The following is a 72,089-nucleotide window of genomic DNA, read 5'->3' as shown; positions in this document are numbered from 1 at the left end:
ACAAGTAAAACAAGATGAAAGGTCAGGCAAGTATTTAAAAACGGCTGAGAAAAATACAAAAGAGAAAGAGATCAGAGTTTCTTTACCTCTGGCGCCGGGTTAAGTCTACAGAAGGGGTTTAACCCGACTTTACTGCAGTCTTCATATTTGCCGTTTACCAGAAGAGTTGACATTGCAACAATATCTTCTTCGGGTAACTGAACGGAGCTGTAACGAAGAGAATCATTCAGACCTCCACCATATTCGTACATCAGTTTGGATCGGCGGCTTAGAGGGATGACCCGCCATGAGATCCAGCAATGGGTCAAATCAACCCCGGTTAAGTCATTCCCCAATAAAGCATTAATCCTTTTGATTGATGGAATTAGCTTCTTGCGTTCGGTAGCAGTAAGCTTGTCAGGGAGCGCAAATTTGGAGTCAAGACGCTCGGCGTGATAACCCGGCAGTGGCTTCTCATTTGCTGGTGAAGTGTCTTGACAATAGAACCAAGTCTGATTCCAGTCTTTGGGATGACTCGGCAAGACTATGAGGGGGAAGATGGTGCCCTTCAGCATTGAATCGAGATGCCTCCAAGTTCCAAGCTAAGGCCATTGGTGCACTCGTTCTGCCGGTTCAGATAAAAATACTCTCTAAAGAGTTCCACGGTCGGCTCTTCCTTAAGGTACACCTCACAGAGCACTTGGAAGTTGCAGGTATTGGATATGGAATTGGGCCCGATATCTTGAGGGTGGAGTTTGAAAAAATGGAGGACGTCTCTGAAGAACTTTGAGCCGGGCGGTGAAAAGCCACGGTTCATGTGGTCAGAAAATACAATGACTTCACCATCTCTTGGATTGGGTCGTTCCTCGTCCGGGTCAAGTGCACGATAAGACATGACATTTTTCCCTGGCAAAAATCCTATGGAGAAGAACTCCTTCAAATTGTCCTCAGTCACGGTTGAGGGAACCCAGTTGCAGATAGTTGGCGCTTTGGGCGGCATGATGTTCAAAAACGAACTGAAAGGAAAGCAACATGCCAGTTCAATTCAATGATAATGTTGAAATTAAGTGATAGTGGTACAAGGGAGTAATGGCGGCTTAAGTAAGGGCTAATGTCATATAAGGAAAAGTAAGTCGGCGCCACAAGCCGCCATGACTACAGACATTTGAGAAATACCAGCGACAGAATTGGTTAAGTGTTGAGACAAACAGGTTTCTTAACTTTTGGATATTATTATGGATCAAATGGCCATTCAAAATGAAAAAAAAATCTAGACCTAAAAATATAGCACGGATGAGTTCATCAGTCCTAATGTGACCTTTGTACCAGAAAAAGGGATCTACTAGCGTCAAGAGTAGGCACCAAATAGCTACCGCACAAGCATATATCTCTTTTCTGGATCAAGAGGAGGAGGCAGTGGAAGAACTACGAATAAACCGCGATGAACTGCGAAGAACATGCGGAAAACTTAGAAGTCATAAATGCGGATCTGAGGAACAGGAGGACGAAGACTTACAGCCACGGATCCTCCATGGAAGATCGCCGCCGTTCTCTGAACTGATTCTGGTTGATGCAGCGGCCAAGGTCGACAACGACGAGGTGCTCTGCGACGGCGGCGGGGCTCGAGTTGCAGTTGGGTTGCGAGAGGAAGAAGACGAAGAAGAGAGGAAATGAGAAAGACCGGGGCGTGCCTATTTATAAGGGGATAAGCGAACAGGCGGGCGCGAAAATTGAGGAAGGCCCGAATAATGGTTATCTAACTAAATGGACGCCTCGATTCTCGGAAGGCATTAAAGATGAAGATCCGTTGAGAGATGACGTCATAAAAGTTTTTCGTGTTTTCCAGAGATGACGTCATGGCGGGTTACAGAAACTTCTACAAGGAAAGGAAGATGGATTTTTGTTTAAGTGTTGGAGATTGACAAAGAACAAAGTTAAAAGTCAACCCGGGGCCTAATGTTGGGGATATAGCTATCAGTTATGACCCTCCCAGGAGGGGCCGGGTCAGCCCCAATGGCGGGTCACAAAGGAAGCCCAGTAAACATTCAAGGCGATAGTTTATTAAATCTTATAGAAGGCCTAAAGGCCTAGAGGTGGCTTAAGGCCCAATATTGTAAACCGCTGTATGTAAGGAAAGACTTGTAAGGAAAGGCATGTAAAAGAAGTCACCGAGCCAGACACGATTTATGAGCCAGCCTGGACTCTGTAGGCCACCAGGCGTCAACCCGTGTATATAAGGGGACGACCCGGTGGTGGCTTAGGGCAAGAAAACAAGAGATTGATAACCAAGTCGGCGAACTATCCTCTTGGTGATCGAAACCCCAGCAATATCAACACAACTAGACGTAGGCTTTTACCTTCATCATAAGGGGCCGAACTAGTATAAAATCTCTCGTGTCCTTTGTCCCGATTAACCCCTTTAAGCTTCCTAGTTGCGATGGCCCTACGACTAAGTCCTTTCGCTAGGACATCTGCCGTGACAATTCCATGACAGAGATGCTGGTTCCAGCGCCTTATGAGGCGCCAGAGAAGAAGGCCAAGAAGAAGGTCGCGGGGACCAGGAAAGGTCTCCGGCGCAAGGTTATATCAGACTCATCGTCCGAAAACACCGAGGCGCACTCCTCCCACGAAAACGAGGAGGCGGAAGAGGAAAGTTCTCCCCCCCCCCCAACCGGGGGGGGGGGGACAAGAAAAGGAAGGCCGCCCCATCTGGGGAGACCGAAGGGTCCAAGAAGGGAAGGACCCTCCTTCCGGACCACTCCACAACAGCCGCTTACAGCGACGAGGAGTGGTTGCCCAGGGACAAGCCCCTGGCGAAGTCGTAAGTATCCGGATACTATAATAGTTCTGGTATGTTTTGTTTTATTGCTTCTTATCATGTCAAACATGATCGTGCAGTCCTTCCAAAGCCCACATCGACGTATCCTCTTCGGATGGGTCTTTGGGCCAGTCGGCGATGGACAACGATTCACTCCTGACAGCGACCTCCCCCCGGCCCATGGACGACATCGAGGTGTTGTCTCAGAGGGCACCGGACCAAGGGGAGATAATTCTGGAGGCACCCCAAGGCGACATCCCAGATGCTGGGCGCATGGGGGGTAAGACTCCCATGGGTTCTAATGATGGGGGCCGCAGCAAGTTTGGCCCCCAGCCGGATACTGCGCCGGAACCTCCAGTGGTTCCAGATTTTGTCAGGCGACCCATGGCTAAGGGGGCGAGCCGTCTGTGCCGATGGCCTTTGTCCATCCAGAGGCATCGGACAACTTGCTGGAAGCGCTTCGCGGCGCTTCCATTAACGAAGAGCACCGGCACCATCATGAGTGGGGTGGTCGAGAAGGTTCGGTCCGCCAAAAGCGGATTGACCGAAGCCTGTGCCAGCCTCCTAACAGGCTTTGAGGTAAGTAATCAAATTATGAGAAAATATCACAGCATAGACAGTAGCCCCTGATGCTCTGTTTGGTGTTCGCAAAGAAAGGCCGAACAGAGGATCAAATAACAATCACAGGAGTCTAATCAGAATATGTCTATGTGAATAAGCAGGCTTCACTGCTGGCCGCTGTCCCTCGTACTGCGGAGGTCTCCGGACTGAAGCGGGACCTTGAGCGGTCCGAGGAAGAGCTCGGCCTTACCAAGAGGCAGCTCGAAGAGAACAAAAGGTAAGTGATACCCCGTCTGTATATTGATAAAGAAAAAAGTGGTCATTAAATCATAGGATCATCATGAATTTTGCTAGGGGCCACGACCGAAGTGGCGGCCCTGAAGAAGGCGCTGTCCGAGGCCGAAGACAGAGCGGCCAAGGAGCGCATCGAGCGCGAGAAGAAAGAGGCCCGAGTCAGCGAGGTTCAGCAAGAGCTCCAGGATTTCATCAAGAAATATGAATCCTTGGAGCGTGACTCTAAGATGCAGGGGTCCGAGCTTGCGAAGGCCCTCGAGAACGCACAAAATGCCAAGGCCTAAGCCCAAAAGGCCCTCCAGGAGATTCAGGCGGTCAAGAAGATAGCGGAGGGTAAGGCATTCATTATGCAAAGCAAGCATGTGAAGGAGACTTTCCTTTTACTTACCCGAATTAGGAGCTCTCCAGGAGCGTTCGCAGATCTGCCACGCAGCGTATCGGATGCCGCGGAGTTCTACCGGGCTGAGGAAGGGAGCTCGACAGAAAAGTTGTTCTGGTCTCAATATGCTGGGACCGAACATCCGATGCCCTTGAGCGACCAGCTGAAGCAACTGGTCGAGCTTCACAAGGCGGCCGAACTGGCCATGAAGGGTCTCATAGTCCGGATGTGGCCTGGCGAGCCCCTGCCTGGCAGCTACTTCGCCCTGGTAAAGTGGCTTGTGAATGCGTGCCCACGGTTTGAAGTCAACGGTCCGTTTGCATTGAAGGTGCGCGCAGGGCCTTTGCCCATGCGAAAGTGCACTGGGCGAAGATGGATGCCGAAAAGCTGGTGAAGGAGGAGCCACCGGAGGGCAAGGAGCATCGCCGCCCCGAAAAGTATTATGACCGTGTCCTGAAGGGTGCCCGCCTTGTGGCGGAGGAATGTGCTAAGGATGAATATTTGAATGAATGTACTCATGTGATCCTGTAATATGAAAATGAGTTCATGTGCGCTATATAACACTTGTCGATTTAAAATATTACCTTCTGCACAGCTGTTTATAAAATTTGAGAGTTGGCCAGTCGTCGGCTTCTGCCCCCATGTAACTAGTACTGAGGTGTTCGGGATAAATCTTAAACACTCTTTATCCAAAAAAATTGGTCCTTTAAGGAGGTGTTTAGCGCGGCGAACAAGGCAATCGGACTATACAACTTTATCACTCTCACTTAGCCATAGAAGTCTACAATTTTAAATTTTGGTGAAGCCCCTAGTATTCGGAAGGCCGAACTTGGGGCGCTATATACGCCTAAATCGGACAAGGCCGATTCCTCTCCCGAAGCGGAAAAAATCTTTAAGGATTTGAGACCTCTCGAACAGCGACCAGCTCTCGCCGCATCATGACAGTCAGTTTTCGGCTTTCTCTACTGAGGTGCTTATCCGGAAGAACCGGGACACAATTGCAGTAGTTCTCCCAGTGCTACTTTAGCCGACATAGCGGAACATAAGGTACCAAAACATGGGAGTCGGGCAAACCCAACTATTGACCCAAGACATGATTCGGAGCTGATGCATATAGTGCTATAAGTTCGGGGTGCCGCACTATCGAAAGTGTTCGGACTTTTCTTGCCATGTTATGGGGTACACTAAAGCCCCTGGCGCACTGGACGTACCAAAATGTACGGGTGCAATTTGTCATAAATAAGCAGATAGGGAAAAAATGAAGAAATGCAATAATAAGCTAACGATGTACATTGTTATTTAAATGATACGTCAAAGAGTATGTACACAAGTAGTGCAATAAGCAAAAATAGGACTATTTGACATGTCCTATCCAAGGGCAAGCTTCGTGTGGGTATGTAAAACAGGTATAGCGATCGTTATCAGAGACCACCTAGGGATTCCCTTGTACGTCAAAGCTTCTTGCTTCCTTGGTGTTTCCTTCCCATGATGGGTCCGATAATCAGGCTATCGGAGAGGGCCTTCATAGAATAGGGTCCTGAAAGGAAGAAAATGGTAAAGATATACAGGTCCTGAGGTGGTTGAGCCGCATTGTGGGCCGTGCCATAGCCGTGCCTCCGCCTATGCCCATGGTATCTTGAGTGTGTAATTATGTACACGCGGCACAAATTTCGCCGCTTGACTGGGACTAGGACGGAGGCCGAATTGCTAGGCGAGCTCTGAACGTGTCGGGCGATCCTGTTGCAGGGTACTCCGAACTCGCTTGAAGGTGTCCGGGGGCTTTATCGCCGAATTGGCGGTTTGCCTCAGAAGGCTGCTTTGTACTTCTGCTGCGAGGGCCATAGTGTGCTCCTCCGTACAGAGCGAGCGTTCTGTGTTTCCATTAACTGTTATAACCCCGCGAGGTCCTAGCATTTTGAGCTTGAGGTATGCATAATGCGGTACCGCATTGAATCTGGCAAATGCGGTCCGTCCGAGCAGTGCGTGATAGCCACTGCGGAAGGGGACAATATCGAAGATCAACTCCTCGCTTCAGAAGTTGTCCGGAGATCTGAAGACCACTTCCAGTGTGATTGAGCCTGTGCAACAGGCCTCTACACCTGGTATGACACCTTTAAAGGTGGTTTTTGTGGGTTTGATCCTCGAGGGGTCGATACCCATTTTGTGCATTGTATCCTGATAGAGCAGGTTCAGGCTGCTGCCACCGTCCATAAGGACTCGAGTGAGGTGAAATCCGTCAATGATGAGGTCAAGGACCAATGCGGCAGAATTGCCATGGCGGATACTGGTAGGGTGGTCCCTGCGATCGAAAGTGATCGGACAAGAAGACCATGGGTTGAACTTTGGGGCGGCTGGCTCCATCGCATAGACGTCCCTTGGTGCACGCTTCCGTTCCCGCTTGGGAATATGGGTTGCGTATATCATGTTCACAGTTTTCACTTGGGGAGGAAATTTCTTCTGTCCTCCTGTATTCGGCGGCCGGGGCTCCTCCTCGTCGTCGCTATGCAGCCCCTTTTCCTTATTTTCGGCATTCAACTTGCCGGCCTGTTCGAACACCCAGCATTCTCTGTTGGTGTTGTTGGCTGGTTTATCGGGAGTGTCGTGAATTTGACACGAGCGATCGAGTATGCGGTCCAAACTGTACGGGCCCGGATTGCTTCTTTTGAACGGCTTTTTCTGCTGACCGGACTTAGAGCCACTGAATCCGGCATTGACTGCCGTGTCTTCGGTGTTGTCGCCGTTGTTGCGGCGCTTGTGTCTGTTGCGATGTGGCTTGCCATTGCTATCTCTGGCATCTGAATTGCCAGGATTTCTTGATGTGTTGTTGCTGCGAGCCAGCCAACTGTCCTCGCCCGCACAAAAGCGGGTCATGAGTGTCGTGAGGGCTGCCATGGACTTCGGCTTCTCTTGGCCGAGGTGTCGGGCGATCCACTCATCGCGGATGTTATGCTTAAATGCCCCTAAGGCCTCGGCATCCGGACAGTCGACAATTTGGTTCTTTTTAGTTAGGAACCGAGTCTAGAATTTCCTGGCTGACTCCCCGGGTTGTTGGGTTATGTGACTCAAGTCATCAGCATCCGATGGTCGCACATAAGTGCCCTGGAAGTTGTCAAGGAATGCGTCTTCCAAGTTCTCCCAACTACTAATGGAGTTTGCCGGCAGGCTATTCAGCCAATGTCGAGCCGGCCCTTTTGAGTTTTAGTGGGAGGTACTTGATGGCATGTAGATCGTCACCACGGGCCATGTGGATGTGGAGGAGGAAATCTTCAATCCATACCGCAGGGTCTGTTGTACCATCATATGATTCAATATTCATGGGTTTAAACCCTTCTGGGAATTCGTGATCCATTACTTCGTTGGTGAAGCATAGGGGGTGTGCGACGCCTCTGTGCCGGGCTATATCACGACGCAGTTCATACGAGTCTTGTCTGCTGTATTTGGCCCGGCTGGATTTGCTTTTAGTATATCCGGCGTGACGGTCGTCGTCACGCGTTGGGGCGCGCCCCCGTGATCCGTAGATCGATCTTGTATGTCCTGCTTTGTTTTCCAATACGTCTCGCAGGTCCTGCGTGTAGCCCCGGGCCTTGGTGTTTTTGTTTGACTGGCGACGGGGTGCGGGCTAGACTTCGGGCTGATATGCCGCTTTGTCTCGGCCACGAGGTGGCCGGTCAGCCGCATCATACGCTGGTAGTGTAGGCTTTAATGCTTCCTCCTCGAGTTGGGGTAGCAACCTACGCTTTGGGTAACTTTTGGTTGGGCGCTCGAGTTCGTATTCCTCGGCTGCCAGGACCTTGGTCCATCTATCCGCTAGCAGATCTTGATCAACTTGAAGCTGCTGCTGCTTTTTCTTCAGGCTTTTTGCTGTGGCTATAAGCCGGCGCTTCAAGCGCTCCTGCTCGACGGGATCCTCAGGCACAATGAATTTTTCGTCGCCGAGGCTCACCTCGTCATCGGAGAGGGGCATGTAATTATCATCCTCTGACTCTCTGTCTGTCGCCTATTCCTTGGGGCTGGCTTGCCCATCCTCCTGCTTGAAGCCTGGCTGGAGGGGATTGTCTTCGTCTTCGGCACTATCCGCAACGTTATTGTCTCTTGTGCCGGTATCGCTGCTTTTGCTATGGCGGGGCTTAGAGCGGCGTCGATGACGCCGGTGGTTAGATTGCTTCTCAAGGGGATTATCCTCTTTTGCCTTATTGCCATCGCTTTCTTTGGGGGTGTCCACCATATATATATATATATATATATATCATATGATGAGGTGGCTGTCCAGCGCCCTGTGGGCGGTGGTTCCTGTTCTTCTCCTGCATCGTCATCCATACCGTCGATGTCTTCGGAGCCGAAATCAAGCATGTCGGTTAAGTCGTCGACGGTGGCTATTAAGTGGGTGGTGGGTGGGGAATGAATTTCTTCATCGTCCGCTTCCCACTCAAGCCAGACATAGTTCGGCCAAGGGTCTCCTGACAAGGAGAGAGACCTCAATGAATTTAGCACGTCGCCCAAGGGCGAGTGCTAAAAAATATCCACGGAGGTAAACTCCATGATTGGTGCCCAATCAGATTCGATAGGTATGGACGCAAGCGGTTCGGAGCGTGTGGCCGGGGACGAATCTAAGGGTCCGATGACACAGGTCTCATAGGACGTGAAGTCAGTATTCGGCTCTATCGCCGCTGAGTGTGCGGCCCCCGTGGCGGGGTCCATCCACCCGTCCTCGGACGGCACGATCTGCTCCAGATTGAGGGCCAGAGTAGCCGCAGGTGTGATCTCCCAAACACCGTCCGACGGTAGAGCTAAGTCATGCTCGTCGTGACTGTGCGGCGCACCTGACATGGGCTCGAATCCATCGAAGATCAAGTCTCCGCGGATGTCGGCAATATAGTTCAAGCTTCCAAACCTGACCTGATGGCCAGGGGCGTAGCTCTCGATCTGTTCCAGATGGCCAAGCGAGTTGGCCCGCAGTACGAAGCCGTCGAATACGAAGATCTGTACGGGGAGAAAAACCTCACCCTGGATCGCGTCGTTGCCGATGATCGAAGGAGCCATCAAGCCTTTATCGTGACGGCACAGTGGAACTCTCAATGAAAGCACCAATGTCGGTGTCAAAACCGGTGGATCTCGGGTAGGGGGTCCCGAACTGTGCGTCTAAGGCTGATGGTAACAGGAGGCGGGGGACACAATGTTTACCCAGGTTCGGAAGATGGCCCCCTTCGAGGTGTTATATGGACGAAAGTGTCGAACCCCTCTGAACTGGTCAGAAACTAGGGAACGTCCACTCTTTGGTCCGGATATTATCCAACAGGCCGAAGAACAAGTCTGCATTATTCGCGGGAATCTCAAGACTGCTCAGTCGCGTCAGAAAAGTCAGTATGACCGTCATCACAAAGACATGGTCTATCAACCTAGCGAAAAGGCTTATTTTCGAGTTACACCAATGAAGGGTGCTCACCGCTTCGGAATCAAGGGAAAGCTAGCTCCTCGCTATATCGGTCCCTTCACTATTCTCGAAAGGCGTGGAAAAGTGGCATATCAACTGGAGTTTCTGCCGAACCTTTCTCAGGTTCATGATGTGTTCCATGTGTCATAGCTCCGCCGCTGCTTCAAGGACCTAATCCGAGCAGTGGATCATGAAGTGCTCGAATTGGAACAGGACCTCTTCTATAAAGAGTATCCGGTCCGCATTCTTGACCAAGCTGAATGCCACACATGTCAGAAGGTGATCAAATTCCTCAATGTCCAGTGGTCGCACCATTCTAAAGATGAAGCCACTTGGGAACGCGAGGACCGCTTGTGTGATGAATACCCCGTACTGTTTCCCTCTACCTTCTAAATCTCTGGACGAGATTTCTTGCAGTGGAGGAGTTTTGTAACGCCCGATAATTAGGCTACAGTAAACCTCTGCTAAAGATGCCATGTCACCACAATTACTGTCGCTAATCTTGCGTTAATTCAAAACGATTTGAATTCAATTTGGATTATTAACAAACATCAAAAAATTTCAGACATCAAAACTGAAATGTTCGGTATGTGGCTTATTTACATATACTAAATTAGGTACCACCTTAGTATTTTACTAAAACTAAAGTATATTGAAAATTAGATAAAACGGTAAAGAAAGAAAATAAACAAAAAATACAAAACAGAAAACAAAAACAAGCAAAAGGAAAACAAAAGGAAGAACACCCCTTCGGCTAACCGGCCCAGCTCTCAAGCTGGCCAACTCAACTGGGCAAAGGCCCAATCGGCCAACCTCCACTTCCCCCCATAACCCCCACCCTGGTCAAACCCTAACCGACACCCACCCCACTCGCTCCACTCCTCTCTCCCCCGATCCGATCTGGATCAGGCACGAACCGCCCTCGCCGCTCGACGCCCTCGCCGGAGCCGCCTGATAACCCACAAGTATAGGGGATCACAACAGTTTTCGAGGGTAGAGTATTGAACCTAAATTTATTGATTTGACACAAGGGGAGCCAAAGAATATTCTCAAGTATTAGTAGCTGAGTTGTCAATTCAACCACACCTGGAAACTTAATATCTGCAGCAAAGTATTTAGTAGCAAAGTAATATGATAGTAGTGATAACGGTAGCAAAAGGTAACAGTAGTAAAAGTAATGTTTTTGGTATTTTGTAGTGATGATAGCAATAGCAACGGAAAAGTAAATAAGCGAAGAACAATATATGGAAAGCTTGTAGGCAATGGATCGGTGATGGAGAATTATGCCGGATGCGGTTCATCATGTAACAGTCATAACCTAGGGTGACACGGAACTAGCTCCAGTTCATTGATATAATGTAGGCATGTATTCCAAACATAGTCATACGTGCTTATGGAAAAGAACTTGCATGACATCTTTTGTCCTACCCTCCCGTGGCAGCGGGGTCCTTACGGAAACTAAGGGATATTAAGGCCTCCTTTTAATAGAGAACCGGAACAAAGCATTAACACATAGTGAATACATGAACTCCTTAAACTACGATCATCACCGGTAAGTATCCCGATTATTGTCACTTCGGGGTTGCCGGATCATAACACATGGTAGGTGACTATAGACTTGCAAGATAGGATCAAGAACACTCATATATTGATGAAAACATAATAGGTTCAGATCTGAAATCATGGCACTCGGGCCCTAGTGACAAGCATTAAGCATAGCAAAGTCATAGCAACATCAATCTCAGAACATAATGGACACTAGGGATCAAACCCTAACAAAACTAACTCAATTACATGATAGATCCCATCCAACCCATCACCGTCCAGCAAGCCTACGATGGAATTACTCACGCACGGCGGTGAGCATCATGAAATTGGTGATGGAGGATGGTTGATGATGACGATGGCGACGGATTCCCCTCTCCGGAGCCCTGAACGGACTCCAGATCAGCACTCCCGAGAGGTTTTAGGGCTTGGCGGCGGCTCTGTATCGTCAAAACACGATGATTTCTTCTCCCTGATTTTTTTCTCCCCGAAACTCAATATATGGAGGTGGAGTTGGAGTCGGGGATGCTACAGGGGGGCCCATGAGGTAGGGGGCGCGCCCCCCACCCTCGTGGAGAGACAGTGGGCCCCCTGGCCTTCATCTTTGGCAGGTATTTTTCTTATTTTCTGAAAAGTGTCTCCGTGAAGTTTTAGGTCATTCTGAGAACGTTTGCTCCTGCACATAAATAACACCATGGTAATTCTGCTGAAAACAGCGTCAGTCCGGGTTAGTTCCATTCAAATCGTGCAAGTTAGAGTCCAAAACAAGGGCAAAAGTGTTTGGAAAAGTAGATACGTTGGAGACGTATCAACTCCCCCAAGCTTAAACCTTTGCTTGTCCTCAAGCAATTCAGTTGATAAACTGAAAGTGATAAAGAAAAACTTTTACAAACTCTGTTTGCTCTTGTTGTTGTAAATATGTAAAGCCAGCATTCAAGTTTTCAGCAAAGATTATAACTAACCACATTCGCAATAACGCATAGGTCTCAAGTTTACTCATATCAATAGCATAATCAACTAGTGAGCCATAATAATAAAACTCGGATGACAACACTTTCTCAAAACAATCATAATATGATATAACAGGATGGTATCTCGCTAGCCCTTTCCGAGACCGCAAAACATAAATGCAGAGCACCTCTAAAGACCAAGGACTGACTAGACATTGTAATTCATGGTGAAAGAGATCCAGTCAACTCATAATCAATGTAAACTAATAGTAATGAATGCAAATGACATCAGTGCTCTCCAACTGGTGCTTTTTAATAAGAGGATGATGACTCGGCATAAAAGTAAATAGATAGGCACTTCGCAGAGGGAAGCAGGGACTTGTAGAGGTGCCAGAGCTCGGTTTTGAAATAGAGGTGAATAATATTTTGAGCGGTATACTTTCATTGTCAACATAACAACCAAGAGATGGCGATATCTTCCATGCTACACACATTATATGCGGTTCCCAAACAGAATGGTAAAGTTTATACTCCCCCTTCCACCACAAGCATCAATCCATGGCTTGCTCGAAGCAACGAGTGCCTCCAACTAACAAGAGTCCCAAGGGGAGTTTTGTTTGCAATTATTTTGATTTAGTTTGCACAAAGCATGGGACTGGGCATCCCGGTGACCAGCCATTTATCTCGTGAGTGAGGAGCGGAGTCCACTCCTCTTGATAATAACCCGGCTAACATGGAAGATACAGACAACCCTAGTTGATACATGAGCTATTCGAGCATACAAAACAGGATATTTATTTGAAGGTTTAGAGTTTGGCACATACAAATTTACTTGGAACGGCAGGTAGATACCGTATATAGGTAGGTATAGTGGACTCATGTGGAATAACTTTGGGGTTTAAGGAGTTTGGATGCACAAGCAGTATTCCCGCTTAGTACAGGTGAAGGCTAGCAAAAGGCTGGGAAGCGACCAGCTAGAGAGCGACAACAGTCATGAACATGCATTAAAATTAATCAACACCGAATGCAAACATGAGTAGGATATAATCCACCATGAACATAAATATCGTGAAGGCTATGTTGATTTTGTTTCAACTACATGTGTGAACATGTGCCAAGTCAAGTCACTTAAATCATTCAGAAGAGGATACCACCCTATCATACCACATCATAACCATTTTAATAGCATGTTGGCACGCAAGGTAAACAGTTATAACTCATAGCTAATCAAGCATGGCATAAGAAACTATGATCTCTAGTTGTCATTGCAAACATGTTTATTCATAATAGGCTGAATCAGGAACGATGAACTAATCATATTTACAAAAACAAAAGAGGTCGAGTTTATACCAGCTTTTCTCATCTCAGTCAGTCCATCATATATCATCATAATTGCCTTTCACTTGCACGACCGAATAGTGTGAATAATAATAATAGTGCACATGCATTGGACTAAGCTGGAATCTGCAAGCATTCAATAAACAGGAGAAGACAAGGCAATATGGGCTCTTTTGTCAGATCAACAATAATGCATATAAGAGCCACTTCAACAATTTAATCATGGTCTTCTCCTATCGACCCCCAAAGAAAAGAAAAGAAATAAAACTATTTACACTCCCAACAAGCAAAAGAAGAACAGGAAATATTTTTGGGTTTTCTTTTTAATTACTACTACAAGCATGGAAAGTAAACTGATAAAAAGCTACAACTAATTTTTTTGGTTTTCTCTTAAGGTTTATTAAACACACAAGAAGAAAGCATAAAAAGGAAAATAAGCTAGCATGGATGATACAACGAAAAAGTATGAGCACCGACATCTAGCAATGAGTGTGTGAGCATAAATGTAATGTTGGTGAGAAATACGTACTCCCCCAAGCTTAGGCTTTTGGCCTAAGTTGGTCTATGGCCATGGCTGGCCTGGCTGATATCCATAATAGTAGCTGGGGTCGTACTGTGATGCAGCAGCTATCGCCTGCTGAGCTGCAGCGTGGCGACGAGCGGCCTCCTCTCACCTCTCGTACTCATCTGCCTCCTCTCTGGTAATAGTATATCCTCCTCTTGCCTGATAATCAAAGAAGGCAGGGGCAGGGAGAGTAATACGGACAGCACGGCGTCTATCAAAGATTAGTCGTACTGGAGAGGTGATTCATTCCTCTCAACAAATTGGTGATGAACCATAGCATTAAAGTCTAGGTAAGCAGGTGGTAATTCAATATCATCTTCGTGTACATCTATACCAAGAAAATTAGCTATGCGGGTTGCATAAATTCCACCAAAGAAATCTCCATTACATATATTAAGATGCAACCTACGTGCAACAATGGCTCCCAAATTATATGATTTGTCTCCAAACACAGCACTCCTAAGAATACTGAGGTCAGGGACACACACGTGACATGTCTCATCTTTACCATTTATGCATCTACCTATGAAGAGAGAGAAATAATATATAGCAGGAAAGTGAATGCTCCCTATGGTAGCTTGTGTAATATCTCTAGATTCTCCCACAGTTATGCTAGCAAGAAAATCTCTAAATTCAGATTTGTGAGGATCCCTTATACTACCCCATTGTGGAAGTTTGCATGCAGTGGTAAAATCCTCTAAGTCCATGGTATAAGATTTATCATAAAGATCAAACAGGACAGTTGGAGAATTACGTGAAGTTGAAAATTCAAACCTCCTCACAAAGGAACTAGTGAGATTATGATATTGACTGCCTTCTCTTCCTCGAAGCTCATGAGATCAGCGTTACGCAAATATGCGTTGAATTCTTCTTTTATTCCCGCTCGATCCATAAAATTTTCAGAAGGCCACTCACAAGTACGCACTGGAGCGTCTCTCGGTGGCTCTTCATCAGCATCACTGTAACACCCACGATGCGGCTATATCTCCCACATGTCGGGGCACGACTTAGAGGCATAACCACATTGTAGGCAGGTCGCAAGAGGGGTAATCTTTACACATCCCATGTACTGAATAAGAAAGACATAAAGAGTTGGCTTACAATCGCCACTTCACACAATACATAAATATAGCATTACATCATCCAGAATACAAACAAGGTCCGACTACGGAACCAAAATAAAAGAAGACTACCCCTAATGCAAAAGATCCCCGATCGCCCCGACTGGGCTCCACTACTGATCAACTGGAAACGCAACAACACAACGAACACGACCTTCATCGAGCTCCCACTTGAGCTCGGTTATGTCACCTGCACTGGTATCATCGGCACCTGCAACTGGTTTTGGAAGTAATCTGTAAGTCACGGGGACTCAACAATCTCACACCCGCAAGATCGAGACTATTTAAGCTTATGGGTAGGAAAGGGGTAATGAGGTGGAGCTGCAGCAGGCACTAGCATATATGGTGGCTAACATATGCAAATGAGAGCGAGAAGAGAAGCAAAGCATGGTCGTAAACTAGAAGTGATCAAGAAGTGATCCTGAAACTACTTACGGTCAAACATAACTCCAAAGTCGTGTTCAGTTCCCGGACCCCGCCGAGAAGAGACCATCACGGCTACACACGCGGTTGATGCATTTTAATTAAGTTAAGTGTCAAGTTTCTACAACCGGACATTAACAAATTCCCATCTGCCCATAACCGCGGGCACGGCTTTCGAAAGTTCAAAACCCTGCAGGGGTGTCCCAACTTAGCCCATCACAAGCTCTCACGGTCAACGAAGGATATTCCTTCTCCTAGGAAGACCCGATCACACTCGGAATCCCGCTTACAAGACATTTCGACAATGGTAAAACAAGACCAGCAAAGCCACCTGAATGTGCCGACAAATCCTGATAGGAGCTGCACATATCTCGTTCTCAGGGCACACCGGATGAGCAAGACGTCGGGTTGGCATAGACCCTGGTTGCCCAACGGGCCAGTGCTTCTCTAAGTGTTGATCCGACCTGAGCGATGTCCGGCGCCCCCTAGGCAACCAAGGTCTATGCCAACCCAACGTCTTGCTCATTCGGTGTGCCCTGAGAACGAGATATGTGCAGCTCCTATCAGGATTTGTCAGCACATTCAGGTGGCTTTGCTGGTCTTGTTTTACCATTGTCGAAATGTCTTGTAACCGGGATTCCGGGTCTAATCGGGTCTTCCTGGGAGAAGGAATATCCTTCGTTGACCGTGAGAGCTTGTGATGGGATAAGTTGGGACACCCTTGCAGGGTTTTGAACTTCCGAAAGCCGTGCCCGCGGTTAGGGGCAGATGGGAATTTGTTAATGTCCGGTTGTAGAAACTTGACGCTTAACTTAATTAAAATGCATCAACCGCGTGTGTAGCCGTGATGGTCTCTTCTCGGCGGGGTCCGGGAAGTGAACACGGCTTTGGAGTTATGTTTGACCGTAAGTAGTTTCAGGATCACTTCTTGATCACTTCTAGTTTACGACCGTGCTTTGCTTCTCTTCTCGCTCTCATTTGCGTATGTTAGCCACCATATATGCTAGTGCCTGCTGCAGCTCCACCTCATTACCCCTTTCCTACCCATAAGCTTAAATAGTCTCGATCTCGCGGGTGTGAGATTGCTGAGTCCCCGTGACTCACAGATTACTTCCAAAACCAGTTGCAGGTGCCAATGATACCAGTTGCAGGTGACACAACCGAGCTCAAGTGGGAGCCCGATGAAGGTCGTGTTCGTTGTGCTGTTGTGTTTCCAGTTGATCAGTAGTGGAGCCCAGTCGGGGCTATCGGGATCTTTTGCATTAGGGGTAGTCTTCTTTTATTTTGGTTCCGTAGTTGGACCTTGTTAGTATTCTGGATGATGTAATGCTATATTTATGTATTGTGTGAAGTGGCGATTGTAAGCCAACTCTTTATCCCTTTTTTATTCAGTACATGGGATGTGTAAAGATTACCCCTCTTGCGACCTGCCTACAATGCGGTTATGCCTCTAAGTCGTGCCCCGACACGTGGGAGATATAGCCGCATCGTGGGTGTTACAAGTTGGTATCAGAGCCAGGTCCCTGACTTAGGAGCCCCCTGCTTGATCGAATCGCTGGCGTTGTTGAGTCTAGAAAAATGTTTTGAGTCTTAGATTATATGTATCGGAGAGTAGGATTCTTTTTACTCCTCGGTCCCTTCGTCGCTCTGGTGAGGCCTCCTAACGTAGAGTTTTGACTCTTCTCTTCTCAAATTTCACTAAAAAAATTTAGGATCACGCGGGTATCTTGGAACCGTTTCGATGGTTTTGTGACGAGAACATTGTTCTTGGTGCCTCCTGACATTTAGGGGTTGTGGCAGTGTCCCGGGGAGTTGAGTTCCGAGGTGTTATCGTCACAATTTTATCGTTGCAGTTCTGGAATACCCGAGTTTCGCCGACATCGAAAATCTCTTTTATGCAGTTGTTGGTGAGATAACATCGATGCCACCCAGTACTGGGGCGGGAGTTTGGGAGTATTGCCATAACTCGTATAACGGATGTTTTTCAAAGGTTGAGGTAAATGATTTCCGAAGGTTTCTTGGTTATGTGTTTAAGGATGGATGCAGCTAGATGTAGGATTTGCTAGTTTTGGGTGAGATATTATGCTTCCCCTGTATCCCCAACACCTGATTGCATAACCAGAAAGTTTTGGGAGTTTATAAGTGGGAATTCAAGTAGCTCCTAGGATATCTTTCCGACAGATGTATGATATGAAATTGGGGTTCGACGCCTAGTGGTCCGCCTATCCACGGTTGGTTTTACAGTGGTCTCATTGTGTCTTAAAGAATCCTTGGCTATGCTGACTCGGGGACGCTTCGTATGTCATGTGCACTGCCTTGTACATGATGGTGTTGTACGATCGAGCCCGTGTGGGCCCCACCACGAAAACTTCGGACGAAATCTCTATCATATGTTTGTTCTGGCTTTTTCTGCAAGCCAATCCTTTGTTTTATTTTGAGTTGTGGTATTCGAGTTGCTTCGAAGTCAAATGTTGATTCCATGCCTTTTTCCTCGGCAGTGTTCTCATATTCCTATGTGAACACAAATCCTTCTTGATCATCGAGCTTGTCATGTAAATTTCTTCTCAACCGGTGTGCTCCTCTTCAAGTGGATCCGATCATGTCAACATTCACAAGACCACCTTTCAGTTCTTCTCAACGGTGTTCGTTTTATCCGTCTTCAAGTTGACTTTGTTTTCCCTCCCTCCCACCCTTTTTCCTCAAGGACTCGAATATCTTAATCAAGTATCCATTTTATTCATGTGAAGTCTCTCCATTCTTTTCTTTCAATGTTCTTACCCGGTGATTCTCATGAAGATTCTAATGGAGCTTCAAGTTCATCATTCTTCGTTCTTTTCCTTCTCCGGTGGTTCCAACTCAAGCCTTTCAGGGTTGATCGTATCCTTTTCCTCATTTCAAATGCTTTTCCATGCTGTTGAACCTCTTAATTTCTCACCTCTCACTATTCATTTATTCTGAAGTGCTGAAGATATCTCAGAAGATTCGTGTTTCCTTTGCTAATTCATTTAAGCTATCTTGAGGTTGTTGTCTCATTCAAGCAACTTAATTCAACCGGTGCAATCTCTCTTTTCAAGCAATCGTTCAACGGTGTTTCTCTTAAATGAGCCCTAACCCACAGGTCTTTTCCCAGGATCTTACCTGACTCTTCTATTTTCCCGCAGCTTCTCAAATTCTTTTCAAAGTTGACGTAAGAATGAATTATCATCAGTCAAATGCCTTTCTCCAAGATCTTTCAAAGTCTTTTCATCGTTTGTTTCAACCTTTCTAATTTTCATTCTGGAGTGCCTCAATAAATCATGGTGGTGTTTCTCGTCATCATTCTCAGATTTTGAAGACCGAAGAAGAGTTTCTCCTCAATCTTATCCATCTCTCAAGATTCATGGTGCTAGCCTTATGCCATCCTCTCATAATTGTTTTTGATTGTGAGAATTCTTTTCAACCATCCGGAGCAATTCAGTAGTCTTTTCAGTTCAATTCTCCGAAGGTCATCATTTCGGGTTTATTCATTCTCAGCTTTCAGCTCTCGTTCTCGAAATCTTATCGGTGCATCGCTCAAATATCCTCTAATCAGCTCGTGATCTCTTTGTTCACTTGTATCTAAATTCCTTCAAGTATTTTCATTCGTTTTCCAATTCTACCTGGTGATTTGTGCCTTTGCTACTCTCTTTTTCAATCCTTACGGTGGTTCGTTCAAAGATTTCTCTTCCTTCATTATCATATCAATTCATTCGTTGTTTCAATCCTACCGGTGGTTCATTGAAGACCTTCTCAAGTTGGCACCATATCTATCTTAATCCTTTATACGAGAATAAGTGGTATGAAAATCCGTTGCTTGGCATCAATTTAATTGATGAAGGATAAGCATAATGTAATTCTTATTCTTGTTTCATCGAGTTTATTCAATTCCTTATTCCGGAGGTTCATCAAATTCTCGGTTTCAATTGTTTCACTTTTCCTTTTCTCGGAGTTCCAAGCTCTCTCAAGTATATCACCACGAAGCTCCATCTAAATCATTACAAGGATTCACCTTGTGTTTTCAACTTCTCTTTCCTTTCGTTTCATCATTCTTTTGTTACCGGAGTTCTTCATGGAGGCTCAACATGGTGGTTCGTCAAGGTTTCCTTTCATTCTTCAATTGTTCTTCAAGATTTCTCTTGAAGTTAAGATCCGCCAAGCTATACTCTCAAATAAACATGATGCTCAACACATGTTTTGTTTTGAGGAGGTCAAGTATTCTTCGTCTTGCATTCCGAAGTGCAATTCTTTCTACTTTATATTTTGAGATGGTGTTATGTCATGCTTGATAGTTTCCTCATGTTTCATGGGAGATAAGTTTTCAGGAATGACATATTTAAACCCATCAATTTCTTCAAGCATGAGCCCTTCTCAATCCATCAATCTCTTCGTTGGAGTTATCTTGGGTTATATTTCACCTAAAGTTTTCCCTAAGGATTCTTGCTATTTATGGTGCTCATATATGACCCAAGTTCTTCATTTATCCTCCCGTTGAAATAAGTTTTCCCGTCTCCTTGTTGATGTCAATCCAATCTATTATTTCCGTTTGTGGCAGAATTTCACCTCATAGTTTTGAGATGTTTTCCATAAGCCCACAACAAGCTTATTATTTCCGTTGTTGGTTTTCCAACAACTCCGTTCAACCTTTTCTTCGTAAGCATGCCCTTTCAATTTTAATTGCGAGAGTTGTCATTCGCCTTCTCCGTTCTTTTTCTTTCCAACCATCTAGTTTTCCATCCATTTGTTCCGGAGGCATGGTGACGTTGCTCTCTTCGTCCCATCATCTCGTTTTGCCAAGATCATGCTCTTTCCTTTGCCTATCCTTTTTAACTGGAGTGTCGTGCCCTCTATTCAAGTTCTCTCTTCTTATCAAGTTTTACCTCCATTCTCAACCGGAGTGCTGTCTGAAATCTTTCTTGCCCATTGTGCCATTCTTTCAATAGTTCTAGAGGCAGTGTGTTGTTGATTTCGTCAAGTATCATCCAATCTTGTCAAGTTCCTGTTAATTCCTTCCATTTTCAGTCGGAGTGCTGTCCAAATTATATCATTCTTATTCCTTCTCTATCTTGTTTTAACCGGAGTATTGTGTCTACCATTCCTCTTCTAACCGGACTCTCATCCAAGTGCTTCCATTTTGCCAAGTTCATATTCTATGCCTTCCATTTTCCAACTAGAGTGTTGTCGTAATTGATCCTTACCGTTCCTTGTACATCTCGTTTCTACCGGAGTGCTTGCATGTACTTCTTGTCCATTGCAACCCCTTTTCTTGTCTTTCAACCTACAAGGTTCTAGTAATATTCCTTGTTCCTCTTATTTAACGGAGTGTTTTCAACTTCGTTCATCTTTGTTGTATTCTTTCTTTCAATTTGTTCAACCTCTGAAGGTTCTTTGGTTTCACTCATTTGTCAAAGAAGCAACTTAGTTTTACCTCTTCTCTTCCTCTTTCGTTTCCCTCCGGTGCCATCCTAGATATCGGGACGAGATCCTCTCGTAGTGGTGGAGTGTTGTAACGCCCCAAGACCGGAGCTTCAGATGCCTTCCAGGGTTTCCAAGTTTCGTCGTGTGATTTGTTTGGTTCATTGCATTCATCATTGCATCATGTGCATTGCATCATGTCATCATGCCATCATGTCATTTCTTTTTCTTAACTCAACTAAATAAATTGCATGGATCTTCGGTCCATTTAAACTGAGGGAATTCATGTGGTGATTCTCTTTATAACACATCCTCCCAATATTAGGGGGCTATAATAAATATTCCATCCCTTGGAAATTACCACAACACACTTGCAAAATATTCCGTGCTTTTCTTACTATATTCCTCGTCTCCAAACTTTGCCCTAAATTCTTTCTTCACTTTCCGGAGTTCCACCAAAACCTCAACATTTTTGGACACTTCTATAACCAAGCCCTAGTTCAAACCCATTTGAATTAAATTCAAATGAGTTTGAATTACATCTTTCAATCTTGCCTCTCCTATTTTTCATGGACTGTGCACATTTTTACGAGTCCGTGAAAATTATCCCCATGCCTAGATTCCACCCTACCTTCTCTTTCTTTTCTTTCTCTTTTTCTATTTTGTTTTAAAATGGAAAAGAGTAAGAGAGGAGAGAGGAGCCAGCCAAGCCGGCCCACCTAGGCCATCCTCTCCCTAGGCCCAATTCCACCCTTGGCCTCTTGGGCCTCACATCCAGCCGGCCCACTCCCTCCTGAACCCTAGGTCAACCGCTCCCTAGCCCAACCGATTCCCCTCTCCCTCTCGATCCCCAACGCCGCCATCTCTCCCTCGTCGCCTCCTCTCGATCCCTCCTTCTCCTCAGCGCCGCACCTAGTGCCCGATCCCGATCCCCTTCACCTCCTCCTCCCTCTTGCTCCTCTGCATTACCCCTTCCCCTGCTCTCTTCCACCATCGCTACCGCCTTCAACCACCAGGAGGCCGCCGCCTCGCCAGGAGATCGCCGCATCGCCGGGGACGCCGAGCGCCACCTACCCCGCCGGCGACCAAAGCCACCGGAGTGTCGCACACCTTGCCCTCGCGTCTCCGACCTCCTCGTCGTCCTGCCGTGGCGCCCGCATCTCCCGCCGTGCTGCGCCAACGGCGCCTCCGGCGACCCCCTTCTCTACCGGTCGCCGATGAAGACTAGTGCCAGCAGATGGCAGCAGCGCCGCCCCGGCGCACCTCGTTGCCGGAGAACCACCAGCACGACACCAACAGCGAGCCCACCTCCTTTGTCCATCCTTGTTGCTTCTCCTCGTGCCTCATTCTAACATCGCCCGCGACGTCCGACCCCCTGCATCACCTCCTGGCCCATCTCGTTCATATCCACCATGGCCACTTTGGCCTTGTTGGCTATTTTGCTCAGTCGCATCAGCCGCAGTCGCCTCCATGTTCTATTCCTTGCGGGCAGAAGACCCATGCCCTTCGATCGTAGCATGCCTTCGCTGGGTTGTCTCCGCAAGGCCCCTTTGCGAATCATTGCCAAGGCCAAGACCATCTCCGGGCACGAAGCCTCAAGTCCGATGACTATCGCATTCGTGGATCCCTTTCGTCAAGTACCACGACCGGTGAAGACCAAGACGGAGACCTCCTCGAGCAAGAGCATTTTTTGGGATCGTCAGGACCACCTCAAGTTCGACTACGTTTTGCCGCCCTGACCGAGACCGACAAGTACCACTACGACCATCCCTTGCCAAGATCGACCCCGAAAGGCTCGGATTTGTCACGTGTGCAACGGCCCATGTACAACTACGCGGACTCGCCAAGTACCACTTTATGTCGACAAGACCACACAGATGCTCGAACGAGTACTGAACGAAACGCCAAGTACCACTACCGCCGCTGTAATTTTGACAAGAAATGTGTACCACTACCGTCGCCAGTACCTCTACCGTCGTCATGTACCCCTACTTCCACTACCGTCGCGAGAACAACTACTTCCTCTACGAACTCGAACCGCTCTGAGAATGCTCCCTTGTAAGGTATAACCGCTGGAACGACGCCCGTGGACAAATGCTTGTGATGTGTTGTATGAGATGCTCCTGTTTGGCCATGTTCGCACCGTGTCCGTTTTTTCACTCGTTTCCTTGCCACCGATACGTGGGAAACCCGGTATCCAGGATCACTCCCCGTACCTCTTTCACATTCCGCACATCTCACATTTGTTTCTTGCACCGGCATCTCAACTAGTTGTCGGATCATCGGAACGTTGTCGTGGCACCGTTTCCGTTTTCGCCGCCATGACACCCCTTTCTTTCCGTCGTGGCGACCAAATGCCCCATATAATCATCATGTCAACTTTTTCATAAAATTTTCCTAAAACTTGTACATGTCACCCGCATCATGATAACAACGTCAAGAATGTTTAAATTGTTGTTGCATTAAATTGCTAATGCACATGAGGATTTACCGGAATTGTTGTTTGATGTTTCCGGCCTCATTTAAAATTCTTAAATGTGTAGTTTACTTATGTTTCACCTCTTGCCATGTTTAACAACATTTAATATTGTTGGGTACCTAAACGAGAGAGAACTAAATAAGTCGTGTGGTGTTTTGTCAATATGCAACTCGTTGCATATTGAGCTCCACTTAACTTGTAGTGTTGCTTGTGCATTTTGCCATGCCATGAATCATTAAACCAGACATGCATCATACTTGGTTGTGCATCATGCCATGTTTATGTGATGGTTGTTTACCATGTTGTTTGCTTCTTTCCGGTGTTGCTTCTTCGGGTTAGTTATGATAACATTGCGTTTGTGAGGATCTGTTCGTCTACATCCGTTTGTCTTCTTCATGGACTCGTTCTTCTTCCTTGCGGTATCTCAGGCAAGATGTCCATACCCTCGAAATCACTTCTATCTTTGCTTGCTAGTTGCTCGCTCTTTTGCTATGCTGTGATACCTACCACATGATTTATCATGCCTCCCATATTGCCATGTCAAGCCTCTAACCCACCTTGTCCTAGCAAACCATTGTTTGGCTATGTTACCGCTTTCCTCAGCCCCTCTTATAGCGTTGCTAGTTGCAGGTGAAGATGGAGTTTGTTCCTTGTTGGAACATGATTATTGTTGGGATATCACAATATCTCTTATTTTAATTAATGCATCTATATACTTGGTAAAGGGTGGAAGGCTCGGCCTTATGCCTGGTGTTTTGTTCCACTCTTGCCGCCCTAGTTCCGTCATACCGGTGTTATGTTCCTTGATTTTGCGTTCCTTACGCGATTGGATTATAATGGGAACCCCTTGACAGTTCGCTTTGAATAAAACTCCTCCAGCAAGGCCCAACCTTGGTTTTACATTTGCACTAACATTCTATCACCTTCCCTTGGGTTCTGCAGACTCAAGGGTCATCTTTATTTTAACCCCCCCCCGGGCCAGTGCTTCTCTAAGTGTTGGTCCGACCTGAGCGATGTGCACCCCCTGGGCAACCAGGGTCTATGCCAACCCGACGTCTTGCTCATCTGGTGTGCCCCGAGAACGAGATATGTGCAGCTCCTATCGGGATTTGTCGGCACATTCGGGTGGCTTTGCTGGTCTTGTTTTACCATTGTCGAAATGTCTTGTAACCGGGATTCCGAGTCTGATCGGGTCTTCCCAGGAGAAGGAATATCCTTCGTTGACCGTGAGAGCTTGTGATGGGCTAAGTTGGGACACCCCTGCAGGGTTTTGAACTTTTGAAAGCCGTGCCCGCGGTTATGGGCAGATGGGAATTTTTTAATGTCCGGTTGTAGAAACTTGACGCTTAACTTAATTAAAATGCATCAACCGCGTGTGTAGCAGTGATGGTCTCTTCTCGGCGGGGTCCGGGAAGTGAACACGGCTTTGGAGTTATGTTTGACCGTAAGTAGTTTCAGGATCACTTCTAGTTTACGATCGTGCTTTGCTTCTCTTCTCGCTCTCATTTGCGTATGTTAGCCACCATATATGCTAGTGCCTGCTGCAGCTCCACCTCGTTACCCCTTTCCTACCCATAAGCTTAAATAGTCTCGATCTCGCGGGTGTGAGATTGCTGAGTCCCAGTGACTCACAGATTACTTCCAAAACCAGTTGCAGGTGCCGGCGATACTAGTGCGGGTGACACAACCAAGCTCAAGTGGGAGCCCGATGAAGGTCGTGTCCGTTGTGTTGTTGAGTTTCCAGTTGATCAGTAGTGGAGCCCAGTCGGGGCGATCGGGGACCTTTTGCATTAGGGGTAGTCTTCTTTTATTTTGGTTCCGTAGTCGGACCTTGTTTGTATTCTGGATGATGTAATGCTATATTTATGTATTGTGTGAAGTGGCGATTGTAAGCCAACTCTTTATCTCTTTTCTTATTCAGTACATGGGATGTGTAAAGATTACCCCTCTTGCGACCTGCCTACACTGCGGTTATGCCTCTAAGTCGTGCCCTAACACGTGGGAGATATAGCCACATCGTGGGTGTTACAATCACGCATTGCAAGCCTGGGTCCTTGCTTCCTTGAAGAACCACCTTGGAACATTTTCCTAAGCATTTTCTTCCTCTGAAAAATTCTGAAATTTTTTAGTAACTTCAAAATAAAAGTAAACCAAACTCAATAATATTGATAGTAACTACTCCTACAAGTGCCTAAGGCCTATATCATGCATCAAAACTACTTTTGACCATATAAATTTGACATGCAAGCTCAAGAACAGGGTCACCTAGGCAGCAAAAATTTGCAATGAATAAAGCACTAGAACGAAAACTAATTGGACCAATGGAGGAGTCACATACCAAGGAACAATCTCCCCAAGCAGTTTTGTGAGAGGTGCTTTGAGCAAGGAGATCAAAAATGGCAGCAAAACGAGTTTGGACTCGGATTTGAGCTGGTTATTCGTGTTTCGGGGAGGAAGGAGTGTATGGGTGAAAGGATAAGTGGAGGAGGGCCACCGTGGGCCCACGAGGCAGGGGGTGCGCCCTAGGGGGGGTGGGCGCGCCCTCCACCCTCGTGGCAAGGTGGTTGGCCCCCCTGGCGTGTTCTCTGTTCCATAAATCCTCAAATATTCTAGAAAAAATCATTTTAAATTTCAGGGCATTTGGAGAACTTTTATTTTCGAGGTATTTTTATATTGCACGGATATTCAGCTAACAGACAGAAAAATATTTATTTTTATTTTATTTAATATAAATAACAGAAAGTAAAAGTGGGGTACAAAAGGTTGTGCCTTCTAATTTCATCCATCTCATGATCATCAAAAGGAATCCACTAACAAGGTTGATCAAGTCTTGTTAACGAACTCATTCCGAATAACATGGAACCGGAGAAATTTCGAATAACACTATGTTACCTCAACGGGGATATGCACATCCCCAATAATAAGAATATCATATTTCTTCTTGACACTAGGAAGAGGAAATTCAAAACCTCCAAATATAATTGAAGGAATTTTTCCAATAGAGTTGATACTATGAACTTGAGGTTGTTTCCTCAGAAAGTGTACCGTATGCTCATTACCATTAACATGAAAAGTGACATTGCCTTTAGTGCAATCAATAACAGCCCCTACAGTATTCAAAAAGGATCTTCTAAGAATAATAGACATACTGTCGTCCTCAGGAATATCAAGAATAACAAAGTCCGTTAAAATAGTAACGTTTGCAACTACAACAGGCACATCCTCACAAATACCGACAGGTATAGCAGTTGATTTATCAGCCATTTGCAAAGATATTTCAGTAGGTGTCAACTTATTCAAATCAAGTCTACGATATAAAGAGAGAGGCATAACACTAACACCGGCTCCAAGATCATATAAAGCAGTTTTAACATAATTTCTTTTAATAGAGCATGTTATAGTGGGTACTCCTGGATTTCCAAGTTTCTTTGGTATTCCACCCTTAAAAGTATAATTAGCAAGCATGGTGGAAATTTCAGCTTCAGGTATCTTTCTTTTATTTGTAATAATATCTTTCATATACTTAGCATAGGGATTGATTTTAAGCATATTAGTTAATCGCATACGCAAAAAGATAGGTCTGATCATTTCAGCAAAGCGCTCAAAATCCTCATCATCCTTTTTCTTGGATGGTTTGGGAGGAAAGGGCATGGGTTTCTGAACCCAAGGTTCTCTTTCTTTACCATGTTTCCTAGCAACAAAATCTTTCTTATTATAATGTTGATTCTTTGATTGTGGGTTATCAAGATCAACAGCAGGTTCAATTTCTATGTCATTATCATTACTAGGTTGAGCATCATCATGAACATTATCATTAACATTATCACTGGTTTCAGGTTCATTACCAGGTTGAGTTTCAGCATCAGAAATAGAAATATCATTTGGATTCTCAGGTGTTTCAACAATAGGATCACTAGGAGCATTCAAAGTCCTATCATTTTTCTTTTTCTTATTTTTAGAAGAACTAGGTGCATCTAAATTATTTCTCTGAGAATCTTGCTCAATTCTCTTAGGATGGCCTTCAGGATACAAAGGTTCCTGAGTCATTCTACCAGTTCTAGTAGCCACTCTAACAGCATAATCATTATTCTTACTATTCAATTCATTGAGCAAATCATTTTGAGCTCTAAGTACTTGTTCTACCTGAGTGGTAACCATAGAAGCATGTTTACTAATAAGTTTAAGTTCACTTTTAACATTAGCCATATAATCACCCAAGTGTCCAAGCATATTTGAATTGTATTTTAATTGTCTACCAAAATAAGCATTAAAGTCTTCTTACTTAGCCATAAATTTATCAAACTTATCTAAGCATGGGTTAGCAATTTTAGTAAATGGGATTACAGCTTTATCATATCTATAGAGAGAATTTACCTTTACTACTTGTGTCGGGTTATTAAGACCATGTATTTCTTCGATAGGAGGTAAATTCTTAACATCTTCAGCTTTAATACCTTTTTTTTCATAGATTTCTTTGCCTCTTGCATATCTTCAGGACTGAGAAATAGAATACCCCTCTTCTTCGGAGTTGATTTAGGAATAGGCTCCGAAATTGGTTCCGGAAATGTCCAATTATTTTCATTTGTCAACATATTATTCAATAGAATTTCAGCTTTATCCGGAGTTCTTTCCCTGAAAACAGAACCAGCACAACTATCCAGGTAATCTCTGGAGGCATCGGTTAGTCCATTATAAAAGATATCAAGTATTTCATTTTTCTTAAGAGGATGATCAGGCAGAGTATTAAGTAATTGGAGAAGCCTCCCCCAAGCTTGTGGGAGACTCTCTTCTTCAATTTGCACAAAATTATATATATCCCTTAAAGCATCTTATTTCTTATGAGCAGGGAAATATTTAGCAGAGAAGTAATAAATCATATCCTGGGGACTACGCACACAACCAGGATTAAGAGAATTAAACCATATCTTAGCATCACCCTTTAATGAGAACGGAAATATTTTAAGCATATAAAAGTAGCGAGTTCTCTCATCTTTAGTGAATAGGGTGGCTATATCATTCAGTTTAGTAAGATGTGCCACAACAGTTTCAGATTCATAACCATGAAAATGATCAGATTCAACCAAAGTAATTATATCAGGATCAACAGAGAATTCATAATCCTTATCAGTAACAAAGATAGGTGAAGTAGCAAAAGCAGGATCAGGTTTCATTCTAGCATTTAGAGATTGCTTACTCCATTTAGCTAATAATTTTTTAAGTTCAGTTCTATTTCTGCAAGCTAAAATAGCTAAAGAAGCATCTTGATCAAAAACATAACCCTTAGGGATGGCAAGTGGTTCTTCATCATCACTTTCATCAGTATCATCAGATTCAATATTTTCAATTTCTCTAGCCCTAGCAAGTTGTTCATCAAGAGAAGCACTAAGTGGCATAGTAGTATCATGCATAGAGGTAGTTTCATCATAAGTATCATGCATAGCAGAAGTGGCATCATCAGTAACATGCGACATATCAGAACGAATAGCAGAAGCAGGTGTAGGTGTCGCAAACTTACTCAAAACAGAAGGTGAATCAAGTGCAGAGCTAGATGGCAGTTCCTTACCTCCCCTCATAGTTGAGGGATAGATCTTGGTTTTTGGATCTCTCAAGTTCTTCGTAATGATAAGCATATATATATCCCAAGTGACTCAAAGAATAGAGCTATGCTCCCAGGCAACGGCGCCAGAAAATAGTCTTGATAACCCACAAGTATAGAGGATCTTAACAGTTTTCGAGGGGAGAGTATTCAACCCAAATTTATTGATTCGACACAAGGGGAGCCAAAGAATATTCTCAAGTATAAGCAGCTGAGTTGTCAATTCAACCACACCTAGAAACTTAATATCTGCAGCAAAGTATTTAGTAGCAAAGTAATATGATAGTAGTGATAACGGTAGCAAAAGGTAACATTAGTAAAAGTAATGTTGTTGGTATTTTGTAGTGATGATAGCAATAGCAACGGAAAAGTAAATAAGTGAAGAACAATTTATGGAAAGCTCGTAGGCAATGGATCGGTGATGGAGAATTATGCCGGATGCGGTTCATCATGTAACAGTTATAACCTAGGGTGACACAGAACTAGCTCCAGTTCATTGATATAATGTATGCATGTATTCCGAACATAGTCATACGTGCTTATGGAAAAGAACTTGCATGATATCTTTTGTCCTACCCTCCCGTGGCAGTGGGGTCCTTACGAAAACTAAGGGATATTAAGGTCTCCTTTTAATAGAGAATCGGAACAAAGCATTAACACATAGTGAATACATGAATTCCTCAAACTACGGTCATCACCGGTAAGTATTCTGATTATTGTCACTTCGGGGTTAACGGATCATAACACATAATAGGTGACTATAGACTTGCAAGATAGGATCAAGAACACTCACATATTGATGAAAACATAATAGGTTCAGATCTGAAATCATTGCACTCGGACCCTAGTGACAAGCATTAAGCATAGCAAAGTCATAGCAACATCAATCTCAGAACGTAATGGACACTAGGGATCAAACCCTAACAAAACTAACTCGATTACATGATAGGTCCCATCCAACCCATCACCGTCCAGCAAGCCTACGATGGAATTACTCACGCACGACGGTGAGCATCATGAAATTGGTGATGGAGGATGGTTGATGATGACGATGGCGTCGGATTCCCCTCTCCGGAGCCCCGAACGGACTCCAGATCAGCCCTCCCGAGAGGTTTTAGGACTTGGCGACGACTCCGTATGATAAAACGCGATGATTTCTTCTCCCTGATTTTTTTACTCCCCGAAACTCAATATATGAAGGTGGAGTTGGAGTCGGAGAGGCAACAGGGGTCCCACGAGGTAGGGGGGCGCGCCCCCTACCCTCGTGGAGAGACGGTGGCCCCCTGGCCTTCATCTTTGGCAGGTATTTTTCTTATTTTCTGAAAAGTGTCTCCGTGAAGTTTCAGGTCATTCCGAGAACGTTTGCTCCTGCACATAAATAACACCATGGTAATTGTGCCGAAAACAACGTTAGTCCGGGTTAGTTCCATTCAAATCGTGCAAGTTAGAGTCCAAAACAAGGACAAAAGTGTTTGGAAAAGTAGATACGTTGGAGACGTAACACCGCCATCGTTGGAGCCCCCCCTCGCCGGACTTCCTCCCCGTCGCCCGACCGTCCCCGTCCCCCACCACGACCCCGCTGCCCTGTGACATGCGACCCCTTGTGAGCCCCCCTCCTTCTCCTTTGCCTCGCTCCGCCGCACACGCGGGCCTCGCATGCGCCCCGTGCTGCTGTTGTCTGTAGTTGCTGCTGTGCCGTTGCCGCCACCACCACTGCTACCCCACTCCGCTGCGCAGCCGCGCCATCGCGCTCCCGCTGACCGCCTTCCGCTGCAGCTGCGGCCACCCCCGTCGTGCACAGCGTCGCGTCCCACCCCAGCCTTCCTCGCTTGTCGCCTGCGCTGCACGACAGCGGCCCCGCACCGTCTCGCCTCGCACGCACGGGCTTGACGCCATGTCCTGCCCTGCCGCGCGCGCCTACACCCGGCGCCCGCTGGCGTGCCCTGCCCCGCGCACCCCTCTGCACCTGCCCGCGCCGAAGCACGCGCGCTCGCGCGCCCGCATCCTCGCGCCGCCTGCTCGTGGTGGCCTCAACCGCGCGCGTGCCTGCGCGCCCGTGGCACAGCTACCTGCCGCTGCGGCTCACCGCCGCCCCGCGCTCCTCCGCCCGACGCTCGCCCGTGCATCGCCTCGCCTGCATCGCTCGCTCGCCGTGCGGCACGCCAGGGCCCCCGCTGCTCGTCCGTCGCCCCGCTGCTCGCCCGTCTTCAGCCGCCTCCGCTCAGGGTCGCGCCCCCCGCTCCCCGCACCCGCCTCGCCTTTGCCCGGTCGCCCTAGCGCACGCGCGCCGCCGCCCCTGCGTCGCCTCCGCCTGTTGCGGCCGTCCGACGAGTCGCGTCGCCGCCCACGCGGCCGGCGCTGGTGCTCCGGCGCACGCACGCGCCAGCCCCGCCGCCTCGGGTCCGCCTCGACGAGCGGTGCGCCCACTGCCCGCACGCCCGTTCGGGCCACGCCCGATAACCCCCTTGGGCCTATGACACGGGGGCCCCACGACCCCAGAACGTATTTAAAAAAAGAATTTTAAAAATAACAATAAAATAATAATAAATAAATAAACAATAAATAAATAAACTAATCAATTAACTAACTAATTAAACTTGTTTAGTTAGTCTTAGTCAATGACAGTGGGACCCACATGTCAGTTTGACTTAGTCAACTGACTGTTTGACTGCTGACGTCATGCTGACGTCAGCGAGCACTATTCTAGACAATGTTGAATTTAAATAATTAAATAAATGCTAAAAATGATTTTAATCTTTTAAAATCAATATAAAATAAACCATAGCTCGGATGGAAAAAACTTTGTACATGAAAGTTGCTCAGAACGACGAGACGAATCCGGATGCGCAGCCCGTTCGTCCGCCACACACCCCTAGCATAGCAAACACGCAACTTCCCCCCTCTGATTCGTCAGTCCGAAAACACGAAACACCGGTGATATTTTCTCGGATGTTTGCCCCCTTCACCGGTATCACCTCATACCGCGTTAGGGCACACCTAACACCGTTACTTGTCATGTCATGCATCGATATGCATCTATTTGCATTGTATTCATTGTTTCTTCCCCCTTTTCTCTCCGGTAGACTACGAGACTGACGCCGCTGCTGGTGCCTCGACCGACTACGTTGTTGACGACCCCTACTTGCCAGAGCAACCAGGCAAGCCCCCGTTGATCACCAGATATCGCCTATTTCTTCTCTCTACTACTTGCATTAGAGTAGTGTAGCATGTTACTGCTTTTCGTTAATCCTATCCTGATGCATAGCCTGTTATTGTTGCTACAGTTATTGATACCTTACCTACAATCCTAAATGCTTAGCATAGGATGCTAGTTTATCATCAGTGGCCCTACATTCTTGTCCGTCTGCCATGCTATACTATCGGGCCGTGATCACTCGGGAGGTGATCACGGGTATATACTTATATACATATTATATGATGCCTGTGGTGATTTAAGTCGGGTCGGCTCATAGAGTACCCGCGAGTGATTCACGGATTGGGTCCGAAAAGACGTTTGTCCTGACGGCCCTCTAAGTGAACCTTTGTGGCGGAGCGACATGCTAGGTTGAGACCACCTAGGAGAGAGGTGGGCCTAGCCCTGGTCGGCGTCCACGGTTATTTCAAATTAACACGCTTAACGAGATCTTGGTATTTGATCTGAGTCTAGCCACTGGCCTATACACACTAACCAACTACGCGGGAACAGTTATGGGCACTCGACATCGTGGTATCAGCCGAAGCCTTCGTGACGTCAGCGACTGAGCGACGCACACCGAATTGTACTGGAACACCTGCTCTTGTATTAGGGAGGCTAGGTTTGTTTCCGGCCGCCCTCGCAACATGCAGGTGTGCAATGGGCGATGGGCCCAGACCCCTGCGCTATAGGATTTAGACCGACGTGCTGACCTCTCTGTTGTGCCTAGGTGGGGCTACGACGTGTTGATCTTCCGAGGCCGGGCATGACCTAGGAAAGTGTGTCCGGCCAAAGGGGATCGAGCGTGTTGGGAAATGTGGTGCACCCCTACAGGGAAGTTGATCTATTCGAATAGCCGTGTCCCTCGGTAAAAGGACGACCCGGAGTTGTACCTTGACCTTATGACAACTAGAAACAGACACTTAATAAAACACACCCTTCCAAGTGCCAGATACAACCGGTGATCGCTCTCTTACAGGGCGACGAGAGGAGGATCGCCGGGTAGAATTATGCTATGCGATGATACTTGGTTAACTTACCATCTACTCTCTTCTTCTGCTGTAAGATGGAGGTTGCCAGAAGCGTAGTCTTCGACAGGACTAGCTATCCCCTTCTTATTCTGGCATTCTGAAGTTCAGTCCACATATGCTACCCTTTTCCATTTGATACTAATGCATACATATGTAGTGTAGCTCCTTGCTTGCGAGTACTTTGGATGAGTACTCACGGTTGCTTTGCTCCCTTTTTTTCCTCTTTCTATACTCGATTGTTGCGACCAAACGATGGAGTCCAGGAGCCAGACGCCACAGTCGACGACGACTCCTACTACACTGGAGGTGTCTACTACTACGTGTAGGCCGCTGACGATGACCAGGAGTAGTTCAGGAGGATCCCAGGCAGGAGGCCTGCGCCTCTTTCGATCTGTATCCCAGTTTGTGCTAGTCTTTTTAAGAAAAATCTGTTTAACTTATGTCTGTACCCAGATATTGTTACTTCCGCTGACTCGTCTATGACCGAGCTCTTGTATTCGAGCCCTCGAGGCCACTGACTTGTAATATGATGCTTGTATGACTTATTTTATTTATAGAGTTGTGTTGTGATATCTTCCCGTGAGTCCCTAATCTTGATCGTACACGTTTGCGTATATGATTAGTGTACGATTGAATCGGGGCGTCACATTCAGTATGGAAGCATATATTGTCAATATAAAACAACAATACTAGGGTTCCACGATGATTACAAATCATCTACAAATCCTAATCCCACAAAGCTATTTCAATTTTTACATGCAAAAGTCTAATCTAAGCAAACAAGGGTTCCACAAATATGAAAAATGGGTAAGATTTTTCAGATAGAAAGTAGGAAAAACGGAGGAGATTACCTTTTAGGAGGAATTGGTGAAGAAATCCACGAAAAAATGTCAGATTTGAAGTTTTTTTGAAGAGAGAATTGAGAGGGGGAGATGAGAGAGCCGCCGCCGCACTTTCTCTCTGTTCTGTTCTGAAACGAATGGGGGTGGGGTGAGGAGGACCAGCGTGCGACGGCTACTAAGTCATAGTGCATCGCCTATGCGCTAGGCGCTGCATATGGCGGTGTGGCGCTGGGCGTCTAGGCGCTGCATGACCAGATGTGGGGCTGGCCTGGACCAGGGGTGCCACACTGGCTAGGCGAAGGCACTGCACAACAAGGTGCACCGTCTGTTTGTCGGGCGCTACATAAAAGGTTTAGTTAAGTGATTTTTTTTTGAATACGGTTTAATTTGTAAAATACTTTTGTCCACAGGTTAATTTTGTGATTTTTGCCCGTAAAGAGGGCCGTAACCTTGTGTAGCATCCGTCTAAAAGAAAAGAAGAAAAAACCTTGTGTAGCATGTGCAGGCCTTTACATTTAGCATTTTTCTTGTGCAATTCGCTCCCACAGATCGGATCGCAGCTACCCACGGGATAAATATCACAGAAAGTGTGCACAGTGTTTGATGACGCCATAAGCGCTTCGAATCTGACGACGACGACGAACGGCGACGGCGCGACAGATAGATGGATGCGGCCGAAGCCAGTGCGAGATGGTGTGTGGTCACTGGCGGCCGCGGCTTCGCGGCGAGACATCTGGTGCTGATGCTTCTCCGCTCCGGCGAGTGGCGCGTGCGCGTGGCCGATCTGGCCCAAGTCATCTCTCTCGACCGAGACGAGGAGCAGGGTATCCTCGGGGCCGCCATCCGCGAAGGACAAGCCGTTTACGCGTCCGCCGACCTCCGCGACAAGGCCCAGCTGGCCAAAGGTGTGTGCAATCCACCACTTGCTCTCCAGATTGCTAGGCTGGGTAGGGTTTTGGTGGTAATGTGCTCTCTGATTCCCTGTCCGTGTGGATGTGGGATCTGGAGATTGGTGCTTATCAGCCTACGCGGCTGCTTCTGAAGTTGGTAGGACTCGGAGGAATCAATGATTCACGGTGACATGATTTACCTTGTGATAGAGATGCTGTTGTTACTTCTGCGTTGTTGTTATTGTTTAGGTTGACGAGTTAATTTGCTAAGACCAATGCCGGTTGAGTATCTAGCTGCTACACATCGACATTTAAGCCCTGTTCGGAATCTCTCCACTCCACGGAGCTGTGGAGCTCGGTTTGAGCCGCTCCGTGAAAATGAGCTGCAGCCTGCTCCGCTCCAGGAGCGCAGTCTGAGGGAGTGGAGAGGAACCGAAGAGGCACTTATAATCTTTGATCTGGAGATGCTGTACACCCCATTTATGTTGTGGCGATGACTAAAAGAAATTCGTGTGGTGTGAACTCTAGTAATAAACTCTTCTAAATTCTGTATGTGAACTCTTCTAAATTCTGTATTTTTATGTACTACAAGAACCGATTATTGGTGATTTACGCTAAAAATAAACTGTGGGGTTGTGCATAGATTCTTCACTGTGTTTACGTGTGTTGCTGTGGGGTGAGTCCATTTAGTTGCTTGACAATTTTATGCTTTATTTTGGTCCCAGCTATGTCTTCTTTGTTGATTCTGTGGAACTTAGTCATCGGTCAGTGAGTGTACTGAATGTTATTGCATAGAAGTAGTGGTACAAAACCAGGAAATCGAGAATCATATTCCTATTTTTCCATACTTACCCATTGTACTTTCAGAGTTCTCCTTGTTAATTGGCAGTTGTCTTAGTAGTTACCAGTTTGTTCAGAATACCAATATCTTCATGCTTTTACATATCAGTTATTTCTGATATAGCAAGGTATTTATGGGCGTTAGTCAATTTAGTTCATTGATGCCTACTACCTTTGTCCTTATCTCTGTCTTGTGTGTTTTTTGTTTGCAGCTTTTGAGGGGGCAGAAGTAGTTTTTCATATGGCTGCTCCAGACTCATCCATCAACAACTTCCATCTTCATTATTCGGTGAATGTTGAAGGTTTGTAATGTGAATTTGTATGCTTCACAGCTTTGGTTCCTACTCCCTCCGTCCCATGTGTAAAAAACACTCTTATATTATGGGACGGAGGGAGTAATTCGGAGATGGCACTGATTTGCTGATGGGATGGCACCAAGTTGATTGCATGAGTCATTAGTTTTTTCTATCATTATTTCTCGTGTTACATAATACAGTAAAACAAACTTCACAGGAACAAAGAATGTCATTGATGCGTGTATCTATTGCAAGGTGAAGCGACTTATCTACACTAGTTCACCAAGTGTAGTTTTTGATGGTGTTCATGGAATTTTTAATGCAGATGAATCAATGCCTTACCCAGATAAGGTATGTTTTCACCTATTTACATGAAATAATTCCTTATTTAACACCATTTTAAATTTTGTTTCCCTATTTGACACTGAAAACCTTTTTCTCCCCTATCTAGCTCCAGAGTCTAAAATTTATGCCCTTTATGACACTTCCATCCATTTTCCCGCCTAACGCTGTTAGATTACATGTAAAGAAACACTTTTGCCCTCATGTAATGTGAACCAACTGTTTGGCCCGGTTCATTTCCAAAAGTGCAATTCTTAAGCTATCTCGAAAGTTCATTCCTTTTTTCTTCAGCTGGGTATATGAGTATTCGGGTATGTAAGTGCGCTTGCCGGCCGGTACATGGGTATTCATGTACCGATGTATGCAATTGTACATACGGGCTACCACGTCTCTAGTACGGAAGCCTTGCAGACATGCATGTGGTCTTGAACGCATGGGTACACCTAGGCTTCAATGTATGCATGCATTAAGCTATTTCAGAAGTTAATTCTTTTGTTCTTCAGCCGGGTATTCGAGTATTTGGGTATGTACGTGCACTTGCCGGCCGGTAAGCGGGTATTTATGTACCGATGTACGTATCTGTACATACCGGCTATTGCGCCTCTAGCACGGAAGCCCTGCATACATGCATGTACTCGGCTGCACCTAGGCTTCAACGTATGCATGCATTAGCAGTTTGGCACACGAGGCAAACTAATCAATTGATCAGCCATTATATGCATGAACATGCACATGCATTTCCATGATTAAGCTTGTAACCTGCACTTAGAAAAATCGTTCGTGTCTATAAATAAATAAAATTTCTGGTTAAATCAAATGGGAAGAAAAAAACACATCAAACATCAATATCAGCATCTATTAAAAATTTGGTCACATTCCACCTGAGGGTTTAAAAGGTCTTTTCCAGTGTCATTTGACACTGTTAAGGTTTAAAAATGGACGGAAGTGTTATGAAGGGCATAAAATTTAGACTCAGTGTTAGGCAGGGATGAATATTATTTTCAGTGTCAAATACAACAACAACAACAATAGCAACAAAGCCTTTAGTCCCAAACAAGTTGGAGTAGGCTAAGAGCTGAAACCCATAAGATCTCGCAACCAACTCATGGTTCTGGCACATGGATAGCAAGCTTCCATGCACCCCTGTCCATGGCTAGTTCTTTGGTGATACTTCAGTCTTTCAGATCTATCTTTACGGACTCCTCCCATGTGAAATTCGGTCTACCCTGACCTTTCTTGACATTATTAGCACGCTTTAGCCGTCCGCTATGTACCGAAGCTTCTGGAGGTCTGTGCTGAATATGCGTAAATCACCTAAGACGATGTTGGATGAGCTTCTCTTGAATCGGTGCTACCCCAACTTTATCTCATATATCATCATTCCGGACCGGTCCTTCCTTGTGTGGCCACATATCCATCTCAACATGTGCATCTAAGTGTTGAACTTGAACATGTTGCTTTTAGTTGGCCAACAATCAACGCCATACAACATCGCAGGCCGAATCGTCGTCCTATAGAATCTGTCTTTTAACTTTTGTGGCACTCTCTTGTCACAAAGAACGCCAGAAGCTTGGCGCCACTTCATCCATCCGGCTTTGATTCGATGGTTCACATCTTCATCGATATCCCCATCCTCCCGCAACATTGACCCCAAATATCGAAAGGTGTCCTTCAGAGGCACCACCTGTTGATTCGATGGTTCACATCTTCATCGATATCCCCATCCTCCTGCAACATTGACCCCAAATATCGAAAGGTGTCCTTCAGAGGCACCAACTGCTCATCAAGGCTAACCTCCTTCTCGTGCCTAGTAGTATTGAAACCGCACCTCATGTACTCGGTTTTAGTTCTACCGAGTCTAAAACCGTTCGATTTCAAGGTCTGTCTCCATAGCTCTAACTTCCTATTAACCCTTGTCCGACTATCATCGATTAACACCACATCATCCGCAAAAAGCAGAAAGATAAGGGCTCAAAGCTGATCTGCAGTCCCAATCGGAAAGTCGTCAGTGTCGCCATCACTTGTTCGAACACTTGTCACAACATTATCGTACATGTCCTTGATGAGGGTAATGTACCTGGGACTTTGTGGTTCTCCAAAGCTCACCACATGACATTCCGCGGTATTTTATGGTCCAAGTCAATGAACACCATATGCAGGTCCTCTTTTTTGCTTCCTGTATCTCTCCATAAGTTGTCATACCAAGAAAACAACATGAAACCAAACTGATTTTGGTCATGCTTGTCATTCTTCTTAAGCGGTGCTCAATGGCTCTCTCATAGCTTCATTGTATGGCTCATCAGTTTATTGACACGGTAATTAGTACAACTGATGAGGAACAATAGATGAGAGAAAAAGAAGAGGAAAGAAAAACACATGCCAGATCTGTTTGGGTACTTCTAGATACTTCCACTCTAGTGTAGTATTTCTTTTCTTTTCTATCCTACCTACTGTTTTCTAAAGTCTTCTAATTGTGAGTAGCTATGAGTAGAATGGTGAAACTTAAATAATGTTTTCAAGAGTATTCTAGCTATAAGTAGAAATATGTGAAGGCTTCCCAAAGCCCTATAAATAGAGGTCCTCACCTTTACTTTGAACCCAGACTATGTACCCACTATCTATAATAGAACCTGTTGTTCTTATCTAAGATCTTGGAGTAGATCTTGTGCTCTAGGAGTTCTGGATTGAACTCTTGCTGCCATATCGGCCTACATTCGCCTCGAGCGATATCTAGCGCAACACGTTGAAGTTGTTCCTTCAACACTTGTGCTATACACATTGTAGCAGCAAGGTGGAGTTGCTCCTCCACAACCTTTGTACTGCTTCAGGTGGTATCAAAGCCTCGTTGACCCATACTAGTTCTTGCTGTCGTCTTCGAGAGCAAGCTGTAGCAAGCAATGGAGCAATTGGAGAAGAGGATGGATGCTATAGAACAAAAAATCAAAGAGCTGCGTGAAGATCTTAATCGGAGATTTGACCAGCTGGTTGAGATGATAAGAAAGGGTGTCCCCCTTGCTACCAATGAAGGAGATTCATCTAAAGAAGGAGATGTTCATCAAAGAAGGAGAGGTAATCTTGGTGCAAGACCACCACAACAACATGCTATTCAATGTGCTGCAAGAAGGCCAATTTATGTTGAAGCTTCTGAAGGTGAAGAATGTGATGATGCCCTTGAAGAACCAGATCTCTACGCATATCAGAGAGTACCCAACCCTACATATGCAGGAGATACATACAAGGTGAAAGCTGAGATCCCAACTTTTAATGGAAATGTTGATATTGAAGGGTGCCTAGATTGGTTATATGAAGTGGAGACTTTCTTTGAGGTCATGGAGGTTCCGGAAGATCATAGAGTTCTTTGGTCGCGTACAAGCTTAAAAGAGGAGCGGTGCATGGTGGCATCGCATTCAAGAAGAATGCAGGCTGAGAGGAAAACCTCGTGAGAACTTGGCGGCAAATGAAAAGCCTTTTAAAAGGAAGATTTTTACCCGCTGAATATGACCAGATCCTATCTATCCAATTCCAAAATTGTGCTCAAGTAAATAGGACTGTTTCAGATTACACGGAGGAGTTTCTAAGGCTACAAGTGAGGTGCAACTTTGCTGAAATTGAAGATCAACAAGTTGCAAGGTACATCAATGGTCTCAATGATGCTATTCAAAATCGATTAATGATGCAACAAATCTGATCCATTGATCAAGTACAAGCTCTAGCCTTAAAGGCCGAGAGGTTTGTGAGGACAAGAAAGACAACTAAGGCTCCATATCCTCATACCGAAGGCTCGTCTAGGGATCACACTAATAGAGTGGAAGAAAAAACCGCTCCACCAAAGGCAAAACAACCAATCCCGAAGCAAACTAGAGAAGGGTAAGGCAAATGAAGGCCCAAAGTGTTACAAATGTGGTAAAAAGGGACACATATCCAGCGGTTGTCCATTAAGAAAACTAGATGATACCCCGCGCGTTGTTGCGGGATCTTTTTGTTGGCATTAAAAGTAGCATATAAACTAAACAGAACCTCAAATCAACACTAGAAGTTCTAATGTAAAAAATGTAATAGCAAAGAGAATTGACTTTCCGTTGGTAGCAGACTGGGTCATGTGGATGCTTGGTCGGAGTAAAAGTGGCAACATTCGATCTTATTGTACGACCAATGCTTGAATATCAGCATGATTTATGTGAACTACTGAACTGAACTAAATTCTCGGAGCATCAAAGCACGGAATAGTGCCTCGATACTAAGAAACACTTATTATAGTTTTTTTCCTTTGAATTATGGGGTTAAATGTTTTTCCAAACCATGCAGGAGAGTTGCATGTGAACTGTATAGAATAAGAGAAGGCCAAAGCCTCAGAGTACAACCACAAAGAAATTACTGTACAACACTGAGAAGCAGTTTTTTTAACACACAAAAACAGAAGGAACCAAGCAGCTCATAACCTGAATTAACGGCGTGGCCAAACGAACATTTGGCAGACAGAAACTTGGTTTTTGTTCTGCATTTGTTCAACAGTGAAAAGGACCAGGCTGCGAAGTTGATGATTGTCGATCTTTTAAGAAATGAGTTGGATAAGGTTTGCAACCACGGGAACATAATAAGAAAGATGCGTCCATGCTCACTAAAGAAATCTCTATGCCTGTCCCAAATCACTGGAAAGAAGACTGCATATTAACTTAAGACACCGGTTACAAACAACGTCAGATCTGGCTAGTCACCATCTGTAGGAAGCACTCCAAGTGTTAGCCCATAAAGGTCTTGTCTATTATCCCCAAACCTTTAGAAATGTATACAGACCAACTGAAGTGATCTCTGGGTGAACCTTCAGCAATTCAAAAAAGAACTTTTAATTCCCATTGATTAAGATTTCTTCCGGTTTCATATCACAGTATAAATTTAAGCAAACAATATACTTTGTCTCAGTCGATTAGCAAAATATGGACCAATGAATGGCCACTTCATAAACAGAAGACTGAGATTAACATGCTCACAAATATCCTCTATGGAGATCAAAAGAATTCAATTGTTTCTGTTGATATCTTCAGAATTGTACACTCAACATCACTACTAATCATAGGTGAATGCATCAAATACTCGATAGGCATGCAACCACAAGTCATGATACATAGACCTACACATTGTAAAAAAGGACATCGCTCCAGCTATCTCCATAGAACTTACCTATTTTTTTAAATGGGAAGAACATATATACAAAATACTTCCATCAACTTGTCTTGAGCTGAGGCTTATCTACAAACAATTACATGTGCCATAAACATTCGTATGATTGAACAGGAAATAAATATTTTTACCAAGCCATGTACAACCATAAGCTTACATAGAGAACATGTGGAAGACAAATATGGTAGTTATAATTTAGTTGGATCTGTAACAATGCCTTGCCTGTAAACATGGAGAGAAGTACAACTCCACGAAAGTGTAGTCATCTTACAATCTAGGCAAGCACGCCTATATTTTCTTGTCGAGGATGAAATCAATCTGGCTAGAGTATTGACCATTACTAAAAGTCATTAGATGTGATTTTCTCTTTTTAAAGAGGGTGTAAGCAATGATCATGTCATAGGCTAGAGCAAAGCTTAAGACATCTTCTCCTTGATTCCTGTTGCCATAGCCAAAGCCCCATGCACCCCTTCAAAACCTATGTTAGATGTACCCACATGGCCATTGAGATTTCTATGAAGAGCTTCTCATCAATAGGTACACTCCTAAAAATGTTCTCCAGGCCTTCCAAGAACTCCCTCTTGATGTTCTCGTTGTGGCCTACTTGCGGGGCATACGCGCTGATAACATTGAGAACTAAGTCCCCAACTACCAGCTTAGACCAGGATAATCCGGTCCCCATGCCTCTTGACGTCTACCATCCATACTTGAGGCTCTTGTTGATCAAGATGCCTACTCCATTTTTGTTTGCAGTCGTCCCCGTGTACCATAGCTTGAAGCCGGTATCCTCCACCTGCTTCTCCTTTTGTCCCCTCCATTTGGTTTCTTGGACGCAGAGGATATCAACACCTTTCCTCACTGCGGTATCGACTAGCTCTCGAAGCTTACCCGTCAGGGACCCTATATTTCAGTTACCTAAATAGATCCTCCTAGGCTCAACTAGCTTCCTTATCCTCCGCACTCGTCGAGTCAAATGCGAAGACCCTTGCTCGTTTTCCATTGCACCCGGGCGTCGATGTAGCGCGCCACTAAGGATGCGACGTCCTGATCCTTGCTCAATTGCCATCGCATCCAGATCAAGATACGGCGCGCCACCAGGAGGTAACGGCCCGGCCCTTGCCCATTTGGCACCACACCCGGGTTCCGATATGGCATGTTGCTGAGAGGGTTACGACCCAACGATTTTCTTTTGGGTTTCATCTCCATAAGAGTGCCTGAGTTTTGACGTGGGCTCGCCAAGCCTATCACAACCCTCCTCCTTTACCCGGGCTTGGGACCAGCTATGTTGAGACAACATAGGCGGAGTATTTTCAATGTCAAATAGGGAAAGAAAATTTACGACTGTTAAATTAGGAATTTTCTGATATTACATCCTTTTTGTTTTCATTTGGTCATACTTATGTACGACTACTGACAAGATGTTCTCTTACTCCAGTTTAATGATTCGTATTCAGAAACAAAGGCAGACGCAGAAAAATTGGTGATGAGAGCTAATGGTAGGTATGGGCTTCTTACTTGTTGTATACGCCCAAGTAGCATTTTTGGGCCCGGTGATAAGCTACTGGTTCCTTCTCTGGTTGCTGCTGCAAGGGCAGGCAAGTCCAAAGTAAGACCTGCTACATGTGTAATTTTGTGAACTTGAGTATGCTAAGTTTATAATTCGCGAGTCCGCCTAAATGCATACATCTTCACATGTTGATATTTATACTTAGATAATTCCCATAATGATGGATTTGGATGCCTCTTGTTTTTCATCAGCAATGCAATTACACAAATTACATCACTGTATCAGGCAAAACAAATGCTTTAAAGATACCGAATTGGCTTCTCAATTAATTTTGTTCTATATTGTAGTGAGCTTCACAATGAAGCACTTCATGTTTTTTCTGAATCGGTTTCTTAAAAGATAATAATATCTATTAAAATCATTTGCAGTACATAATTGGTGATGGGAACAACTATTATGATTTCACCTACGTTGAAAACGTTGCCTATGGCCATATTTGTGCGGACAAAACTCTATCATCTGAAGATGGTGCAAAGCGAGCTGCTGGAAAAGTAAGGCCCTTCACTAACATTTTACATTTAAGATTCAGTGTCATGATTTCTAATCCTTTTCCAGGCCTACTTCGTGACAAATGTGGAGCCCATAAAATTCTGGGAGTTTATGTCATTGATTCTAGATGGTCTTGGATATCAAAGGTATTCACTTCAATAAACTAAAAAAATCTACTTTGGTTGTATCAAATGACTAGCTTATGTTTGCTAAAATGCTACTGCACCTTGATGATTAATTTGAGATACATTTTGGGTTTGGTAAACTGATCACTTAGGAGCATACCAATTTGTAATTGTATGCATCCCAAGCTTCCTATACAACTAGATCATTGATGGCGCGCGTTGCTGCGCCTGTCCATTTTACCAAAACGGTAAGAATTTTGTAACCAAATAATGGTGGCATAAAACATAAAAGTTGATAGTAAAATGAGTTGATCAACAACAAACTGAACTTTTTGGATAACTGTCGTGGTATTCTCACGGGGGGGGGGGGGGGGTGCAAGACGACAGATGCCACAAAGTGGTTTCGTGTGAGTGCAAGACTACTGCCGGAATATCCAGGGACGGGTATGCGAGTATCACGCGGTGGTTTACCCAGGTTCGGGGCTCTTTGGAGAGATAATACCCCTATTCCTGCATGTCTGAATATATGCGGTATATCTGGTACAGAGTGCTTTTGGAGCTGTATCTGAGATCAATGCTATGGGCACCTGATCTCGTATATAAGCGGGTGGCCGGATGGACATGCAAGCTCTAGTGGCCGAATGGCATATGGCTTGTGGCCGTGAGCATGTGTGTGCTCATGCGTGAGTATGCGGATGGATGGATGGCTAGCTAGCTTGCACCAGTGTGAGCCTTCCCTGGCGCTCCTTATAAAGGGGAGCCCAGGGGACAAGGGGTGGCCCGCGGGGCCTAACCTATACTATTTGGGGCACAACGATATGACATGATACGCCCGCTACAGTGCGCTGCTATTGCTCAGCAGTGCATAGGTCTCGTCAGCAGTATGGCCGTCTTGTTGGCGGTATGGCCGTCTTGTCGGTGTCGGGTCGGAGCTGTAGTGGTTGACTTCGGGCAGCCGGCTGGTTGGCGTAGTCGGCCCGGGCAGTCGGATAGGGGGCCGTCTGGGGCGGCTTGAGCAGTCGGACTGAGGGGCTTTGCTAGCCCCGATGTCTTGAAATATTGTCTCGCCGGGGTACATGTGGTCAATTACCTCGACAGTAGCCCCCGAGCCTCCGGGCAACTTGGCGAAGTTGGGTGGAGGTTTTTTAGCGGGTGTTAATGTTGAAGATGTCGATGACGGCCGCAGCCGGCGCGGCTTGCTTCCGGCTGGGGCGCGCAAGCGCACCCGCTGGGTGTAGCCTCCGAGCGAGGAGGGGGGGATCCCCATGGAAATGATCATGCAAAAGGCAAAGTTAGGGCAAAGTTAGTCCACGCATATATATCAAATTTTTGCTTTAGCATTGCAAGTTTTATGCGGAGGGTGCCGACTCGGTTTTGTCCGAGCCCCCTTAATCTTTTTCGTGTTCCCTCCGCTCTTTGGCTTGTGCTCTCGCTTGCCGGACAGTCGCTCTGCGGTCTGTGGCTGAGAGTGGGCCGCGAAGTAGAGTGTACAGTACTCAAACTCCGGGAGCAGATTCAACCGAACCGTTTTTTCTCTCGAGATGTTTTTCGCGTGGATGGCCTCCAGCGTTCGCTCTTGCTAGTCAGACAGCCGCTCTGCGGTCTGTGACTAAGAGTGAGCCTTTGGTGTCGCGCACGCTACTAAGCCGTCTGTGGGAAAGAACATCTCAGGCCAAGCGGCTAGCCCCCGGGCCAACTCTAGCTGGCGTCGGGGCGAACAGTGATGCAACTATAATAAAATGCGGAGATGCCTCCCCGAGCATCGCTTGGGGTTATCCGTGTTTGTGCGGTGCAAAATATGCGGGTGAGGAGCTCACATTGATTTTCGTGTAGGCGAGGCGGAGTTTGCCGAAGACAGCCGGCGCGGCTCGCGCTTGTGGAGCGCGCCGGCGTACCCGCTGGGTGTAGCCTTCGAGCCTTCGGGTGCTCGAAGGGGGTCTTGGCCGGTCAGGCTCGACCGGCCAGGTGGCGAGGCGTCTTGCAGCGCCCTTTTTTTTTCTTCTGCCGGTTGCTGGGAGCCGGGCAAAACTCTTCTTTTGTCTGCAATCTTCCGTGGGGGCGCGCCAGCACACCCATTGGGTGTAGCCCCCGAGATTCGGGCCGACTGCTGAGCAGTCGGGCCGGGTCTTCCGGCAACTGCTTTGTCTTCTTCGCTGGGGCGCGTCAGCGCACCCGCTGGGTGTAGCCCCCGAGATTCGGGCCGACTGCTGAGCAGTCGGGTCGGATCTCCCGACAACTCCTTTGTCTTCCTCGTGGGGGCGCGTCAGCGCACCCGCTGGGTGTAGCCCCCGAGATTCATGCCGACTGCTGAGCAGTCAGGCCGGATCTCCCGACAACTACTTTGTCTTCTTCCTCGCGGGGGCGTGTCAGCGCACCCGTTGGGTGTAGCCCCCGAGCCTCTGAGCGCTCGAGGAGGGTCCAGCCGGTTGGGCTTGACCGGCCAGGAGGCGAGCGAGACGCGGCCGAGTCGGCGCTCTTGTCGGTCAGACGTTGAAGCGGGCAGGCAGGCCGGGTCGCGTCTAGCCGTCCGAGTGGCAAAGCAGGCGGACGGACAGACGGAGGTTTTTTTTTCCTTTTCTTCTCTTTGTCCCAGCCGACCTCTTTCTCTTTTTTTAGCACCCGGCCAGACGAGCAGCCGGCCCACCTTTTCCAGCCGGCCACTAGGCAATCGGCCTCTTCTTTTTCTTCTCTTTTTTTAGCACCCGGCTATGGGCACTCAACCACTTCTTTTCCAGCCGACTTGATGGGAGCAGCCGGCCCGCACCCCCACTTTTTTTTTACAGCCGGCGCCGTTTCTCTTTTTTCAACCGTCTGTTGACTTTTCTCAAACAGTCGGCTGGGGCGTGACTCGGCGGGGGCGCGAGGCCGACTGGTGACGAGGCGGCCAGGCGGGGCAGAGCGTCGCGGACACGCGTGGCCAAGCCGGCGGTGGGGAGCCGCAGTCGGCGTAGCGGGCAATGCGGCAGCGTGGTTGGGTGGAGACGGGCGCGTGCGGCCGAGCCGGCCCGGGGAGGCGTCGGGGCACCGCAGCCGGCGCAGCGGGAGTGGAGCAGGCGGCCATGGGCGCGGGGGAGCCGGCAACGGGCGGAGCCGGGCCCGGGGCAGCCGGAGACGGGCAGAGGAGCAGCCGGCGCGGGGCCGGCTGGCGGCGAGTCGGCAGTGAGGACGCGGTAGCGGGACGGGTGCAGGTCGGAGCCGCGTGTGCTCATGGCCGAGCCGGCGCGGGGAGGCGGTGGGGAGCCGCAGCCGACGCAGCGGGCGACGCGACAGCGTGGTCGGGGGAGCCGGTGACGGGCGGAGCCGGCCCAGGGCAGTCGGCGATGGGCGGAGGAGCAGCCGGCGCGGGGGAGGCCGGCGTGTGGGAGGTCAGCTCCCGGCGATCCGGCGGACAGGCGCGGTGATGTAGGGTAGAGACCCTAATCACCCGATCTTTCACGAAAGGAGTGGATCCGGGGGAAGACACGAAGAACACGGGGAGGAACGGAGAGAAAAACACAAGAGAAATCACTAAACCGACACGAATAAGTCACACATGGGCTAGCTCTTCGAGTACATAGGTAGAGGTACACGAATCCACGGACAACTAAGGACGATACACGGTAATCGGTTCTTCTCCGTGAGGAGGTCTTGAATTCACAAGGGGATCTTCCCGTAAAGGGGGCTTGAATCCGCTTGGGGGATCTTCTCCGGTGGAGGCTCGAATCTCCGAGAAGGTAACCAAGTGGATGAGCAAAGCTCTCTCACAAACATGAGCTAAACATTTGCTAACCCTAGAAAGGAGGTAGGAGAGGTCTATTTATAGTCTTAAGTGCAAATGGGGGCGAAAGTAGGGGTACATGGGCCTCGGGCCCGAAGCTGGACGCAGCCAGGTTTCGGACGTCCGCTGGTGGCCGGTCGTCCGGTGTCTCAGGAGCGGCCGGTCGTCCGGTGTCCTCCGGACGTCTGCTGGTTCGGCTCTGTGATGGGGGTGCCGGACGTCCGGAAACGTCGGGCTTCCGCTGATGTTGGTTTGGATGCAGGTGCGCCGGTCGTCTGGTCCGGACAGGACGTCCGCTCGTTTGCTTCGGGTGCAAGGGCACCGGTCGTCCGGTCTGGACCGGATGTCCGCTTGTTGGGGCTCGGCTAATGCTTCAGGCGCCGGACGTCCGGTCCCGGCTGGTCGTCCGGTGGCTGGGACTTTTCCTTCAGCCCTCCTTCTCCGTCTTCTCGTCCATCTTCCTCTTCTTCTTGTCCTTACTCCTTAGCTTCTCCAGTGTACCTGAGTATGCACAAAGTATCCATACGAGGTAGTAGCCATGCTTCATGTGCATCGAAGTGGAATTGTGAGAGGAGAGATGTCACCTCGGTTTCAAGAGCTCTTGCACGTGATCGAGTCATGGGTCCACTAGGCACTTGATGAGACGATGGTAGGTCCATGGAGATGACCTTGTTTGGGATGCTCCGCATCATCTCCCCTCCCTTGGGGAAGATCCGACCTCGGATCGAAATCCTCATCACCATGGTACGGGGAGAGATCTTTGACGTTGAAGATGTCGCTCACGGAGTACTTGTCACGTGGGATGTCGATCTTGTATGCGTTGTTGTTGTAGCGGGCAAGCACCTTGAATGGTCCATCGGCTCGTGGTTGTAGCTTGGACTTGTGTTTGTTGGGGAAACGTTCCTTGCGAAGGTGTAGCCACACAAGATCTCCAATGTTGAATATCATGTGATTCTTGTTGACGTTGAGCTTGGTCGCGAGTCGTTGTACTTGGAGCTCAATGGTGTGCCTTGTATCTTCATGCATCTTCTTGAGGTGGTTGGCTCGGTCACTCGCGTCCATGTTTGTGCGCTCGTGGAGTGGTAGAGGTAGGATGTCCAATGGGGACAACGGGTTGAAACCGTAGACAACCTCGAAGGGGGATTTGCCGGTAGTAGAATGTCTTGCGCGGTTGTAGGCGTACTCGGCGGTGGGTAAGCACTCCTCCCACTCCTTGATGTTCTTCTTGATTAGCACGTGAAGAAGGATGGAGAGCGTGCGGTTTGTCACCTCCGTTTGGCCGTCGGTTTGTTGATGATAGGCCGTGGAGAATAGAAGCTTGATTCCGAGCTTGGCGCATAAGGTCTTCCAAAAGTAACTCAAGAACTTGACGTCGCGGTCCGAGACCATAGTCTTTGGCACACCATGTAGACGCAATATTTCCCTACAAAAGAGATTAGCCACATGTAAAGCATCGTCTATCTTGTTACAAGGAATAAAGTGTGCCATTTTCGAGAAACGGTCGACAACGACAAATATAGAATCTTTCCCATTGCGAGTCCTAGGCAAACCAAGTACAAAGTCCATGCTAATGTCTTTCCATGGTTGGTATGGAATCGGTAGAGGCATATAGAGTCCATGAGATTGAGCTTTGGACTTAGCTTTGCGGCATGTCGAACATCGGTTGGTGAAGCGATTGACGTCTCGAAACATCTTTGGCCAAAAGTAGCTCTTCGAGAGCGTGCCGAACGTCTTATCGCGTCCGAAATGTCCCATTAAACCTCCTCCATATGATTCCTGCAAAAGCAACAAACGAAGGGACGACTCGGGGATGCAAAGTTTGTTAGCTCTCATAAGATAGCCATCTTTGATGTAATAGCGTTCCCAAAATGTATTCGACAAACACTTGGCATAAGGAGTAGCAAAAGTTTCATCATGCTCATACAATTCTTTGATATGCTCGAAGCCAATGACATCTAACTCAAGTTGCGTGACTAGCATGCATATGCGGGAAAGAGCATCCGCTACGATGTTTTCTTTACCCTTGATGTACGTGATGACATAGGGAAAAGACTCAATGAATTCACTCCATTTAGCATGACGCTTGTTCAACTTAGTTTGACCCTTAAGATACTTGCGAGTCTCATGATCGGTATGAATGATAAACTCATGGGGACGAAGGTAATGTTCCCATTCATGTAAAACGCGGACTAAAGCATATAGCTCTTTGTCATAGATGGGATAGTTGAGTTGCGCTCCGGAAAGTTTCTCACTAAAGTAAGCTATGGGGCGCTTCTCTTGCGTTAACACACCTCCTATGCCATTACCACTAGCATCGCAATGAATCTCAAAAGGCTTGTCGAAGTTGGGTAAAGCAAGCACGGGAGCATGAGTAAGCAAATTCTTAAGCTCATTGAATGCGGTATCTTGGGATGGTCCCCAAACAAACGGCACATTCTTCTTGCTCAAAGCATGCAAAGGCGAAGCAATGGTGCTAAAATCCTTCACAAAGCGACGATAGAAACCCGCAAGACCAAGGAAACTACGCACTTGATGCAAGTTGGTTGGTTGCGGCCAAGTCTTAATAGCATTGATCTTGGACTCATCTACATGAACACCCTTAGAAGAAACAACAAAACCCAAGAAAACGAGCTTATCAACACCAAAAAGGCATTTCTCCATATTAGCATAGAGGCGCTCTTTTCTAAGAGTTTGCAAAACGGTGCGGACATGGGTGACATGCTCTTTGATAGATTTGCTAAACATAAGAATGTCATCGAAGTAAACCACAACAAATATACCAATGTAGGGGCGAAAGACATGATTCATAAGGCGCATAAAAGTGCCCGGTACTTCCGAGAGACCCATAGGCATGACTAACCACTCATACAAACCGAACTTGGTTTTGAAGGCGGTTTTTCATTCATCGCCCTCTTGTATGCGGATTTGATAGTAACCACTCTTAAGATCAATTTTGGAAAATATAGTGGCACCACTAAGCTCATCTAGCATATCATCTAGGCGTGGAATGGGATACCTATAACGAACGGTGATAGCATTGATAGGTCTACAATCGGAGCACATGCGAAAACTACCGTCACGTTTTGGCACAAGAATGACCGGTACGGCACAAGGGCTCAAACTTTCACGCACATGTCCATGGTCTATGAGATGCTTTACTTGCCTTTGAATTTCTTTGGTTTCTTCGGGGTTGACGCGGTAGGGAGTTTTGTTCGAAAGTGGTGCTCCGGGGATGAGGTCGATGTGGTGCTCAATGCCTCGTAGTGGAGGTAGTCCCGGAGGTAGCTCATCGGGGAAAACATCTTGAAATTCCTGCAAAAGAGAAGACAACACTAGAGGAAGAGTGTGAGAAGTGTTAGTTTGTGGTGCATTGTCCTTGCACACGAGGACGTAGTGTAGGACACTAGATGGGTTCTCACACACTTCTCTCATCTCATGTTTGGTGGCAAATAGAACTAGGTTCTTGTTTTCGCTCATCGTGGAGGCACTCAATTTGGGCTTGTGGTGCTCACTCTCTTTTTGGTGGCTCACTCTCTCACCATTCTCTCTACGATGGGTGGCTTGCTTATCGGCGATCACTTGGCTTGGAGACATAGGTCGTAACACAAACTCCTTTCCTTGCATCTTGAAGCTATAGTGGTTTGTACGCCCATTGTGGACGACTCCTCGATCGAATTGCCATGGCCGTCTAAGGAGAAGATGACAAATGGTCATTGGGATGACGTCACATTCCAAGGTGTCTTCGTAGGCGCCGATTTTGAAGGAGACTTGCACTCGGTGCTCGACTTGGATAGTGCCGGAGTCACTAAGCCATTGCACTTTGTATGGATGTGGGTGCTTTGTCTTGGGCAATTGGAGCTTGAAGCAAAGTTCTTCACTTGCGAGATTGTGACAACTCCCTCCATCGATGATGACCTTGACGGATCGTCCATTGATGCCGGCCTTGGTGTGGAACATGTGGCATCGTTGGTCTTCTTCTTGGTGATGTTGGAGAGTCAAGACTTTGGAGACAACAAGTGCGGGACTTGAGTCTTCATCACAAAAGACTTGTTCGTCTTTATTGTTCACTTGGCGGTGCATGGCGACTTGCTCAAGGGCTTCCATTTCTCCTTCGCTCATGGAATCATAAGTGCCATCGTCGTTGAAGATCATGGTGCGCTTGTTGGTGCACTCATAGGACTTGTGGCCTCGGCCGCCGCAAGTGAAACACTTGAAGGAACTCGTCTTGACGGTCTCATCGGTAGGGGTTGATGATGATGAAGCTCTCGGCTTGAAGTTGCTCGTATTAGGATTGCTTGTAGTTGGCGAAGCTTTCTTGGAAGTCGACTTGTCGATGTTGGAAGTAGAGGGTCTTGTAGTCGGTGTTGGAGTCGTTGAAGCTTGGTTATTGGAGAAGCCGTAGGACTTGGATGAGAACTTGGCATACTTGAAATCATCTTACACTTGGCGTTCCGCTTTGGTAGCTTGGTGCACTAGCTCGATGAGATTTGAGTATGGTTGGAAGTTGGTGATCTTCTTGATAGGATGATTGAGTCCATTCAAGAAACGTGCCATTGTTTGCTCATCATCTTCCGTCACATTGGCTCTTATCATTGCAATCTCCATCTCCTTGTAGTATTCTTCAACGCTCTTAGTTCCTTGCTTGAGTTGTTGGAGTTTCTTGAAGAGTTCGCGGTTGTAGTAGGTAGGCACGAAGCGTGCTCTCATGACATCCTTCATTTGTGCCCAAGTAGTGATGGGTGGTTCACCTCTTGCCTCGCGGCGCTCTATGATTTGTTCCCACCAAATGAGACATAGTCTTGGAATTCAAGGGATGCCATCGCGATCTTCTTCTCTTCTTCATAATTGTGCAAATGGAAGATCTTGTCAACTTTCAATGCCCATGAAAGGTATTCTTCGGGATCGTTGCTTCCGTTGAACTTGGGCATGGTGAACTTGAGCTTGCCGTAGCGTTGCTCTTCATTGTGTTGGGGTCGGGGATGATGGCGTCCATGTTGTAGATGATTGTTCAACTCGTGGTGCTCTTGACGCAGAGGGTTGTCAACCTCGTGTTGCTCTTGTCGCGGAGGATCCCAATTGTTTTCATTCTCTTGATGAACTTGATGGTCTTGGCGAGCTTGTGGAGAAACGCGTCGAGCTCGAGGAGGAACTAGACGATGCATGCGAGCTTGAAATCGTCGTTCTTGAATTTCTTCGCGAAATGCTTCCTCTTGTTCACGGGCTTGTCGGCCTCGGTCGGCAACGGCTCGACTCGCATCGCGTAGAGCTTGTTGCGCCTCAAGTGCTTGAGCGTCACGGAGTTGTTGTTCTTGACGTTGTGTCTCGGCATCTTGTGCATTTTGGTGTAGACGCGCGCGTTCTTCCTCTTCATGTTGGCGTTGTCGTTGCCGTTCTCGTGCTAGCACAAAGGCTTCTTCGGTTTGATGTCGTCGACGTTCCTGAGAGTCGGTGTCTCGAAGTGGATTGAGGTTTGCTTGACGCTCGTTGCGCGCGGCACGTCGAAGAGTGTTTGACGACGGTGTACTTGAGCCGGAGAGGGTGAAGTCGGAGTGACGACTTGAACGGCTCCTTCTTGAAGTGGAAGAAGAGCGGTTGAGCAACAAAGCGCGAATCTCGTCCATCCTTGCATCATTCTCTTGCTTGTGATCGTCGAGCTTGTGGTCAAAGTAGTCCCTTGTACGTTGCTCGGAAAGTCGCAAGTCGGCGGCAAGGTTGTCGATGCGTTCACTCATAGCTTGTTGCTCTTGATGCAAAGCACGTTGTGCACCAAAGAGGTGACTCTTGGTGACGAAGGAGTTCATGTCGTGGTCTTGCTCCATGAAGAGTGGGTTGGTAGAAGTACTTGGCCTATCCATCATTCTAAGACATGTGAGTGGTAGAAAGAGAAGAACGAATACCAAATGTACCTTGACCGAAGTTGAAAGTGAATCGATGATCACTCCAATGTAGGACAAGGAAATAACCCAATTGGTATGAATTCTCGTCGGTTTCTCACACCTACACAAGTAAAAGCTTATGGTGGAGCTTGGTTAGGATGGTGGCACAATTTTTAATGTGAATGTAAGCAAGATTCAATATTGTTGGAGAAGATCCACGACTTGTAAATGCAACAAGTAGACCAATAGCAAGATGTGGTACCCGGAAACACAACACACGGAAAGATAAATGGGGTCGTGCAACCAAAGGTGAGCCAAAATGTGGAAACCATGAAAATGCTCTTGTTGCACAACACTAGAGAGACGCTAGCACGATTGCACAATAGGCGGATACGAACTTGTGCACAACCTACTAAGCAAAAATGCAACAGACTTCTATCCCAGGTATGATGTTTCGGAGATATGATTCAAGTATGACAATCTTAATTTTGTATGATGCTATGGTTCTTGCTTATAAGCTCTTTGCTTATCTTCTCTCTTTGCTTAAAAGCTTGCTTGGCTCTTTGATGTTTGAGCTCTTTTCTCATGCGATGCTTGACGGACCAAGATAGTAATTATGTATGCGACAACTTTGTGACACAAGAGATGACTCTGAGATATGCAACACGATGATAGTATGTATGCTATGGGATGTATGATAACTAATGTGCACAAGTCACGTTGCCGGCAATACTCAATGGCTAGTCTCGATGGGTAAGCAAGGCAAAGGAGTAAGGCTATGATGACTATCAATGTAATGGCAAGAGTGATATGTCCAATACCAAGATGAGGTTACCGGTCTTGCTTCCGGTATGGTGTCAAAATGGTGACACGAATACCAAGTCGTAGTCGAGGTGGTCGTTGTTGATGACGCGTCCGTGGCGAAAATGAGCGGCGGTGATGTCGATGTCGAACCGTACCTAGATAGCCGAAACACAAAAGGATACGATGCCGCAACTCAAATTCTCAAAACCAAGTGCGACAAAAAGTGTCGGAGTAGGTAGCGGGTAAATGGTGGTGTGGGTTGGGGTATTGGAAAGGTTTGCGGAAGTCGGTGGTGGTGTAGCGGATGAGGTGGTGGAAGCCGAAACAAAATTTGAGCGAAATCAGTTTTTTGAGTAGCGGTTGTCCGGAAATGGACGGATGTCCGGTCGCCGGACGTCCGGTCGGGTCAGAAATCCGCTAATTTCAGCTCGGGTTAGAGGTTCCGGTCGTTCGGAAAGGTCGGACGTCCGGTGGTTCCTGCGGCTCCGGACGTCCGATAAGTTGTGGTCGTCCGATGGGTCGGGGTCAAAATTGATAGGATTTCGTGGATTTTGGATGGATTTCGAGGTGGAGATGGCGGGGGAAGGCTAGATCCACTTGCGACACAACAAATTCACGGATCAAAACCAACAAAACATCGTCAAAACTCACAAATCACAAGAAATTTTTTTGGGGCTATTTTTGTGGGGATTTTCGGATTAGGACGAAAAACAACAAAATCAAGCTAGAAAACGAAGAGGAGGGCTCCGAAATCGTGATCAACCTTGCTCTAGATACCAAGATGATGTAGGGTAGAGACCCTAATCGCCCAATCTTTCACGAAAGGAGCGGATCCCGGGGAAGACACAAAGAACACGGGGAGGAACGGAGAGAAAAACACAAGAGAAATCACTAAACCGACAGGAATAAGTCACACATGGGCTAGCTCCTCGAGTACATAGGTAGAGGTACACGAATCCATGAACAACTAAGGACGATACACGGTAACCGGTTCTTCTCCGTGAGGTCTTGAATCCACAAAGGGATCTTCCCGTAAAGGGGGCTTGAATCCGCTTGGGGGATTTTCTCCGGTGGAGGCTCGAATCTCCGAGGAGAAGGTAACCAAGTGGATGAGTAAAGCTCTCTCACAAACATGAGCTAAACATTTGCTAACCCTAGAAAGGAGGTGGGAGAGGTCTATTTATAGTCTAAGTGCAAATGGGGGCGAAAGTAGGGGTACATGGGCCTCGGGCCCGAAGCTGGACGCAGCCAGGTTCCGGACGTCCACTGGTGGCCGGTCGTCCGGTGTCTCAGGAGCGGCCGGTCGTCCGGTGTCCTTCGGGCGTCCGCTGGTTCGACTCTGTGATGGGGTGCCGGACGTCCGGAAACGTCGGGCTTCCGCTGATGTTGGTTCGGATGCAGGGGTGCCGGTCGTCCGGTCCGGACCGGACGTCCGCTCGTTTGCTTCGGGTGCAGGGGCACCGGCCGTCCGGTCTGGATCAGACGTCCGCTCGCTGGGGCTCGGCTGATGCTTCAGGCGCCGGACGTCCGGTCCCGGCTGGTCGTCCGGTGGCTGGGACTTTTCCTTCAACCCTCCTTCTTCTCCGTCTTCTCGTCCATCTTTCTCTTCTTCTTGTCCTTGCTCCTTAGCTTCTCCATTGTACCTGAGTGTGCACAAAGTATCCATATGAGGTAGTAGCCATGCTTCATGTGCATCGAAGTGGAATTGTGAGAGGAGAGATGTCACCTCGGTTTCAAGAGCTCTTGCATGATCAAGTCATGGGTCCACTAGGCACTTGATGAGACGATGGTAGGTCCATGGGGATGACCTTGGGATGCTCCGCATCACGCGGGAGCGGCACAGGCGGAGTGCGGGCGACGTGCAGCAGCGCGGGCGCGCTTGATGCGAGCGGGGCCGGGGGAGCTGGCCGGCCTGCAGGCATGGAGGAGGCAGCGGGCGGCTGCAGAGCGAGGCAAAGGTTGATGCAGTGGTGCGGGGCAGACCCGGTGGAGCTGCGGCAGGCGACGGCCACGGGCGGGCGAGGAGCAGCGCCAACGCGAGGAGCGTGACGACGGCCACGCGTGGGGAGGCGCTGACTATTATCTGAGTGATGTACATGCAATATCCGTCTTTGCCTTTGTACGGGTAGTGTCTGGCCACTATCTGTGTCATATCTAGCCAATATCTGGGACATGGTATGGCTTGTGTCAACCACTGTATGAGTAATAAAGTATATGAGAAGTGTCTGGCTACTGCATGACCGCTGTATGACTTGTGCGTAGAAGCTAAGCGAGCTTGAGCGTGTGCAGAGAAGCAGCAAACGCGCGGCCCCGGGCACAGCGGCGGCCGCTCTGCAGCATGCGGACACGGGCGGAGCAGCGGCGAACGCATGGACGTACGGACGCGAGCAGCGCACGGACACGCAAGGCGCCAGTGGAAACGCGCGGACGCGGGCGACGGGGCGTCATCCGGCGCGGGGAGGTGCCGACGCACACGCCGGAGCAAGATGAGGTGCGGGGCGCATGAGAGGCCGGGACGGCGGTGCCGCAGTTGACGCCGCGGTGGTGGCGATGAAGATGGCGAGGCCGACGGCGCCCCTCGCGGCCACTCCGGGGGCGTGTCGATGTCGAGCCCCCGATCGCTATCAGAGAGACGGCGCGACGCCGCGGTGGCGATGATGAAAAGGTCCCGCCCGGAATGCGAAACCAGCAGCAGCAGGCCCCACGGTGGGCGCCAACTGTCATGGTATTCTCACCGGGGGGGGGGGGGGGGGTGCAAGACGACAGATGCCACAAGGTGGCTTGAGGCTTCGTGTGAGGGCAAGACTGCTGCCTGCCGGAATATCCAGGGACGGGTATGCGAGTATCACGCAGTGGTTTACCCAGATTCGGGGCTCTCCGGAGAGATAATACCCCTACTCCTGCATGTCCGAGTATATGCGGTATATCTGGTACAGAGTGCTCTGGAGCTGTATCTGAGATCAATGCTATGGGCACCTGATCTCGTATATATGCGGGTGGCCGGATGGACATGCAAGCTCTAATGGCCGAATGGCATATGGCTTGTGGCCGTGAGCATGTGTGTGCTCATGCGTGAGTATGTGGATGGATGGATGGATGGCTAGCTAGCTTGCTAGCTTGCTCCCGTGTGAGCCTCCCCTGGTGCTCCTTATAAAAGGGAGCTCAGGGGACATGGTGCTCCTTATAAAGGGGAGCCCAGGGGACAAGGGGTGGCCCGCGGGGCCTAACTTATACTATTTGGGGCACAGCGATGTGACATGATACGCCCGCTACAGTGTGTTACTATTGCTCAACAGTGCATAGGTCTCGTCAGCGGTATGGGCGTCTTGTCGGTGTCGGGTCGGAGCTGTAGTGGTTGACTTCGGGCGCCGGCTGGTTGGCGCAGTCGGCCCGGGCAGTCGGACAGGGGGCCGTGTGGGGCGGCCTGAGCAGTCGGACTGAAGGGCTTTGCTACCCCCGATGTCTTGAAATATTGTCTCGCTGTCTTCGGGGTACCCGTGGTCAATTACCCCGACAATAACAAAACAAAACAGACCACCCGTACTTGTTTTTAGGAGGATAGTAGTAAATATGTCTACTACACAAACCAAATTATAATCAGCTAGGATTCCTATGTTGGCTCTCATGGTAGATGGCAGCTTGTTTGCTCTTTCCCATCCAGACCCACATATGATTGGCATCTTAATAGTTGATGGTTTTGTGAACCTTGATGCTCAATGATGAACTGATATTGCCCAATTTCAGAGCTGTAGAATAATTGGAAAAAGAGATGATAAATTCGTAAGAGACAAGTAGTTAAAATTACAATATACTAATCACCATTAACAAACCATTGCCTTCAGGGGTAGGTCTAGGAATAGTATTTTTTTGAGATATCAAACTTGAATTATAAACTTCAGTATTACGATGGGAGCTTCGTGCATATTCTCTATAAAAAACAAGGTACCTCTATATTTACTACATAGATCGTGTTTCATCACTCGATGGCAAACCTTACCAAGCAAAAAAAACATGAAATGGTAAGACCTCTTAATAATCCAAATGAAGTCAATGATTACCATAGATGAGGATTATTTGACAGAGATACAAGCTAATGGGGGCATAAACCGCAAAAGTGACACGAGAGCACCTCCTGAATCTGTAGAGCCTAGACTGATATGTGTGGACATAAAAGTGTTGCAATCTGGACCTGCAATGGAAGGGTATATAATCAGTTAACTATGAATTAATAGAATTAGATAATCATTTAGCTACGGACCAATGCGCTTCTGCGTAACTCCATACAAATTCCCTTATAACTAACAAGAGAAAATTCCTTATTTGACACTATCTTAAAATCTGCTTCCTTATTTGACACTGAAAAAGTTTTTCTTCTTTATTTGACACAAGTTCTAAATTTTATTCCCTATATGACATTTTCGTCCATTTTAAGCCTAAATGACACCTGAAAAGACTCTTTTTGCCCCTCATGTGGTATGTGTGTGGGGGGCAATAGCGCACACACGCAGCATCAGTGCGAAAGCAGAAGCACACACGCATCAACACATACACATGCACCAACACACACGCACGCGCACACACACGCACGCGCGCGTGCACACACACACACACACGCACACACACACACACGCAGCAACACACCCACATACACACACACGCAGCAGCACACACGCAGGCAACACATAGGCACGCAACAACACACACACGCGCACGTACACACGCAGTAGCAAACACACACGCAGCAGCACACATGCACACAAACATGCAGCAGCAGCACACATGTGCGCGTGCACCCACACACGCAACAGCACACGCACACGCGCACACATACCACATGAGGGGCAAAATTTTCTTTTCAGGTGTCATTTAGACTCAAAATGAACGGAAGTGTCGTATAGGGAATAAAATTTAGGACTAGTGTCAAATAGGGAAGAAAAACTTTTCCAGTGTCAAATAAGGAACCAGATTTTAAGACAGTGTCAAATAAGGAATTGTCTCAACTAACAAACTCGGGGGCATAGCTCTGGAGCTTGGATTTTCTATTTAATACCAAAAAGGTGAAATCAAGTGAGGCAGTGTGACTGAGCCAAACCTATGCTTCTTTAACAAGGTGTCAGCTTATGTATGTGAGGATACTGAATAATACTAACCTATAAGTGGGATGTGGCCATTTTTCAGGCACGCAGGCAGCAATGAGATCACTCGTACACAGAGAACTATTTCTTGCCAATAGCATCCTCGAAAAACCTGCCATTGAATTTCAATAGTTTCATGAGCAATGCAAAGAAACATAACTATGAGTAAGATTTTGAAAAAAAAACTCATCAATAAGCATTAAATGGGAACCTTCTGAAGAAAAGCATACGATTTTCATTCCTCATGCCATCAATCATATTGTACTATGAAGTAAATACATATTATTGGACCAACCTTTCTATCAATCAGTAGCAAGTCTAACAATTATGAGCATGCTCTTGGGATCCAAATCTGCTTTAGAGAGTCAAAACCATCCAACCTTTGATAGCGCTCTGGAAACAAGATCAAAAGAGTGATCAGTACTGGTCACTCATTTTCAAATAATCCTACAGTAGATCCAGTGGCTAACTGGGACGTGCTACCTTAGCAGCCCCATTCGCTGGTTAGTAATCCACACACTGAAATCACCCTCAAACCATTATTACTCGAGCAAAACTGAGACAAGAGAAATGAAATTCATCTAATCAGGGCAAGTGCTCCTTGCAAAAAGAATATCATTAACAGTGATTTCATCCTGTATGTTTAGCACAGATGCATCTAATGGAGTAACTACCACCAGACCATAGACTCATAGGAGCCAGAGATACATAAAGAGAGGAACATAGACGGTATTGGTAAACAATTCTCTATCTAATATTCTAATATATATAGACAGTATTGGGAAAAAACAGTAACATTTTATTGCGAAAACAAAAGAGAAATATGTGCTGAAATTTGAACGAACACTCGCAAATCAACCTGGTGGTGCTGGCTAAAGACGCGGTGGGCGAGGAAGGACTGGATGCGGATATGGCGATTATCACATGCTGTCACGCCCATCGCCCCTGAGTGAGAGCGCAGGCGTCGCCATCGCCCGTGAGAGATGGGTCAGAAGAGGAGGGGGTGGAAAAGGAACAACCGGCTGACTCTAGAACATCAGCAATCTGGGCAGTGCGTGGTGACCTGATCCGGTACGTCGTTTCCATTGCGTCTCTCTCTCTCCGGTGACCAACAATGACAGCGGCGGCGCATCGTCCTAGGTCGAAGGGTGCCGACCTTGCTAACGAAACGACGCCCTAGCTGGCTATCGATAGTCCTCTTTGGGCTGTACATACCGGAGGCTGCCACAGGCTCATCAGGCCCAATTTGTTAGGTCGTATGTACACCCGGGCCCAAATTAACCACAGGCCTTCAAAAATGCTTCCAGAGTAGCAGACCATAGGACAGTCAGCTCAGTTCGTGACCAGAACTCAGATCTGACGACCATGGATGTCCCAAACACGAAATCGGACGGCTCATAGGTAAGGATGCGTGAGAGGGCTTGGTTTAAGCTTAGTTTTACTGTCCTTGATATTCCATTGTAGACTTTTCTGTTAAGGGATGGTACAAGGCTGTTAGTATCTTGAATTGACTCTCAGATCTTACCATTCCAGTGCCCTAGATTTATTTCACCAACTCTCTTACGTATCTGGAGTGATATCTCTTCTCCTATGTAAGCATTTAAGGATCAGGGATCAGTGTTCTCTTCCATACTTATTTGGGTGACTTGGTAACCAGCATACTAATGCACTGGACCTTTGTGCAGGCCTTCAATAAAAATTCCTGTCTCTGTTATGATGCCATTGGCTCATGTGGTGGAATGGACTTACAAGTCGTTCTGCAAGTATGGCATGAAGGTTCCTCAGTTGACACCGTCAAGGATCAGGCTCCTCTCATGCAATCGAACATTCAGTTGCTCAAGAGCGAAAGATCAGCTTGGTTATGAACCCATTGTATCACTCAAGGTGTTTTACTGTGTCCTCTAGTTTTTTCATTAATGACCTTCCTTGACTTGATTTGTTTTTGAGTGGGATGATTTGAAGAACAATTTCAGTTCATTTCCTACTTATCTCTTATGAATGTTCAACTATAAGCAATTCATATTGTTTTGAAATTTCAGGATGGGCTGAAGAGAACAATAGAGTCGTATTCCCATATGCAAGCTCAGAATCAAAGGAGTATATCAAAGACTTCGATTTTGCTTGGGAATGGAAATGGTATGACTCAATCTGCCTCCCCCTCCTCCTGCTATCATTACTAATTGTTTTCTAATTACTTTCAGTTGCAAAAACGCTTCTTTGGGAAGATACGAAGCAAACAATGACAGTGCTACTACTATTGGCCGTTATCTACTACCAGTTATTCACATGTGGTTACACCATTATCACAGCAATGGCAAAAAATTTCTCACTAACAGCACTGTTCTTGTTCATTCATGGCATGCTCCCTGCAAATGTGTACGGTCCTCTCTTATTGTGCTTTATTTTGCTGAATATATAGCTGCTACCAGATAGTTAAACAGCATTGGGGTCTTTTAATCATCTCTTAGCATTTCCTCAAGTGTTCTCATTTATTAAATTGTGATTTTGGTAATTATTGCAGGTTTGGCCACAAGATTGAGAAACTTGAGCCCTCAAACTTCCACATCTCACAGGTGGAGGCACATCATATTGCTTGTTCAGTCAGTTCATCATGGAACTCATTAGTTGGCGTGCTAAAATCTCTTTGTAGGGGAAATGATTGGCCACTTTTTCTCAAGGCATGATATAATCTCATGCTTTATATTTGTACGCTTCACATACTTGATGAGTTGATGTTGTGCTAAGTACTGACACCTGGCATACGTTTTATGTTAATGTCTAACTGAGTTCACTTTTCTCCTCATCAGGTGGTATTCTTCCTACTGGTTGTTAGCATCCTTAGTGCCATGTCTTCGGAGGCTGCATTTAAAATAGGTAATGAAATACTTCAGGCTTCGCTTTCTAAATTTTAGTGAATGCATCATCTGCATGACTACTAATGACATTAGAATTTACATGCAACAATAGGTATTCCTCTCATTTTCATAGGCTTCAAAGCATATGAGAAATGGGAGGACACAATTGACAGCCTGGTGGGTGATGCTTGTTCGTTCGTTCTACAGTTTACTCCTATCCAGATATCTTCAAGGCAGAAACAAACATAGACAAGGAGAACTCGTTAACAGTTGAATTTTATTTTGTAGTTATATCAAGTTTTACTTTTCAGTTATTGCTGATTTTCTATGAACTTTTAGTTTGACAATTACTCTTTCAGAATCATCATTCAGAGTCTCAATAAAGTTTATAAATGTTTCCTTAATGTCGTTGATTTAAGATATGGTGGTGTACAGTTTTTCTTTGTTCTTTAGATGTTTACCCCACTGGACTGTATTGTTCGACGTATAGCACGTTGAAATTAGCTTTTATTGCCATTGAATCTTGCTGAATTATTGCAAGTGCTGATCTTCCTAGTCTTGTGCAGTTTGGTTAGGATTCCATCTGTACCAAATGCTTACATAGATTGTCTTTACTTGTGTGCCCTAATCTTGGTTGAAAACCAAAAGCACTCAATTATCCACAGATATGTTAACCGGGCACATGCGCGTATGCTTTACTATTTCGGTTGTAATTCCAAGGATGGCGCTATGCCTCCCGATCGGGTTGTGTGATCGGTTGCCTCCAGCACTGTGGTCTTTCTTATGACCCTGATGTTTGTTCATCTTACAACACGTCCGTGGAGGCAGTAAAATTTATGGTAATCATGTGTGTTTGTCCTTTTTCCTCTTTTGGTGAGTATCGGTCCAGGATAGTAGATCCAGATTGTTTGGATTAGTGTCTCAGAGAAACTTATACCGATGCTCATTGCCAAGAATGATGTAATTGAATATGATCGACTGGGCGCCTTGTTGGGTCGTAGACTGTGGCGTCTACCCCTATTACCTTATACTCCCTCCGTTCCAAAATAGATGACTCAACTTTGTGTTATACAAAGTTGAGTCATCTATTTTGGAACGGAGGAAGTAGCTTGTAATTGCATGATTGCCTGGGACCATAGTTGGGTCTGTTGCATCTCGCTTGTTCTGGCAAGACTTCTATGGTCATGGTACCTTGCGGCCCTGGCATTTTTATCTTCATGTATGCGTGTTGCTGAGCTACCATGATGAGGACATTGCTGCTATGCACACAGCCCTGACTACCTGTACTACCCCTACACTTGATTAAGAAATGATGTAAAATCAAAGTGACAATATTAGGTGATGTACATGAAGTACACCCATGTTACTTTGGGCTGCCCAAGACAAGTTACCACGTCTATTGTGTCCGGAAGCTTAGCTTGTGCATTTTCCAACCTAATTTGTCACATTCAAAATTGCAATGAGCTTGACACTACTGCTAAAATGCTGCAATAGAATTCAAGTCAGAGGGTGATGCGTCACCTCCACTGGGGCCCATGGGCTTTGTATGACCTAGGGTTGAGTTTTGGCTGCCCTAGGATGTGTGTCAACTCCCTTGGCCGTCATCCCTTATGTGAACTCCCTTCGTGGTTTTGGTAATTCATATCGACATATATGTTGTTGGATTAATGTTTTCCTTAGCATATTTCAGGAAGAGTTCAACTTAGGCAAGCTTTTGAATTTAGATGTGGACCTCTCAAGCTACTAAGCAAAGGTGTTGGCAAAGGTAAGACTCTACATTTTTGGTTAAGTGATCCAAAATCACATTGTGTCGATACGAAAGCCAATACTATTAAAAGGGGGTGAGATTTTGAGAATTGTCTAATTGCTCAAGTGCTTAGAGATATTGCTCTAAAACCTCAGCCACATTGATGCGGAGCATCCTTCAGTCATCCTCATGGTCACATCTTCGTCTCACAAGGTAGCAAGTGGACCGATGACAAGGGCTCATGCAAGAGTCATCGAAACCGAGGTGAACTCCCTCATTCAACTTCCTTTCGAATCACATGAGACATGGCTACTACCTCAAGCGGAGACACTTTGCATATTTAGGTACCAAAGGACGAGCCATGGAGAAGCTAGAGAACAAGGCCAAGCGGTTGAGGAAGAAGAATGTGAAGAAACGAGACAAGTCAACATCCACCCGGATGATCCAGACCTCCTTCCAGACGATCCAGCCAAGGCGTCCGAAGACACCCGTAGCCTCTCCATGAAGCCGGATCATCTGGAACTCCACCCAGATCATTCGGACGAATCCGGACGCCCGGACGACGTCCTGGACATCTGACCCGACCACAACAGCAGTGACCGAGCCGCATCATCCGGGTGACCACCCAGATCATTCGGACATTGCCCGGATCATCCGGGCAGCCACCCATCCGGCCTTTGCGTGTGCGCATGACTCGGGCAGAGGCCCATGTACCCCTTCCCTCACTTAGACTATAAATATCCGTCTCCTACCTCCGTTTTAGGGTTAGCAAAGCATATGTTATGATCTAGAGAGAGATTTGCTCATCTACCTCTCCCCTTGGAGATCAAGACCTCTTAGAAGAAGATCCCCAAGTGGATATCAAGACCTCCTCCCCAGGATTGGAGAAGACTATCATCAAGACCTCAACTCATCCAGGTATTGGGAAGGACTACCCTTTGCTATTTTTCTCCTTGGATTTGGATCTTGAATCTTGCATGCGTATGTGGATTTAGTGGATGTGTGACCTTGGATCTTGTCATGTGAGTTTTCCTCTTGTGTTTGTGTTTGATTTCCCCCTCTCCCCCCTCCAAGTGTGAAGATCACCTCCTAGGTTTTCACCCCCAACATCTTGGATCCGAGCATAGGTTGATTAACATCTTGGAGTCCCTCCCCCCCCCCCAATTGGCTAGCCTATTTTGTTGCTTTTTGTTCAATTTCGAAAATCCCCACCAAAAATAGCCCTACCATTTTGTTGGTTCTTGTGAGATTTTGTTTTTTATCCATGAATTTGTAGTTTGTCAATTTCAAAAATCCCCACCAAAAATAGCCCTAACGACCAATTCTTACCCACATCTCTTTGAGATTTTGAGTTGCAGTTCCCGTTTCCTACGGTGTTTCGGCTAATTAGGGACGGTTCGACATCAACACCACCGCCACTCATCATTGCCATGGACTTGACATCGACAACAACCGCTTCACTATTTGACACCATAGCCGCAAGCAAGGACAGTAACTCCGACGACATCTTTGCATTTTCCCTTGCCATTGCATTGATAACCCCAAGCCATTTGTGTCACTTGCCCACCGATACTAGCCACTTGAGAATTCCCGGGCTACATTAATTGTGCACTTTAGTGATACATACGCCGCATAGCTTCATAGCATGTTCATATCACCTTATCATATTGTGTCATAGTTCCTTGTGCATATATCATTGCTATCTTGGATTGTGCATTTCGCATAAGTGGCAAAACATCATACACACAAAAAGGAGCAAGCTTTTAAGCAAAAGGAAAAGAACGCAAAGATCTTCTAAGCAATAACATTGAGCCACAGTGCATACCATTGATCATCTCGGGTCATACATACATAGCATACTTGGGATAGAAGAACGACACGTTTTGTCTCTCTTATATTGTGCACAAGTACGTATCACGCCCATTGAGCAATCGTGCTAGAGTCTTTCTTGTATTCGTGCAACACGAACATTTTCCATGGTAACACATTTTGTGCTCATCCCTTAGTTGCACGAATCCCTTTTATCTTCTGTGTGCGTGCTCCAAGTGATATCATAGGTTTTTATCTATTTGCTTTACTTGCAATTTGTGAATCTTTTTCAACATCATCAATACCTTGGCTAACACTTGCTTGAATTTTGTGCCACTCATCCTAACCAAACTCCTCAATAAGCCTTACTTGTGTAGGTCTGAGATTGACAAGATCCGGTACCAATTCTACTACCATAATACCATATAGAGTGATCAATGATCCATCTTCAATATCGGGAAAGGTAAATTTGGTATTGTTCTTCTCTTGCTCTGCTACCTCTTGAGCACTGCGTTGATTTTCTCTTGAAGAGAAAAGGGTGATGCAGCAAAGTAGCGTAAGTATTTTCCTTAGTTTTTGAGAACCAATGTATCAATCCAGTAGGAGGCTACGCGTGAGTCCCTCGCACCTACACAAAACAAATAAATCCTCGCAACCAACGCGATAAGGGGTTGTCAATCCCTACACGGTCACTTACGAGAGTGAGATCTGATAGATATGATAAGATAGTATTTTTGGTATTTTTATGAGAAAGATGCAAAGTAGAATAAAAGGCAATGAAAATAACTAAGTGTTGGAAGATTAATATGATGGAAGATAGACCCGGGGGCCATAGGTTTCACTAGTGGCTTCTCTCAAGAGCATACGTATTTTACGTTAGGTGAACAAATTACTGTTGAGCAATTGACAGAATTGAGCATAGTTATGAGAATATCTAGGTATGATTATGTATATAGGCATCACGTCCGAGACAAGTAGACCGACTCCTGCCTGCATCTACTACTATTACTCCACACATCAACCGCTATCCAGCATGCATCTAGAGTATTAAGTTCATAAGAACAGAGTAACGCCTTAAGCAAGATGACATGATGTAGAGGGATAAATTCATGCAATATGATAAAAACCCCATCTTGTTATCCTCGATGGCAACAATACAATACGTGCCTTGCTGCCCCTACTGTCACTGGGAAAGGACACCGCAAGATTGAACCCAAAGCTAAGCACTTCTCCCATTGCAAGAAAGATCAATCTAGTAGGCCAAACCAAACTGATAATTCGAAGAGACTTGCAAAGATAACCAATCATACATAAAAGAATTCAGAGAAGATTCAAATATTGTTCATAGATAAACTTGATCATAAACCCACAATTCATCGGTCTCAACAAACACACCGCAAAAAGAAGATTACATCGAATAGATCTCCACAAGAGAGGGGGAGAACTTTGTATTGAGATCCAAAAGCCATCTAGCTAATAACTATGGACCCGTAGGTCTGAGGTAAACTACTCACACTTCATCGGAGAGGCTATGGTGTTGATGTAGAAGCCCTCCGTGATCGATGCCCCCTCCGGCGGAGCTCCGGAACAGGCCCCAAGATGGGATCTCGTGGATACAGAAAGTTACCGCGGTGGAATTAGGGTTTTGGCTTCGTATCTTCTCGTTTGGGGGTACGTAGGTATATAGAGGAGGAAGAAGTACGACGGTGGAGCAACAGGGGGCCCACGAGGATGGAGGGCGCGCCTGGGGGGGGGGGCGTAGGCGCGCCCCCTACCTCGTGGCCTCCGTATTGGTTACTTGACGTAGGGTCCAAGTCTCCTGGATCTTGTTCGGTGAGAAAATCACGTTCCCGAAGGTTTCATTTCGTTTGGACTTCGTTTGATATTCCTTTTTCTTCGAAACCCTAAAATAGGCAAAAAAAGCAATTCTGGGCCGGGCCTCCGGTTAGTAGGTTAGTCCCAAAAATAATATAAAAATGGATAATAAAGCCCAATAATGTTCAAAACAGTAGATAATATAGCATGGAGCAATCAAAAATTATAGATACGTTGGAGACGTATCAAGCATCCCCAAGCTTAATTCCTGCTCGTCCTCGAGTAGGTAAATGATACAAATAGAATTTTTGATGTGGAATGCTACTTGGCATATTTTCAATGTAATTATTCTTAATTGTGGTATGAATATTCAGATCCGAAAGATTCAACCCAAAAGTTTAATATTGACATAGAAATAATAATACTGCAAGCATACTAACTAAGCAATTATGTCTCTTCAAAATAACATGGCCAAAGAAAGTTATCCCTACAAAATCATATAGTTTGGCTATGCTCTATCTTCACCACACAAAGTATTTAAATCATGCACAACCCCGATGACAGCCAAGCAATTGTTTCATACTTTTGACATTCTCAAATTTTTTTCAATCTTCACGCAATACATGAGCGTGAGCCATGGACATAGCATTTTAGGTGGAATAGAATGGTGGTTGTGGAGGAGACAAAAAGAAGAAGATAGTCTCACATCAACTAGGCGTATCAACGGGCTATGGAGATGCCCAACAATAGATATCAATGTGAGTGAGTAGGGATTGCCATGCAACGGATGCACTAGAGCTATGAATATATGAAAGCTCAAAAAGAAACTAAGTGGGTGTGCATCCAACTTGCTTGCTCACGAAGACCTAGGGCATTTTGAGGAAGCCCATCATCCGAATATGCAAGCCAAGTTCTATAATGAAAAATTCCCACTAGTATGTGAAAGTGATAACATAGGAGACTCTCTATCATGAAGATCATGGTGCTACTTTGAAGCACAAGTGTGGTAAAAGATAGTATCATTGTCCCTTCTCTCTTTTTCTCTCATTTTTTTATTTGGGCCATTCCTCTCTTTTTTTGGCCTCTTTTTTTTTTCGTCCGGAGTCTCATACCGACTTGTGGGGGAATCATAGTCTCCATCATCCTTTTCTCACTGGGACAATGCTCTAATAATGATGATCATCACACTTTTTATTTTCTTACAACTCAAGAATTACAACTTGACACTTAGAATAAGATATGACTCTGTATGAATGCCTCCGGCGGTGTACCGAGATATGCAATGACTCATGAGTGACACGTATGAACGAATTATGAACGGTGGCTTTGCCACAAATACAATGTCAACTACATGATCATGCAAAGCAATATGACAATGATGGAGCGTGTCATAGTAAATGGAACGGTGGAAAGTTGCATGGCAATATATCTCGGAATGGCTATGGAAATGCCATGATAGGTAGGTATGGTGGCTGTTTTGAGGAAGGTATATGGTGGGTGTATGATACCGGCGAAAGGTGCGCGGTATTAGAGAGACTAGCAATGATGGAAGGATGAGAGTGGGTATAATCCATGGACTCAACATTAGTCATAAAGGACTCATATACTTATTGCAAAAATCTACAAGTTATCAAAGCAAAGTATTACACGCATGCTCCTAGGGGGATAGATTGGTAGGAAAAGACCATCACTTGTCCCCGACCGCCACTCATAAGGAAGACAATAAATAAATAAATCATGCTCCGACCTCATCATATAACGGTTCACCATAGGTGCATGCTACGGGAATCACAAACTTTAACACAAGTATTTCTCAAATTCACAACTACTCAACTAGCACAACTTTAATATTACTACCTCCATATCTCAAAACAATCATCAAGCATCAAACTTCTCATAGTTTCAACACACTCATAAGAGAATTTTATTATTAATCTTGTATACCTAGCATATTAGGATTATTTAAGCAATTTACCATGCTATTTAAGACTCTCAAAATAATCTAAGTGAAGCATGAGAGATCAATAGTTTCTATAAAACAAATCCACCACCGTGCTCTAAAAGATATAAGTGAAGTACTAGAGCAAAACTATATAACTCAAAAGATATAAGTGAAGCACATAGAGTATTCTAATAATTTCCGAATCATGTGTGTCTCTCTCAAAAGGTGTGTACAACAAGGATGATTGTGGTAAACTAACAAATAAATACTCAAATCATACAAGACGCTTCAAGCAAAACACATATCATGTGGTGAATAAAAATATAGCTCCAAGTAAAGTTACCGATAGAAGTAGACGAAAGAGGGGATGCCTTTCGGGGCATCCCCAAGCTTTGGCTTTTAGGTGTCCTTAGATTATCTTGGGGGTGCCATGGGCATACCCAAGCTTAGGCTTTTGCCACTCCTTGTTCCATAACCCATCAAATCTTTACCCAAAATTTGAAAACTTCACAACACAAAACTCAAAGTAGAAAATCTCGTGAGCTCCGTTAGCGAAAGAAAACAAAAGACCACTTCAAGGTACTGTAATGAACTCATTCTTTATTTATATTGGTGTTAAACCTACTGTATTCCAATTTTTCTATGGTTTATAAACTATTTTAGTAGCCATAGATTCATTAAAATAAGCAAACAACACACGAAAAACAGAATCTGTCAAAAACAGAACAGTCTGTAGTAATCTGTAGCTAGCGCAAGATCTGGAACCCCAAAAATTCTAAAATAAATTTCTGGACGTGAGGAATTTATCTATTAATCATCTGCAAAAATAATTAACTAAATAGCACTTTCCAAATAAAAATGGAAGCAGTTCTCGTGAGCGCTAAAGTTTTTGTTTTTTTACACCAAGATTAACAAGACTTTCCCCAAGTCTTCCCAACGGTTCAACTTGGCACAAACACTAATTAAACAAAAAACACAACCAAAACAGAGGCTAGATAAATTATTTATTACTAAACAGGAGCAAAAGCAAGGAACAAAAATAAAATTGGGTTGCCTCCCAACAAGCGCTATCGTTTAACGCCCTTAGCTAGGCATAAAAAGCAAGGATAGATCTAGGTATTGCCATCTTTGGTGGGCAATCCATAAGTGGCTCTCATAATAGATTCATAAGGTAATTTAATTTTCTTTCTAGGAAAGTGTTCCATGCCTTCCCTTAACGGAAATTGGAATCTAATATTTTCTTCCTTCATATCAATAATTGCACCAATCGTTCTAAGGAAAGGTCTACCAAGAATAATAGGACATGAAGGATTGCAATCTATATCAAGAACGAAAAAAAATCTACGGGCACATAATTCCTATTTTCAACAATAAGAACATCATTAATTCTTCCCATAGGTTTCTTAATAGTGGAATCCGTAAGGTGCAAGTTTAGAGAGCAATCATCAAAATCACGGAAACCTAACAAATCACACAAAATCTTTGGAATCGTGGAAACACTAGCACCCAAATCACACAAAGCATAGCATTCATGATCTTTAATTTTAATTTTAATAATAGGTTCCCACTCATCATAAAGTTTTCTAGGGATAGAAACTTCCAACTCAAGTTTTTCTTCATAAGATTGCATCAAAGCATTAACGATATGTTTGGTAAAAGCTTTATTTTGGCTATAAGCATGAGGAGAATTTAGCACAGATTGCAATAAGGAAATACAATCTATCAAAGAGCAATTGTCATAATTAAATCCCTTGAAATCCAAAATAGTAGGTTCATTAACATCTAGAGTTTTGGTCTCTTCAATCCTACTTTCATCAAATTTAGCATCATGATCTAAAAACTCCGAATTTTTAGAATGCCTTCTAGGTAAAGGTGGATCATATTCAGTCCCATTATTATCAAGATTCATATTGCAAAACAAAGATTTAATAGGGGACATATCAATAACTTTTAGATCTTCATCTTTATTATCATGGAAACTAGAAGAATACGCTCTTAGAAAGGAATCTTTCTTAGCACGCATCCTAGCGGTTCTTTCTTTGCACTCATCAATGGAAATTCTCATGGATTTGAGAGACTCATTGATATCATGCTTAGGTGGAATAGATCTAAGTTTCAAAGAATCAACATCAAGAGAAATTCTATCAACGTTCCTAGACAACTCATCAATCTTAAGCAATTTTTCTTCAATCAAAGCATTGAAATTCTTTTGCGAAGTAATAAATTCTTTAATATTAGATTCAAAATCAGAGGGCATCTTATTATAATTTCCATAAGAATTGTTGTAGGGATTCCCATAATTATTAGAGGAATTGCTAGGGTAAGGCCTAGGATTAAAGTTTCCTCTATACGCGTTGTTACCAAAATTGTTCCTACCAAAAAAAATTCACATCCATAGATTCATTATTATTCTCAATCAAAGTAGACAAAGGCATATCATTAGGATCAGAAGAAACACTTTTATTAGCAAATAATTTCATAAGTTCATCCATCTTTCCACTCAAAACATTAATTTCTTCTATCGCATGCACTTTCTTATTAGTAGATCTTTCAGTGTGCCATTGCGAATAATTAACCATAATATTATCTAGGAGTTTAGTAGCTTCTCCTAAAGTGATTTCCATAAAAGTGCCTCCCGCGGCTGAAT

The 72,089-nt window shown here is 45.9% G+C and overlaps 1 protein-coding gene across 1 annotated transcript; it reads left to right on the top strand.

Annotated features, from left to right (window-relative positions):
* Positions 1–34,495: 34,495 nt before the first annotated feature.
* Positions 34,496–62,533, top strand: LOC125550654 (3beta-hydroxysteroid-dehydrogenase/decarboxylase). Its single transcript, XM_048713696.2, has 12 exons — positions 34,496–34,880; positions 35,918–36,007; positions 36,219–36,352; positions 42,957–43,127; positions 43,457–43,579; positions 43,644–43,723; positions 60,960–61,158; positions 61,314–61,410; positions 61,476–61,650; positions 61,796–61,952; positions 62,082–62,148; positions 62,242–62,533. Exons 1-12 carry the CDS (start codon positions 34,640–34,642, stop codon positions 62,376–62,378), a joined length of 1,671 nt encoding a protein of 556 aa, XP_048569653.1. The 5' UTR covers positions 34,496–34,639; the 3' UTR covers positions 62,379–62,533.
* The last annotated feature ends 9,556 nt before the right edge of the window (positions 62,534–72,089 follow it).

This window comes from Triticum urartu, chromosome 4A (genome assembly GCF_056163025.1).
Source record: "Triticum urartu cultivar PI428250 chromosome 4A, HENAU_Tu73, whole genome shotgun sequence".
Taxonomy (NCBI): domain Eukaryota; kingdom Viridiplantae; phylum Streptophyta; class Magnoliopsida; order Poales; family Poaceae; genus Triticum; species Triticum urartu.
Note: the sequence above shows the minus strand (reverse complement) of the source record. Positions and strands in the feature narration are given on the sequence as shown.

Excerpts from the sequence above, each read along its gene's own strand:
- LOC125550654 (XM_048713696.2), top strand. The coding sequence starts at position 34,640 with ATGGATGCGGCCGAAGCCAGTGCGAGATGGTGTGTGGTCACTGGCGGC. Across the intron at positions 43,580-43,643 it reads CAAAGCGAGCTGCTGGAAAA|GCCTACTTCGTGACAAATGT; the intron begins GTAAGGCCCTTC and ends ATCCTTTTCCAG. Across the intron at positions 61,159-61,313 it reads AACCCATTGTATCACTCAAG|GATGGGCTGAAGAGAACAAT; the intron begins GTGTTTTACTGT and ends TTGAAATTTCAG.